Source organism: Lycium barbarum, chromosome 11 (genome assembly GCF_019175385.1).
Source record: "Lycium barbarum isolate Lr01 chromosome 11, ASM1917538v2, whole genome shotgun sequence".
Taxonomy (NCBI): domain Eukaryota; kingdom Viridiplantae; phylum Streptophyta; class Magnoliopsida; order Solanales; family Solanaceae; genus Lycium; species Lycium barbarum.
The window spans coordinates 118,103,127-118,175,215 of NC_083347.1; the positions used below are offsets into that span (position 1 = coordinate 118,103,127).

Sequence of the window (72,089 nt, forward strand, 5' to 3'; positions counted from 1 at the left end):
CCCTCGAACCAAGTGTTGGTATCGACGGACTTTCCCCGCTCTCGTGATCTCCCTCGAACTTGAGATCTTCCTCTACTTTGACCTCGACCTCTACCTTTGCCTCGGCCTCTTCCTCTACCTCCGTTGCGTCCACTATTTTCAGAAACAAGGGCATATGATTGATCTACCCCGGCTTCTTTTCTTCGCGATTCCTCGTTTATTAAGGCGTCCGTGACCATCTGCGTGGTCACCTTACCATTGGGGGCGGAATTACTGAGAGTGACGACAAGAGTCTCCCAGCTATTAGGTAGAGAACTTAGGAGCAAGATTGCTTGCTCCTCATCTTTGAGAACCCATTCGGCTGCACTTAGCTGGTTCACGAGATCTTGGAACTGACTTGTGTGTTCTGTGACAGAGGTACCGCTACGTAGCTTGTGATTTACCAATCGCCTCATCAACAATGTTTTATTTCGAGCCGTTTTTGCTTGGTACATGCTCCCAAGCTTTTCCCAGCACTCGTTTCCTGCGCGACATGATGGAATACACTATGGTCAATCCACTGTCGAATTTGTGTGACCGTTTTCCTATTCATTCTTGCCCATTCTTCGTCTGTCTTCTTGTCGGTTTTGGCACCTTTATTTTTGAGCGGCTCGGCTAAATCCTTCAAATTTAACAAGTCCTCCATACGAGGTTTCCACATGTTATAATTTGAGGATGTTAGCGGAATCATGGTATCCGATGATGATTTCTCCATGATAAAGTGCACCTAATCTGCTTGTACTGGACTGTGGAAGCAGAATCAGGAAAAACGGGACTCAACGTTGAATCCGGAATGGTCGAAAACCTAGGGCACTGGTCTGACCAATCTGAAAACCGGACAAAAACAGAGTGAACCGGGCTGCGCTAATTCAAACCGAACCGGGCCGGTTTAACCACTGGCTAGTTGAGAAAGTCAACAAAAGGATGATGTGGCAATTGGACTTTGACCAGATCTGGTTCTGGTCAAACGGGTTGGTCTGGACAAAACGGGTTGTTCGTATCGGGTTTCTCCGGTCGTCTTCTTCGGCGAGCTGGTGCCGGAGCAGCGGCGGCGATGGTGGACAGAGAAACTTTGACTGGACTTTTGGAGGCCTTCCGATGGTCGAAATATTTCGAAAAATATATATTCAGAATCCTCGGAACGAGATCTTTCTAATGGTATACTCAGAGCACAATTTTGGGACAAAATATTTTTGACTGAAAATTTTACGAAACTTTAAAAGATTGGCCTGGAAGATTAACCAAGCTCTTGATACCACTTGTTAAGATTGGAAAAGTCTTCTATTCATAACCGGAACAGAATTACAATAGGAGGAGCAACTCTCACACTCAACTATTACAAAAAACCAATCCTAAACTTAATACCTATATGTCACTCAAGTGTTTTCCTTACTGTTTTTCTCTCTTGCTCTTGGTGATGCTACAAATGATAGAAGGCTTCCCTATTTATAGGGATGAAATGAACCTATTGATGTCATTTGTGACTCAAGCAAGCACTTGACAATTTTCCAAATACAAGGAAGATGTTTTCTTCCTTAAAACAAGGAATATGTTTTCTTCCTCAAAACAAGGGAAATGTTTTCTTCCTTAAAATGAGGGAGATGATTCCTTACTCAAATTATGGGATGGACCCAACAACCAATTGGTTTAGCTTTTTCTTTTGGTATCGGCATTCCTAGGAAATCTCGATCTCCTAGATCTTGGCCATCGAGCTCGAGCATGTTCAAATGAACAATTTCTTGAGTACTGGGATCGTAGACCCAATGGTGACGGAAGATCAACGGTGTCTGTTTGAACTTTTGTAAATAATTTGCTGGAACATTAGTTTCACTGTTCTTCAAGTGATCAACGGCCTGTAAACAAGCAGTCATAAGCTGAGCAAGCAAACTTTGGCAGAATTTGCATACAAATCCAATAAACTCACTTTTTCACAAGTCCCATGTGTTTGAATAAGTTCATAAGCTTTGTTGATGTTAATGGGATGCAAGGGTCGCACATGATCGCATCCAACTAAAACACACATCTCCAGAATCTGTTGTCTTGAGAAATCTCTAAAGTCAATATTTCCATTTGTTTCCCGCAGCCTGGATGACCGAAAGTCTTTACAATTGCCCTCTTTATCCATGTTATTATCCAAGGACATCCATATGGAATTAAATCTGAGTCATCCGTTAAAGGAGAACAAGTGTACGGGAAGAAGGGAGAATTAGAACCAACGAGCTAAGTAGGTATATGTGTTAATTAATGAAAAATGAAAGCTCAACCTTATTCACTCACTTATTTGAACAACTCAAACTAAAATAAAAAAAATAAAACATTTTATTTATGATAATTAGAAAAAATATATATTGTAAATATACCTTTCCAAGTCTTTTTAATAAAATTTTATAATTTTCTTCTATAGTGACACAGTAATGCATTAAAAGTTCTTTCCATATCATCAATTTTTTTTCAATGTTTTAAGTTATAATTAATATTAATTCTTCGGCAAAAGTTTTCTTGTAACCACTAAAATTTACCATAGGTATCACAAAGTTACAATTAATATTTAGAAAAGTTCATTATTTCCTTATATAGTGATCAACTTTGTCTAATATTTCAGAACTTTGAATGAACTAATTAAATCTTCATATCTATCAATAAGATATTTGACAACAAGAACCAGTGTATGATATAGAAACAAATGGCAAATATTTTATTGATTTGAAAGAACCTATCCACTATAAATACATACTAATGATTGGGACAGACCCAAGACTTTGCAAGTATATACCACTGAACCATCAACATTAGACAACAACAACAACATACCCAGCGAATCCCACAACGTGGGGTCTGGGGAGGGTAGAGTGTACGCAGACCTTACCCCCACCTTAGGTAGGGAGGCTGTTTCCGGAAGACCCTCGGCTCAAGAAAAGGTCAGATACGGGCAAACAAATCAAAGCAATTATGAAAATGAAAACAATGAAAGTAAATAAGTCATTATAAACCAACAAATACTCGCAGAAATAAAGAGACAAAAAACTATAGAGCAACATAACTACTCGTAAGAAAGGATAAACGCGACTACCTACTAGCCTTCTACCCTAATATGAGTCCTCCATACCCTCCTATCTAAGGTCATGTCCTCGGTAAGCAGGAAATGCGCTATGTCCTATCTAATCACTTCCCCCCAATACTTCTTCGGCCTACCTCTACCTCTTCTGAAACCGTCGCTGGCCAACCTCTCGCACTGGGGCATTTGCGTCTCTCACTACTAAAAAACTGCTAAAAATCGACGGATAAAAAACCGATGCACTGCGTCGTTTCAAAAAAGCGACGGAAAAGCGACTCACGGAGTCTGTTTTTTTTTATTTTAAATTTTTTTAATCAGAAAACCGACGGACGACGTCATTTTTTTGGCAGAATTTTGAAAATATAATTCCGCCAACGTCGGTTTCACTAAATAATAATAATAATAATAATAATTAATATAAAACCGACATCGTACGTCGGTTTTATTTTAAAAATATTATAAATAATATACAATTCATTTTTTTAAAAAAAAAATAATAAACAATTGTTTTTAAAGAAACCGACGGACAGTGTCAGTTTCTTTCTTTCTTTTTTTTTTTTTTTAATTTTTGGGGTCAAAATCCGGTCAAATGTGCGGAAAAAACCAACGGACAGAGTCGGTTTTTTCTTTAAATTGACAGCAGCGGGTTTCATACCCATTTCAGCTGCTCCCTCTTCCAAATTAAACCCCATTCCCCCAAACCCTACCCGCCGCCCCCCTCCCCTCCGCCGGGCGCCGCCGCATATTTTGCCGCCGCCCAACGCCGCTGCCTGCGCAGCCCCTTCCCACCTACTCCAAACCCATTTTGAAGGTTAGTTTCTCTTAAATTAGGGCTTTTAAAATTCTTTTCATTTTAGCTTTATTTGTAGATTTTAGGCCTAATGCTAGTCTATTTAGCTTTGTTAAACATCATTTGCAATGTTATTAATGTTGAATTTGTGAAAAAAATGTAAACTTTATTTGACTAGTTTACTTGTCATTTTTTTTTTTTGCCTTGAGATTGTGCTATATTTCATATTCTTTGTTAATGTATTTGTGTTAGCTTAGTTATCATTCTTTGTAATATTATTGATGTTGAATATGTGCAAAAATATATACTTTAATGGTATATTTTACTATATGGTTGTCGGTGAAAGTAGTGTGTCGCAGGAATATAGTCACGTCCAATATGATAGAGTTAATGATATGGTTAATTGTCACGACTCGGCTAGGGGCCGTGACAAAAGTGGTATCAGAGCAGTTCGGTCCTAGGAAGTGTCTACGAGCCGTGTCTAGTAGAGTCTTGTTTATGGTGTGTAGCGCGCCACATCAATAAATAAGAGGCTACAGGGCATTTAGGAAAAATGACCATCTTTCTTCTATGAGATCGTGCGATAGAGCCATGCATAAGATTTTATCCTCCCTAATAGTGTATTATGATTTCAGCGATACTGCCAAGAAAGAAGCAAATCCGCGCAATATTAAATGCCGCCGGTGAAGGCACCAGCCGAGAACCTCCAGTTGAGTTGGGACATAGCGAGGCTCAGGGTGCTACTTCCTCGCACGCCACTCCCATTTCTTCTTCTACCTCGCCTAATGTGGAAGAGCAAGGAGGAGCCCCAGCTCCAATTCCTCCGCCGGTTGCTTCAGGTCAACAAATGACCGAGACTATTCAGTTATTGACCCAGTTGGTGGCCGCACAAGCACAACGACAAAATGTGGGTTCAAGTGACCGGGCAGCAAGTACAAAGGCCCGTGATTTTATGAGTCTAAATCCCCCGCAATTCTTTGGGTCAAAGCCGGAGGAAGACCCACAAGGTTTTATTGATGAAATGTTGAGGACATTGAAGATTGTCCATGCCTCCGAAACTGAATCCGTGGAATTGGCATCTTATAGACTCCGGGATGTGGCGGTTTTATAGTATAACAATTGAGTATTAGCAAGAAGAGAGAACGCGCCTCCTTCGGTTTGGCAAGAGTTTGTGGATGCTTTTATTCGTCATTATTTGCCACCCAAGGTCCGCCGAGCTAGAGCGGATAGATTTCTGAATTTAAGGCAAGAAAACATGAGTGCCCGAGAGTATAGCATGCAATTCAATTCCTTGGCTAGATATGCTCCGACCATGGTGGCCGACATGGGAGATCGGGTACATAGATTCGTGAGTGGTTTGGGACCACATTTATTTAGAGATTGTTTGACAGCTTCTTTGCAAGACGGGATGGACATTTCCCGGATACAGGCCCATGCTCAGAATTTGGAGGGGCGATAACAACCACAAAGGGGTGATCGCGACAGTGATAGGAGGCCAAGAAAAAGGGCTAGATCCATGGGCACAGGCAGCGATTATAGAGGGGGATCGAGGCAGGATTATTCCGGACATTCAGGCCAATTACTGACTAGCGCACCTCCCAGATTTCCTGATAAAAGGGGTGACCGCTCCTTTCGTACGGGGCAGGGTCAGAGTTCGAAGGCTTCAGGTTCCCAGTTCGAGGGTGATTATAGTTAGGGGAGACCCCCAGTTCCACGATGTAGTCGGTGCCGCAAATTACATTCAGGGTCGTGTCGTCAGGACACTGATGGTTGTTAAGTTTGTGGGCAGACTGGACATTTGATGCGAGATTGTCCCTCGCGATATGGTAGAGGTGGGGTTCAGCCCACAGGCTCAGCAGCGGGTTCCTCATCAGCACGCCCAGCAGGGCAGACTCCTCAGGTGACAGTAGGCCGAGGTAGAGGTCGAGGGGCATCATCTACTTCAGGTGCCACTCAGCCCCGTGTATATGCTTTAGCGGGACGACAGGATCTCGAGTCCTCTCCGGATGTAGTCACAGGTATATTGTCTATATTCTCTCGTGATGTGTATGCGTTGATAGATCCGGGTTCTACATTTTCTTATATTACTCCATATGTTGTCGGTTGTATTGGGGTGAAACCCGAGTCCATTAAACCCTTTGAGGTGCTTACCCCGGTTGGTGAACCCGTGATAGCAAGCGAGTATACATAAATTGTGTCATTGTCATATGTGATCGTCAGACCCAAGCCGATTTGATTGAGCTGGAAATGGTAGATTTCGATGTAATCATGGGTATGGATTGGTTGGCTTCGTGCTATGCAAATGTTGATTGCCGGACAAAAGTGGTTCGATTCCAATTTCCGGGAGAGCCCGTGCTTGAATGGAAGGGTAATGCAGCATCGCCAAAGGGTAAGTTTATTTCCTACCTCAAGGCGAGGAAGATGATAGCCAAGGGCTATATTTATCATTTAGTTCGGGTTCATGACACCGCGGCGGAATCGCCAACTTTTCAGTCAGTTCCGATGGTGAATGAATTTCCAGACGTATTCCCGGATGAACTTCCAGGTCTTCCACTAGAGAGAGATTGATTTCGCTATTGATGTGTTGCCGGACACAAAGCCTATTTCTATTCCTCCTTATCGAATGGCTCCGGCAGAATTAAAAGAGTTAAAGGCACAACTGAAAAACTTGCTCGAGAAAGGATTCATTAGACCCAGTTCGTCGACGTGGGGAGCACCGGTCTTGTTTGTGAGAAAGGAAGACGGCTCTCTACGAATGTGTATTGACTATAGGCAATTGAATAAGGTGACGATAAAGAACAGATATCCTCTTCCAAGGATTGATGACCTATTCGATCAATTGCAAAGTGCCAAGTGGTTTTCAAAAATAGATTTGAGGTCGGGCTACCATCAAATGAGAGTTAGAGAGGCGGATATTCCTAAAACGGCCTTCAGAACGAGATATGACCATTATGAATTTCGAGTGATGTCATTCGGGTTGGCTAATGCTCCGGTTGTATTTATGAATTTGATGAACAACGTACTCAGGCCTCTCTTGGATCTATTTGTGATTGTATTTATCGATGATATTCTGGTGTATTCTCGCACGAAATCGGAACATGCAGATCATTTGAGAATTGTTCTTGGCATTCTTCGAGCCTGGGAATTATATGCGAAATTTTCAAAGTGTGAGTTCTGGCTGAATTCGGTAACATTTCTGGGCCATATTATTTCAGGTGATGGCATCCGAGTCGACACTCAGAAAATCGAAGCTGTGAAGACTTGGCCAAGGCCTACGACGCCCACAGAAGTTCGTAGCTTTCTGGGTTTGGCAGGCTATTATAGAAGGTTTGTAGAGGGATTTTCATCTATTTCAGCCCCACTGACGAAGGTAACCCAGAAATCAGCTAAGTTCCAATGGAGTGATGCTTGCGAACGAAGTTTCCAAGAATTGAAAAATAGGTTGACCTCAGCTCCAGTCTTAACACTTCCAGAAGGGTCAGATGGTTATGTTGTGTATTGTGATGCTTCGGGTGTCGGATTGGGATGTGTATTGATGCAGCATGGTAAGGTTATTGCATATGCTTCGAGACAATTGCGGAAACATGAAAAGAATTATCCAACTCATGATATCGAATTGGCTGCGGTCATTCATGCCTTAAAAATGTGGAGACATTATTTGTACCGTGTGCATGTTGATATCTATACAGATCATAAAAGTCTTCACTACATTTGCAAGCAAAAGGAGTTGAACTTGCGACAGAGGCGGTGTCTAGAATATTAAAAGATTATGATGTTGACATTCTATACCACCCCGGGAAAGAAAATGTAGTAGCCGATGCACTTAGCCGCTGGTCTATGGGCAGTTTATGCGAAGTCCCTCCGGAAAGGAAGGAGATGGTTCAAGAACTTCACCGATTGGCTAACCTTGGAGTGCGTGTAATCGATTCGGGTGATGCAGGGATTAGTATCAATGATTCTACAATTTCGTCCTTGGATATGAAAGTAAAAGAACGGCAGTACGAAGATCCTCAGTTATGTCGTCATAGAGACACATCTCATGGGAAGGAAAATCTCCGTTTAAAGTTTCCATGGATGGGATCCTTAGATACCGAGGCAGGTTATGTGTGCCGAATGTGGCGGATTTGCGCCGACGAATTCTAGAAGAAGCACATTGTTCTCGATATTATATTCACTCGGGTTCAACCAAAATGTATCATGATCTCAAGATGATGTATTGGTGGGATGGCATAAAGAGAGACATAGCAGAATTTGTGGCACAATGTCCAAATTGCCAACAAGTGAAAGTTGAGCATCAAAAGCCGGGAGGCTTATTGTAGGCTATAGAAATACCTACTTGGAAATGGGAAGTGATCAACATGGATTTCATCGCGGGATTACCTTGCTCTCGGGGTAAATATTATTCTATATAGGTGATCGTGGATAGGCTGACAAAAGCAGCCTATTTTCTCCCAGTCAGAACCACGTACTTAGCAGAAGACTATGCGAGGTTGTATCTCAAAGAAATTGTGCGACTCCATGGTATTCCATTTTCCATTATCACAGATAGAGGAGCACAGTTTACAGCTAAGCTCTGGAAGTCTTTCCAAGAAGGTTTGGGCACGCAAGTGAAGTTTAGCACAGCGTTTCAGCCGCAAACTGATGGGCAGGCCGAGCGTACCATTCAGACCTTAGAAGATATGCTACGAGCATGTGCACTGGATTTCGGTGGTAGTTGGGACGAGCATTTACCCCTTATCGAATTTGCATACAATAATAGCTATCATTCTAGTATACAAATGGCTCCGTATGAACCGTTATATGGAAGGAAATGTAGATCTCCAATCGGATGTTTCGAAATAGGAGAAGCACAATTAATAGGCCCTGAATTGATCCAACAAGCAGTAGAAAAGGTCAAGGTGATCCGAGATCGGTTGTTGATAGCTCAAAGTCCCCAAAAGTCCTATGCGGACAACCGCCGACGACACTTGGAGTTTCAAATTAATGATTCGGTATTCTTGAAAGTGTCGCCAATGAAGGGGGTGATGAGATTTGGTAAGAAAGGGAAGCTAAGTCTGAGGTACATCGGACCCTACAAAATCATCCGCAAGGTGGGACAGGTAGCCTATGAATTGGAATTGCCTTCAGAGCTGGAATCAGTTCATCCAGTCTTTCATGTTTAGATGCTCCGCAAGTGTGTTGGAGATCCCACAAAGATTGTCCCGATAGATGATGTGCAAATAACGGAAAAGCTAACTTATGAAGAAGTGCCTATTGCCATCTTAGATAGGCAAGTGCGAAAGCTTCGAAACAAGGAGGTAGCTTCAGTTAAGGTCCTGTGGCGGAACAACAATCGGGAAGAAATGACTTGGGAAGCGGAAGAGAGTATGAAGTCTAAGTATCCGCACTTATTCCAACCCCAGGAGAAGTCCAAGAAGAAACGCCAATGAGGTAAGGTACGTATACTTTAATTTTTATGTTTTTGGTCATGTGTGGCCATGGATATATTGCTATTGTTATGTAGCCCTGTGAGGCGATGATATTATGGGTTGTTGTGACAGATTAGTAGTGCCATATTACAGGGGAAACTCTGGCGAAATTTTCGTAGAATCCCGAATAGTTTAACATTCGAGGACAAATGTTCCCAAGGGGGGGAGAATGTTACACCTCGGAAAATTTTTCGTTCATGCACAGTGAATTGACTGGTGAAGGGCATGATGCATACGATGTTTTGATAAGTAAGAAATAATATTTAATGATTCTAAATGAGAGTTCAGAGACATTGAGGTAGGAGACGAAAGTTGTTAAGTAAAGCAAAGTATATGTGGTGTGTCGGGCAAGAATTTCGAGTAACCAATTAATGATGTCTTAATGAAATTTTGGAGAAGAATTATAATGTCCCTTATATTGGTTATGAAGTGTCAAGGAAGTTTCAAGAAGGACCCATGAACCAAATATGGGCATAGGTCATCCGAAAGGGCGAGTTAAGGAAACATTTTCGGATGATCTGGTTTGGAGGGACCAAAACGCTATTATAAAATTGGAATTTTGGAAAACACTAAGAATTAAAGTTGTAGATAATTGAAAGAGCTTTCCAACCATAGGTCGTGGGCCCTCACAGCATAACGGGATCAAAAGTTATGGTCATTCTATGACAGACAGTTTGGCGCAATTTGCGGCGCAACATGCGGACCGCAAACACGACATGCGGCCATGCAGTTCCACCGCAAAGTGTGCCAGTGAGAGTTGGTCAGCTGGCATGCATTGCGACACGACATGCGGCTCGCAGAGCATGCTTTGCGTCTCGCAAAGCGTGCCGCATGTTGTGTCGGTCCAGGATTTTCTGGACCACTTTAAATATACCCAACTCGTCCAAAATCATATATTTTTCATCATTTTGGCCAAGAAAACCTCTAGAATTCTCTCTAAGATTCATCCACACGAAAATTCAAGGGAAATCCATGATCAATAACACAAAATCCGTGAATCAAAGTGTATGAAACCCAAGTAAAGTTCATCTTCCTCAAGGAAAACCAAGAGAGGGAAAATAGGGTTTTGGTGCTAGAAGGGAAACTCCACTCAAGGCTCGTTCAACCATCATCCAAGGTAAGTTTCATGACCATTACATGTTGTTTAAGGTATTGGAAGGTTAAAGTACCCGACTTGTAGAGAAGCATAACAAATGGGTCATTCAAGAGTGAATAGTGTCATGTTTGAATGGTAGTTGAATTGAATCATGAATGTTAGGGTGCTGTGAGTATGAATACGTTATAAAATATATATATAGACCATGATATAAGTGTGATACGGGGGAAAATACGATAGCGAACCTATAACCATAAATGTGAGGAAATTGGAGAGAAATGGTGGATTTTGCCTAAAGTATATAAATGATGATTGTTGCTTGCGATATTGTGAGTTGTGTTGTAGATGTTTGGGAGTTGATATGAAACACGGGAAAAGTAGTATAAACAAAGGGAGTTGTGTTGTAGATGTTTGGGAGTTGATATGAAACACGGGAAAAGTAGTATAAACAAAGGAAGTGCTGCCCAATTTTCTCTAGAATTAGTAGTGCGTTCTTATGGTTGATTGACTAATGTTAGTACGAATCCTCTTTTGAAGGTAGAGACACGACATAGAAGGAGAATAAGCGAACTCTAGATTGCTTAAACAAGAAAGGTATGTGAGGCTTAACTCTTCTTCCAAAAAGGCATGAATCCTTCAAGTCTTCTAAAATCCCTCTATAAGAGGAAGCTTATGAGTTCTTCTATATATTGAATCACCTATGAGCATGATAATGATGATGATGAGCTAGAGTATAGAGGTTCGGGAAATTGTGACACGATGTTCCTACGATGCTAATGATGTTATTATTGCTAACACTCGCCTTATGCTTTATTTCCTTCAAGGCGAGGTAAGATACTCATAAAGGTCCATAATACACTCGGGGGTTCACGACCTTACGTCACCCCGACATAGTGTGGTTGTTTTAAGGTCTAATGTGTGCTCTTGATGCTAATGTATACTATGGCAATAAGATGATGAATAATGCTAACTTGTAATATAACTATGGGATACATGGAACACTAAGAAATGATAACATAATGTTATGACATGAGATGTGTAATGGTATTGTGTTGTGATTGCTTTATGATGATAAGATTCCACCGCGCCTATATGGCCGGGCATGTCACCGCTAATGCGGGCTGCGTATGATTCCATCGCGCCTATATGGCCGGGCATGTCACCGCTAATGTGGGCTGCAATGTTACACCGAGCCTAGAGGGCCGGGCATGATCACCACTAGTGGGCGGCATATGAGGGTTACCCGGATGCGGGTGACAATACAGATTATGATGTGATGATGCATATGATGATGTACGTGATGATGCATGGGATGTGACAACATGTATATTATGATTATGTGAAATGCGAAATATGAAAGTAATACGATTGTCTATGACACTTGTGCAGGTTGTATCCTTGTCTCATGACCCATGATCTCTCTATTCTATTTGTTTATTTCATTCCTACTTTACATACTCAGTACAATATTCGTACTGACGTCCTTTTTCTTTGGACGCTATGTTCATGCCCACAGGTAGACAGGGAGGAGATCTTGCTCCGGATTCTTAGAGGCTGCTAGCTGACTGAGAGCCCTCCATCGTCCCGGAGGTGCCTATGATGATTCTTTTGTGTACAGTTGTAGATGTCATCTCTAGAGGCTCGTAGATACTCGACGTGGGTCGTGCAGTTTCATGGCATGGTCATTATGTGCATATGTGTGTGTGTATATATATATATATACTATATGGTATTTTTGCTAGCCTAAGGGCTTATATGTATGAAAGCATTTTGTTTCTAAATGAAAACGGTTTTTATTATAAATTGAGCATGAATCGGGTAAATGATGGTTAAATAAGCCTAAGAAGTAATAGGATGAGCGGTGCTCGGTGGTTAGCCCCGGGTACCCGTCACGGCCCCTACCGGGTCGTGACGTTAATGATGCTTTTGGCGTACAGTCTGGGTTTGAACCTGAGCAAAATTTTGAGGAACCTTCTAATGAAGAAGCAATGCGCTACTATCAAGAATTAGAAGAGGCTAGTCATCCACTTTGGGTAGGGAGTCAGCATTCTAAGTTGTCTGTTGCAGTTAGAATGATTAACATCAAATCAGATTGGACTGTTGCTGAAGCTGCTATGGACTCAATGATTAAACATGTAGGGGAACTAGTTAGTCCGGAATTCGACATACCTAAGAGTTACTATGAAGCAAAGAGATTGGTTTCCAAATTAGGATTGTTGTATGATAGAATTCATTGTTATCCAAACGGTTGTATGTTGTTCTATAAGCAAGATGTTGATTTAAATGAATGTAAAATATGTGGACATGCGCGTTATAAGTGGACACCGAGCGGGAAGACGGTTTCAATCAAGGCGATGAATTATTTACCTATTATACCTAGGTTAAAGAGGTTGTTTGCATCGCCGAGTTCTGCTCCTCACATGAGATGGCACAGCGAAAATAGAAGGCCACCTGGTGTTGTGTCATCCATCGGATGAAGCGTGGAAACATTTTGATAGAACTTATCCTGATTTTGCTAGTGAACCAAGAAACATTCGTTTGGGTTTGTGTGCGGATGGTTTCACACCATACTCTGTTTCGGCTGCACCCTATTCTTGTTGGCCTGTATTTTTTACTCCATATAATCTACCGCCCGAGATGTGTATGACAAGTCCCTATATATTCCTAAATTGTGTTATCCCTGGTCCTTGGCATCATTTACCTATCCTACTTCTATACCTATACCTATGTATTGCCCACCACGTGGCAGATCTCCTAGCACATCAGCCACTTTGTCTTCTTCTCCTTCTCCAAATGTTACACCTCCAAGTGTATCTAATTTGCGCCTTAGAGATAGCAGCTCTGAGCCTGAGTCACTGCCATCCAACCAGTCTCAGACCCATCGTCGTCCTCCTGCACCTGCACTTGCTCCTGCTCCTGCACCTGCACCTGCACCGGCTCCTTACAGGAACCGATACATCATGGTTTACATCCGGGAGATAGAGATGCGATGGGTCGGATTTTCATCGTTCCTGAGGGAGTTGGGTAAGATTGTCTTTTATTAAGTTTTCCTAATGTTTTTTTTCATCTTAATCTAATATGCATTAAATTTTTTAACTGCAGGTTCTATCCAGATCACGACACTACAAAAGTCGTGCTGGATGTTGTTCGGAGGCTTTATACTTCATGGGGTGAAATCCCATATGATACTCCACAGGCTATGTTTAGAGAGTTTAACGTATGCATCTTATTATACATTTCATAACTTGAATTTACTTTTATACAAATCATCTAACATTAGCTATTTGATTTGCAGATGTATTGTACATGGGATCCAATGGACAATGATAGGGTTGCTGCAAACTTTGAGAAGAAGGAGAGTTCAAGGTTGTCTGATTGGTTTTCGAGGGCTAGAAGGTATATGACGATGCCCCAATGGCCAAACGCTGAACAGTGGGAGAAACTTAAGGCATATTGGCAGACTCCTGAGTCTATCGCCAAGTATGAGCAGTCAAAGGCTGCCCGTGCATCCCATAAAGGTGTCTCTTTGTACACTGCGGGTGCAAGAAGTCAGGGGCACGTGGCTAGGACAATGGTAAGTAATTTTATACTTTTAAAGTTACCTACGATCAATATATCATTATTGAGCTATTAATTTTATGTTTAACTTTTCTTTTTTTTGGAAGAAAAAAGCTACGGGACAGATGCCAACTCAGGATCAGCTATTCCTAAAGACCCACACAAAAAAAAAAAAAAAGCAGGAGTCGGACCTGACCTTATGGGTTGAGGACAGGGCTCGTGATTCCTATGTAAGTGATAATTTTATTATTTAAGCAATTATATATAAGTTTAATTATGATATATTCGTTATATACTAAGTTTCATTTTTTAATAGACAGAGGCAATATATGGATCATGTGGACCAGTACAGCCAAACTCAGCCTGAGCATCCGAGCCGTCCTCCACCGGAATTAAAGATAGATTTTTGGTGTAGAGCAGGTGGGGGAGTACAAAAGGGTAGAGCGTACGGTCTAGGCCCAAGGAACAACTTAAGTCGCCTTCGGTCAGGATTGCGAGGTGAAGGGTCTTCTCGACAAGCCGAGGGAGTTGATGATGTTCAGGTCGCAGCTATGGCGCAGCAAATTGCTGAACTTAATAGGAAATTAGCTGAAACTGAGGCAAGAAGAGTTGAGGAAAGTAACACCATGAAAGCGAACATTGAATTGCTAATGGCACAAGTTAAAAGCCACATCGCATGTGGACAACTTGGTGTGCCCCCTTCTCCGCCCCCCCCCCCCCCCCCCCTCCTCCGACCCAGAAGATGATGATGACGGTGATTTCGTAGCCCGAACACCGGATGATCAGTTGTAGTAGTTTGAATTTAATAATGGACTTATGTTAAAACTAGTTAATGGTACTTTTGGTTGGACGTTTAAATATTTCTGAACTTTCAAGGCCTATTTAGATCGTATGTGATGTGTTTAGATAGTGTTTGATGTGTTTTATTATTACTTAGGATGATTTTATGTGTTGTGGCTCTTTTAGAATTGATTTGGAGCATTTTAATGCAAGTTTTGAGCAGCTTTTGTTACTGGTTTCTGAGCAACGTTTGGTACTGGTTTCTGTGCAGGTGTGGTTGCAAAAAATGCATGATTTGCATGCTAGAAATTTTACGGAAAACCGACTCCGTCCGTCGATTTTATGGAAATTAATTTTGCAAATTTTCCAGAAAATCGACGGAAAACCGACTCTGTCCTTCGGTTTTCTGAAAATTAATGCTTATATTTTATAAAAAAAACTGACGCACTATGTTGGTTTTATAATTAAAATAAAAAAATTATATAAAAAACCGACGCAATGCGACGTTTTTTTCATAAAATATATATTATTTATATATAAGATAAAAAATCAGAATTTAATAAAATCGACACTGTCCGTCGGTTTTTTTAATTTTTTTAAATTTTTTAAAATATTTGAATAAAACCCGACGGACTATGTAACCAACGCAGCCCGTTGGAAAAAACCGACGTGGTCCGTCGGTTTTCTAAAAGCGAGGCTATGAAAACCGACGGACCTTAAAAGGTCGGTTTCCCGTCGGTTTCATTAAAAAAACCGACGCTGGACGTCGGTTTTTGTCAACAGTTTTTTCCGTTTTTTTAGTAGTGTCTCCGCATCGAATGCCCAAACCATCTCAGCCTCGCTTCCCGCATCTTGTCTTCCACTGAGGCTATTCCAACCATGTCTCGGATGACTTCATTCCTAATCCTATCACTCCTAGTGTGCCCACACATCCATCGTAGCATTCTCATTTCCGCCACTTTCATCTTCTGAACATGAGATTTCTTGACTGACCAACACTCCGCCCCATACAACATAGTTGGTCTAACCACCACTTTGTAGAACTTGCCTTTAAGTTTCGGTGGCACCTTCTTGTCACACAACACTCCGGAGGCAAGCCTCTATTTCATCCACCCTGCACCAATACGGTGTGTGATGTCATCATCAATCTCCCCATTTCCTTGTATAATAGACCCAAGATACTTGAAACTATCTTTCTTCTGTATGACCTGGGTGCCAAGCTTCACTTCCACGTCAGCCTCCTGCACTATATCACTGAACTTGCACTCCAAGTACTCTGTCTTGGTCCTACTCAACTTGAACCCTTTAGACTCCAGAGTTTGTCTCCAAACCTCCAGCTTAGCGTTAACCCCGCTGCGAGACTCGTCAATCAGGACTATGTCATCCGCAAATAACATACACTATGGCACCTCACCTTGAATTTGTCGCGTCAATCCATCGATCACCAAGGAGAATAAAAATGGGCTAAGAGTTAATCCCTGATGCAGCCCCATCACCACTGGGAAGTGCTCTGAGTCTCCTCCCATAGTCCTTACCCTGGTCTTGGCTCCATCATACATGTCCTTGATCGCCCTAATGTACGCCACAGGTACACCTCTAGCCTCCAGCGTCTCCATAGAACCTCTCTCGGCACTTTATCGTATGCCTTTTCTAGGTCGATAAACACCATGTGCAAGTCCCTCTTCCTCTCCCTATATTGCTCCACCAATCTCCGTACAAGATGAATAGCTTCTGTAGTTGAGCGCCCCGGCATGAATTCGAACTGGTTCTCTGAGATAGACACGCCTCTCCTCACCCTCATCTCCACCACCCTTTCCTACACTTTCATAGTGTGGCTTAGCAGCTTGATCCCTCTGTAGTTGTTGCAACTTTGAATGTCGCCCTTGTTCTTTTACATTGGAATCATTTTACTGCATCGCCATTCTTCGGGCATCTTAACCGTCTTAAAGATGACATTAAAGAGTCGAGTCAACCACTTTAAACCTGCCCTGCCTGCAGTCTTCCAAAATTTCCCAGAAATCTCATCGGGCCCGGTCTCTCTCCCCCTACTCATCCTACGAACAACACCCTTAACTTCCTCAACCTTTATACTCCTACAATATCCAAAATCACGACACCTCTGAGAGTACTCCAAATCTCCCAACACAATATCTCTGTCCCCTCCGTCGTTCAAGAGTTTGTGGAAGTATGACTGCTATCTCCTTCTAATGAGAGTGTCCTCCACTAGTACCCTGCCATCCTCGTCCTTAATGCACTTCACCTGATCCAAGTCACTCTCCATCCTCTCCCTCGCCTTGGCTAGTCTGTATAACTTCCTATCCCCGCCTTTGTCCTCTAGTTCTGCATACAGGCGTTCAAAAGCTGCTATCTTTGCCGCCGTAACCGCTAACTTTGCCTTCTTCCTCGCCATCTTGTATAATTCCCTATTCGTACGCCTCTCCTCATCATCCTTACTATCTACCAACTTCGAATACGCCACCTTTTTTGCTTCCACCTTCTCTTGAACTCCTCTATTCCACCACCAGTCCCCTCGGTGCCGATCACGGTTACCTTTTGAGACCCCCAACACCTCTTTAGCTACTTCCCTAATGCAACTAGCCGTCCTATCCCACATGTTGGTCGCCTCCCCACTACTCTCCCAGGCTCCCATGGCCCTCAATTTTTCCCCCATCTCCAGGGCACCCGTCATGGTCAAACTCCCCCATTTGATCCTAGGCCTGTTTTCCACGACCCTCTTTCTCTTCCTCATCATGATTTTCAAATCCATCACCAAGAGCTTATGCTGGGTCGTTAGATTCTCACTCGAAATCACCTTGCAATCTTTACAAAGACCTTTATCGTCCTTCCTAAGGAGTAAAAAGTCTATCTGCGTCTTAGCCATCGAACTATGAAAGGTTACCAAGTGCTCCTTCTTCTTCGGAAAACTCGAATTGGCTACCACCAGCCCAAAGGCTTTTGCAAAATCCAACAGTGCAACTCCTCCTCCGTTCCTGTCCCCGAAACCACAACCTCCATACACATCGTCATATCCCCCTGAAATTGACCCAATGTGCCTATTGAAATCTCCTCCGATGAATAGCTTCTCAGTGGACGGTATACCTCCCATCATCTCGTCCAAATCCTCCCAAAAACGTCTTTTCTCCTCCTCGCCCAAGCCCGCTTGCGGCGTGTAAGCACTAATAATGTGCAAAATAAACCCTCCAACGACCAGCTTAATCGTCATCAACCTATCACTGACCCTCTTAACCCCTACCACCTGTTCTCGTAAGTCATTATGTACTAAAATGCCTACGCCATTCCTATCCCTCGACCTACCTGACAACCATAACTTATACTCATCCACATCTTTAGCCCTGGATCCTACCCATTTAGTCTCCTGGACACAAGCTATATTAATCCTTCTCTTCTTAAGAATCTTAACTAGCTCGATGGACTTCCCCGTTAGAGTCCCAATATTTCAAGACCCTACTCGCAGACTAGAGACTCCCTTAACCCACCTACCCCCTCTAACCCTCACCCCCGTCCGAGAGCATGACCCTAGTCCACCATCGTCTACCAAAGCCAGTAAAGCAAATATACACTACTCGACCAGGCAGGAATCAATACTAAAAAAAAGTCGGAGGTACCAACTCCAGTTAGACAGAACCTGCTCACGCCGGAATCACTGTTCACGCCGGAATCACCGTTCACGCAGGAAACACTGTTCACGCCGGAAACACTGTTCACGCCGGAATCACTGTTTACGGTGAGGAGCTCGAATCTGTCGGACCAGAGAGAAGGAGAGAATGAAGGAGAGGAGAGAAGAGAAAAGAAGAGAAGGAAGATAGGATAAGAAGAGGAGTGGGGGTGGAGGTGGGTATAGGGCTGTAACAAACCCTAGAAGAGAGAAAACTTACTTGGGGAGGCCACCGAGAGGTTGCTGGCCGGAGTTGGAGGTGGGGGTGGGGGTAGGCGAGGTAGTTGGGCGATGGGAAGAAGACGTTAGGTTTGGTTGGTTTTCCTAGAGAGAGAGAGAGAGAGAGAGCTTTTGACCATGAGGGAAATTAACATATGAACCATCAACATTATATATAAATAAAATACTGAAGACCAATAATAATTAAAAAAAAAAAAGGAAAATTACTCCATCTTCTTCTCCTTCTTTTGTCGATAATTCAATGGAACTGATGTTCCATTGTCCTTCAAGTGGTCAACGGCCGGTAAACATGCAGTCGTAAGAGCAAGCAAACAATTTGCATACAAATCGAAAAAACTCACTTTTTGGTAAGTTCCATGAGTTTGAATAAGGCTATAAGCTTTATCGATCTTAATGTCACGCAAGGATCGCACGTAGTCGCATCCTGCCAAAACACACATCTTTAGGATTTGTTGTCTTGAGAAATTTGTCCACAACCTAGATGACCGGAATTCTTTACAACTGCCGCTCTTTTTTATAATCCACATTGAAGATTATCCAGGGACATCCATACGGGATTTAATCTGAATCATCGATTGTAACCCCATCGACTAGACCGTTTATGGCCAAATACGTTATTTGCACATCTGCCTCGTAAAGAGAAATCATGAATTGTATGTTTTCCTTGTTCAGATCCTGGATTACATCATAAACCATCGATGCTGATACATAAACGGCCTTTTCGTAGTCGTCATTCTCAAGGGCTTTCTCTCTATAACTGCAGTTGGTAATTTTCAATTAAAGGAAGTACTCCATAATTAACTAATGAGTTTCCATCATTTTTTTCAACTAATGCCCTTTTGTTTAGGATAAGGACACAAATGGCCATCTGGTGAAAACTATTGACATTCGGTGGCCCAAGAATCTTAAAGGTCATTTTTAGCCTTGTCAAAATAATTCATTTCTAGCCATTTTTCAACTAATTTCAGCATACGTATATAAACTATAGCTTTCTTGTATAGAATATGTATCACTACTGTATATGTGTAGAAAATGTATCATACTAAGTGTAGAAACTGTATCATTGTTGTATAGAATATGTATCACTATTGTATATGTATAAAAAGAATGTATCACACGTATAGAAACTGTATCATTATCGTATAGAATATGTATCCTAAACTATATGTATAGACAATATATCATTGTTGTATAGTTTGTGTATATTAAACGTATAATTTATGTTTAACAAATATATAATTAATGTATATTTAATAATTATACACATTATATATTTTTCTATACATATGTAGTAGTGATACATATTCTATACAACAGTGATACAGTTTTTGAAGTCTTATATGATTCTTTTTTCGTTGATCTTTAGTGGCAACTAAAGTTGCCACAAATAGTCCTGTTCTTTTGCAGCAAACATACCAGTGACGGATAATATTAATTTAAGGGCTTCCTCTCTATACCTGCAGTTAGTAATTTTCAGTTAAAGAAAGTACTCCATAATTAACTAATGAGTTTCCATCATTTTTTTTCAACTAATGCCTTTTTTTTTTTAGGATAAGGACATAAATGGCCATCCGGGTGAAAACTATTGTTACCCGGTCACCCAAGAATCTTAAAGGTCATTTTTAGCCTTTTCAAAATAATTTCATTTCTAGTCATTTTTCAACTAATTTCAGCATATGTATATAAACTATATTTCTTGTATAGAATATGTATCACTACTGTATATGTGTAGAAAATGTATCGTACGTATAGAAATTGTATCATTATTGTATAGAATATGTATCATTACTGTATATGTATAAAACAAAATGTATCACATGTATAGAAACTGTATCATTTTCGTATAGAATATGTATCCCCAGGGGCGGACCCACGTTATGCCCAGGGAAGGTGATGCCACTGAGCATGGTCGCCAGCATAGCTTGCTGGTCTAGGGCCCTGCTAGTTGCCTTGAAGTCCTGAGTTCGATTCCCAGTAGCAGCTTTGTTTTTTTTTTTTTAATTTATTTATTTATTTTAGAGCATCACTATTTTATATGCTAAAATGGACAGGCTGTGACTTGTGACAATAATTTGCTTTAAAACGTGGAACATATTTACTTAAATTCTAACTTTGGAAATAAATTACCCATTCTCTTTTGCAATTTTTAGGAGGGCGTCTATTTGTTGCTATTTATTTAATATTTTTTTTCTTATTTTTTTAATCTTCTATTAATTTCTAATTAAATATTATCTTATGACAGCCACTGTTTTTCTTTGTTAATTCAGTTTCATGAATTTGTTTGAGGTCTATTAAATTAATATTTTAATTTAATGTCTGCAATCACGATTAAAGGTTTTCTAATTTTAAGGGACATGGTGAGACAAAGAAGCATGAAACTCATCTTCTTGTGTTCTGGCTTGTAAAATTTACTTTACTTTGTCATTTTCTTCTGCTATAGTTGAGAGAGCTTTCTCGGCCATGATCTAATCGAATGATGATGAACTTTTGAGTGGTTATTTGATGTTTTATATAGAAAGAAAAGTATTTAGTCTATTTCTTATGATCAAACTATTTGAATACAACATTTCAAAATATATAAACTTGCCGAAGAGGGTTGTATCAATTTATGTGTGTGTGTGTGTGTTGGTGTGTATATATAGTAAGATCTAGTGTATTCGATAGAGATACAGCTAGTCCGGCTCAAACGTATATTAACTTCTTTAAATCTCGACACCGCTTACAAAAGATCCTGCGTACGCTACTGTGTATCCCTAAACTATATGTATAGACAATATATCATTGTTGTATAATTTGTGTATAATAAATGTATAATTTCTGTTTAATAAATATATAATTAATGTATATTTACTAATTATACACATATTATACATTTTTTCTATACATATGCAGTAGTGATACATATTCTATACAACAATGATACAGTTTTTGAAGGCTTAATATGAAATTTTTTCGCTGATCTTTAGTGGCGACTAAAGTCACCACAAATAATCTTGTTCTTTTGCAGGGAACATACCGGTGACGGATAATATTTATTATAAGAACAATAAAGACTGTATTTCGAAGATTATCAGTTCAAATAATTCAGGCTCTGATGCCACGTGTAAATTTAACTTAATGCATACCAGGATCTTGAACATGATAATCTTACAAAAAAAGGTTATAGAGAACATACCTAAAGTGGAAGATATTATCATGAAGCAGAAGCGTTAATTGAAATTGGTTTCTACCTCCTTACCCTAATCTTACATTACCGCAACTGTCAACGATGGGAAACGTGTACAGAATATATCTTGACCCTAATGGATGGAGGGAGGACCAATTTATTAAAGTTGTGACTTAATTCAGTATGTCCATCGCGTGACCGATCTAACGGACGAGATTTATTCTTCATTAAATATTTGTCACGGGCTTTACATTAATTGGGTCACACATTATAATTAATAAAGGAATTTTTACTTGGCATAGCTAACTTTAAGAGATATTTATGATTAGTAACTACCATTTAATTTAATTACTTTTCATAGCTACCGTGAATTTTCAGTTTACCTATCATAGCTATATCAAATACATTAGGGTTTACGACTTATTTCTCCTTCATCTCTCTCTCTCTCTCTCTCTCTCTCTCTCTCTCTCTACATTCCCTCGGCTCTAAGCTCTCTCTCTCTATCTTTCCCCTTTCCCTCTCTCAGGCCAGATATGGTCAGAACTGCCTTCGCCTCTTCCTCCTCCACAGCGACAACACCAGATTTAAGAAATGCCACTGTTGTGACGTCCACTGCCCGACGGAGTTGGTGTAATTGCCTCCATCCCGGATCACTGCCAACACCGGCAGAACCACCAAAATGGAAGACGACGATTGATAGCGCCTTCAGCCACGGCACAGCCAATTCCAATCGCTGTATCAATTTTTCTTCCATTGGCATTGCGAAGCTTCTAAAGTTTCTGGATTTATAATTGGAGTTTAATGCCCACAGATCTTGTGGTTGTTTGATGTCAAAGAAATGTGTGTTTAAATGTTTCTTAAAGGTTTTCTTCAATCTGAAAAAGGTGAAATACGCTGGAAAAACGAAATATGATTTTGGCATCAATTCTCGATTTAGTTCTGGAGGCAACAACACTTCCTCACTGTTAATGTTGCTATAAATCCGATTTCAAACTATGTTGCAAACGCTTTTCTGTGTAAAACTATGTTCCTTTTTCTCAGATCTCGAAAATCAGGCTCTCCGACCACATTTGATTGTAATAAGATCTGAGTGTATTCGTCATTTAGTGTATTTATATACAATGTATCTTTTGAGTATATTCTTCATTTTCTTAAAGTATACAATATTCAACATGGTCGCGTTTGTATGTTCTCCAGTGGAGTTGTTGCAGATCTGTATGAATACAGTGTATCTTAATTATTATTTTTTTAGTAAATATAGTGTATTTTTAAAGGAATTTGAATGTATTCTTCATTTATTTGAGTGTAAATACATTCAAATACAGTCGAATAAAAGGATTTCTGAGTATAAATACATTCAAATACAGTCGAATACATTCAACTTTGCGATGTCGGTAGCGACCTGGCTGATCGGAGCTCGAATACGTTCAAATACAGCCAAAACAAAAGAATATATTTATACATAAATACACTTAAATTCACAGCTCCGTTGTGTATTTAAATGCACTGAAATACAATCATTTTGAATACACATGTATTCAGAGAAATTAATGTTGCATATATTCAAATATAGTCAAATACATGTGACATCAGATAAGATTGGATAAAACTGAACAGTGTATTCAAATACACACGAATCGCCTAGATATAGCTACGAACCGTAAATAAGTAAAAGACAGCCACTATTCGTCAAGAGCTCCTAAAATGTAGTTATTTGTGTGAGTTGTCCATTAATAAAAGTCCAACAGTTACAAGACACAACTTAGCTATATCCTCATATGCTTGATATGGAGTGAGATATCTTTGAGAATTGGGTAAAGAAAATGGTTTAAATATGGAATATGCATTTTGGGCCATTACAATAGCTACAAGTAGATCTTGGGATCTGAAAAGCAAAAAACTTCAACGAATGTTTATTATATTAGTCATCATTTTTTTGTTGTATATAACAAAAAGGAAAAGGAGCAAAAAAAGTGAATGAAATTTAATTACGAAGAAAACAAAGGAAAAATATTTAAATGAAATTAGAAAAGAGAAGAAAATATAGAAAAAAGAGAGATAACAAAAACAAAAACAAAAACAAAAACAAAAGAGCAAAAATGAGAACGAAATCATATTATAGTGAAAACAGAAAATAAAAAATAATATGATTGAGAAAAAAATAAACAGAAAAGGAGAAAAAAATAAAGAAAAAATAAAGAAAAAAGAAAGAAAAGAAAGGAAAAAAGAGAGAAAAAAAGAAAGAAAGAAAGAAAGAAAGAAAGAAAGAAAGAAAAGGAGAAAAGAAGAAGTAGAGAAATAAAAAAAGAAAAGGGAAATAGGGGTAAAATAAAAGAAGAGAAAAAAGGATTTAAAAAAATAAGAATAAGGTCGCATGATATGACTTATGAGAATGCGGGAGCATAAAATGTGGAGTAATTATTTTAATGAGCATCAATGTAAATAGGTATTGATGAGTATATAGTTTGAGTTTTATGGGTAGCATTTTTTTTTGCGGATTGTCCTTCAAAGACACTGGTCTTTAAGTTTTATCCCTCAAATTGGTGGTCTTTAATTTTTGTCCTTCGTCTAAAAATTTATGGGTTCCGGATTCGAACCCTCGCTCAATCAAAAATTAAAAATAAAAGAAAATCGCAAGACAGAGTTTCATTGCAAAGTAGACCTATTCGGGCAAAAATCTGCCTTATAAGGCAGAGGTTTGTCTTAATGCAGAATTTGCCTTAAGATAGAGTTTTGAGGCAAAAGTCTGTCTTAAGGAAAAAAAAATCCATTTTTTTGTGCGGATTGCCCTTCAAAGCATTGGTCTTTAATTTTTGTCCTTCGCCTAATACCCCGAGGTTCTGGGTTTGAAGCCTAGCTCAGTAAAAAAAAAGAATGAATTTCGCAAGGCAGAGGGTTAGATTCGCAAGGTAAAGTTTTGCATTCAAAACTCTGTCTGAGGCCTAACTTTGCTACGAAACTCTGCCTTGCGATTTTTTTTTTTACTGAGCCGGGGTTCAAACCCCAAACCTCATGGTATTAGGCGAAGGGAAAAAAATTGAAGACCACCAATTTGATGGGCAAAAATTAAAGACCAGTGCCTTTGAAGGGAAATCGTGCAAATGACCAGATTTTTTTTTTATTTTTTACTTTGTAAGGTAAAAGTTAGGCCTCCTAACTTTTGCCCGAATAGGCCTACCTTGCTACGAAACTCTGTCTTGCGATTTTTTTTATGAAGGGCAAAAATTAAAGACCACCTCTGAATAAAGGCAATCGTAAAAATTGCCCTATGGATAGTTATGAATTGTTTTCCTTATTAATCCAGCTATATTCATCCTTCCAAATTCTTCGTAATCCATTCATAGACATCTCTAAATAAAGCTAATTTCAATTTATTTGGGATTGATGCAAGTTATTATTATTCTCTAAATAGGTTGTTTAAATTGTAGAGGTAGCTAGGCATATCGAAATTTCTCCAATATTTTCCAAATAGGTTGCTATATCTTTTTATTTTTTAACTATAGACTTTGCTTTTGAATTTCTACGTTTGACCTTTTGGTGACTCCACGTGCCCAGCTACTTCATAACCTAATGGTCTTAGATAAAATTAAGGATGCTGCATCCATCTAAATATTACGACACAAAGGCTTCCATTTGACACTAAAATATTAACGTTTTGAGTATTCACATTATTTTTCTCTATAAGGTTTCAAAGTCTTATAATTTTATTAAAAGATTATTCCATGGCAGGGTCTTCAGAAATTGGATTGAAATCAGCTTGTGTAATTGGTGGCACTGGTTTTATGGCATCTTTGCTTGTCAAACTTTTGCTTGAGAAAGGCTACACTGTTAATACAACTGTCCGGGACCCTGGTATGTCAGGATTTTTCGTAAATGATATCCATATTTGAAAAGAAAAAAATGAACAAATAAATGAACTACTATAATGACAAGCGGTATCATTTTTTAATTGATACCCAATATTTGCATGTTGGTTATTATCTCTCTATATACATATATGCATCTTCTGAAAAAATTGACGAAGCGGTGTCCGTAACACCAATTGGGCTAAGGTATATCCGCCCTTCTCTATCTTATATATCCACTGATAGTGTATGTAAGCTTGCTTTTTTTTATTTTTTTTATTTACAGAATCATTACAATTTAGCCTACTGTAGAAGGTTACGATTATTAGTTCCATTGATTATGTGTAATTCCTTTAAGGTGACTTGATAGCAATGTAAAATGAATTTATATTTTCATGTACATATGAAAGTTAAACCCTATTTAGTTTTCGGTTTATTGTAATAAGTGGAATCCTGTTAGGGAGCGTTTCCCCCTTTTAATGGTCTATACAGAACCCCAATCCAAATTAGTCGGAGCTCTAAAATGAGTACCGAACACTGAGTGGAAAAATAAGTAGATGGAGAAAGGGCTAAAAGGAAAGTGGTCCATGCTTGTACGTGTTTCCTTTCCTCCTTTTTTGTTCTTTTCAATTTTTGGTTAAATTTGCACAATCAAGTAGGCTATAGCACCATTAGAAAATACGTAAAGTTGACTTTTCTTGACCATTTGGCATCATATGAAACATTGAGCTTCATCTAACAATATCTCATTCCTTCTTTTTTTTTTTTTCTCCTCATAACTGTTTAATTTAATCTTTTGCTTTCTGATTTTCTTAATAGGGAATCACAACAAGATATCTCACCTCTTAGCCTTACATAGTTCGGGCAACTTGAGAATATTCCAAGCTGACTTAACAGATGAAACAAGCTTTGATGCCCCTATAGCTGACTGTGACGCTGTCTTCCATGTTGCAACACCAATCAATTTTGCTTCCCAAGATCCAGAGGTATATATAGAATTATATTACACTTTCATGCACTCTTGAGCTTCCATAACATTTAATTTAATCTTCAAAGACGGATTTAGGACTGGTTTTGTCGATTCAACTGAACGTATTGCTTTGGCTCCCAATATGTATACATATGCAAAAATGTTCAAAATGTATACTGCTTTCATTTTTAGTCCGTTCTAAAAGAGAATGACCGACTTCCAGTTAATTTCTCGTTTTATGCTTAATGATAAGCTTTTATAATCAGCGGTGTGAAGCAAAAATTTTCATAAACGGTGCCAACATTTAAAGAAGTGAATAAATGAATAAATCTGTATACCTCATATTGTCATTTCGCTTATTGTCTCTACTAGTAGAAAAACTCGACGAAGAGATGTCCTGTGACACCGCTTGGAACAAGGTATATCCGCGGTTTAAAATCACACAAATATTATGACATGTAAGGCCGCAGGTTTTAAAAGTTTTATAGCAATACAAATGTTATTGCTATGAGTGATTGATTAGAGGCAACTAGAGTGGACAACTACAAAGAGTATAATCAGACAAATATATTACAAACTCATGGGACAACAAACTAGAATGACCTGGAAATGCTTAATGTTCAAAAAAGAGGCTAGAGCAAAGGCAATTTTCACTATGTGGCTCCACTTTCAAGACAGGATGCACACAAGTGATAGATTGGATAAACGGGGTATATCAGTGGATACAACATGTATACTATGCAAGATGCTACCTGAGACCAGAAACCACTTGTTTGCTGAATGTAGCTTCACTACAAGAGTATGGGACAGACTACTACTATGGATGCAGAGGCAACTACACAAGGCAACTACATGGGACCAACACTTTCAATGGACTTTGTGCAATGCTAAGGGGAGATCACAAGCTGCCTCAATGTTCAAGATGGTGTATGCAGAGGTTGTTCATGAGATATGGAATGAGGGAAACTTGTGTATTTTTGAGAAGAAGAGTAGGACTGTAGAAGCTATAGCAGGACTTATTGCTTGTACGTGCAACATTAGAGCAACAACAGGGACTAGCAACTTGATGCAGAGACTGAAATTTTGACTAGTTGCAAATAGAGTAGTATAGAGATCTATGGTAAGAGTGATGTAAAGGGACTTCTGGATACGGGGATATCTCCATTAAGAGATGATCCTGAACTAGAAGACTTTCCTAAGTAGAATTTGTGTAGCTGAGCTTATATTGTATTTAGTCTGATAGAGAGACTTAACAAGTGAGACAGCAGAAGTTGGTGATATCTGCTGTGGTTATGTAACTTTCCAATGGTGGTTAATATAATCATTTAGTTACCAAAAACAAAACAAAACAAAAAAATGTTATTGCTATGGCATATTTAAGACCTAAAATTTCAGAATTCTTCATTTCTTTCTTGAACACTGTCCCGATTCAAATTCTGTAACATAAATTATTCCGAATTCTTTGACTCTAAATTTTGAATTTACCTCGACTCTAATCTTCGTTCGCTTTATTGGCAGAATGATATGATAAAACCAGCAATACAAGGAGTTGTGAATGTTCTGAAGGCATGTGCCAAATCAAATAGAGTAAAACGTGTTGTGTTGACCTCATCAGCTGCAGCTGTGACTATCAACCAGCTTAGTGGAACAGACCTAGTCATGGATGAGTCTAATTGGACAGATGTTGGATTCTTGACTTCCACAAAGCCACCTACTTGGGTAATTTCTCAATATTAGTCTTAACATTGTCTTTGCATATTTAAACTGTGTAACCAATCATCTCATCAATAATAACATACTCAGCGTAATTCCACAAGTGGGTCTGGGAAGGATAGTGTGTATGCAGACCTTACCCCTACCTTGGGAGGTATGTGAACCATCTCATAAAAGTTTAAATTGGAAAAGAATGTATACTTTTATTATTGGTCGAGAAGGTAGAAATTCTTTTTGACAATGAACTAGATGAAACTTGAGCTCAGGATAGTAGTTGACACCATTCTAGGAGTGTTTTCCGACATGACTTCGTAAAAAAAAAAAAAACTACTCCATATTAGAAGAATTAATATATTTTTCGGGAAAAAAAGAAATACATAATAGATCTACACTGTTTGACAATACCTCAAGATAATCGCCAATTCTGAACTAGAAGTAAAGCATTAAAACCTCTACAACTTCATGTCGTAATCCAAAATATAAGTCAAGTTGTGACAACAGACCAACACTATTTGCACGAAATTGTGTACGTATGCCACTGATTTTAAACCATCTGCTTGCTCTTTTTGTACCATGTTCAATTGTGTTATGAGTTATCGCATCTAAAAGTTTAAATAGTTAAAGAACATATATTCTTAATTATGTTTTTTAACAATATGGCTAATAATTCTAAAAGTTCTTTACTACTATCCAGGGATACCCTGTCTCCAAAACATTAGCTGAAAAGGAAGCCTGGAAATTTGCTGAGGAAAACAATATTAAACTTATCACTGTAATTCCATCTCTCATGGCTGGTCCTTACCTTACTCCAGAAACTCCAAGCAGTGTTGCTCTTGCCATGTCATTGATCACAGGTCTGAATAAAAGACGAGTAATATATATACTTTCGAACAAATTTTGAGGGTGCATTTGGTATGACGGAATATATTTGCAAGAAAACATTTTCCTGAAGAAACTGTCTCACTATCTAACACTAAAATTTAGAAACTATTTTAGATTAACTAACGTAGAGAATCATTACCATCAAGGTTATGATGGGATGGATAGAACCTTCCATCCTTAACCAGAGGTCTCGGTTTCCAGTCCTATGAATAAAAATAATCTTGGTAAAGAACTTCCCCTTTAATGAGCCTTATGTGATGCGACCGAAAGTGCTTATTCTTTTTTTTTTTTTTAAAGAAAGTCTTTATTTAAGAGATGAGGTGTTTGACCAAGCTTTTAGGAAAAAAGTTAGGTGTTTTTCAGTAGTAGTAGAAGATATTTTTCAAAGCTAAAAAAGTAACTTTTCCACGGAAGCATTTTTAGAACCTTGGCCAAGCACAAATTGATATTCAATATTAGTGGAGTGCATTTTTGACAAAAAAGACTTTTCCAAATAAGCAAATTTTGGAAGCTTGACCAAATATGCTATTAGTCGGGGCAACAAAACAGATATTGGGACACCTAGTGAAAACAAAAAATAGAAGAAGATAGTCGATTCTCCCCTTTTGATCAAATAATCATTCTAAACGCATATCCAAAATTGCACATGAAACACTGTAATTGGAAGAACTTAATCTTATCTTTGCAAATATTTTGACAGGGAATGAATTTCTTATAAGTAACTTGAAGGGCATGCAGATGTTATCAGGTTCAATCTCTATGACACATGTAGAGGATGTTTGTCGTGCCCATATTTTTGTTGCTGAGAAAGAATCAGCTTTTGGAAGATACATTTGCTCTACAGTCAATACCAGTGTTCCAGAGCTTGCAAATTTCTTGAAGAAAAGATACCCAACTTCATGTGTTCCTACTGAGTAAGTAATGTTACAAATATTAAATAAGCTTCATAAGCGTTTTTTCTAGAATGAATACAAATGCAAATGCTTCTTTGTATAAGTAAGAGTTAATTCAATCTGTTACTGTAACTCTCCAAAAATGTTGTCTTCCTCGTGTCGGATCACTACTTTTGAAGGATCCGACACCCACCCATCGGCACTTTTTGAAGAGCCCGAGCAGCATAGAGTTCAGTACACTGACAATATGTAGCTTTTTAACACCATCAGGTTATGCTACATGATAGCATTAAATAAGGAACAAAACAATTGGTTCACAATTAGGTTGATAATTGGCTTTTCTAGAATGAATGCAAATACAAATATTTCTTTGTATAATTAAGAGTTAAAGTTTAGTGCACTAATAGTGTGCATTTTTAAACATCATCTGGTTAGTAATTATCTGCAATAACTTGTACTAACTATTTTTAACACCATTAGGTTGTGTTTACCTGCATAAATAACAGGTAGCTGTTTATAACAAGCATGATCAGGTAATATAGAAAATATACATAATGACCTCTTATGATATTTTAAATTATACTCAATAGTGTAAAAATTCATAGAATTGTCAGTATATATAACCCAGATCCATATTCCAAACTCTCTTGACATGCACCGATGAGTTGCAAGTTCAGGTTTTTTTCCCCACCCGGTGTCTGACGCATACTTTGGGCACCACTAATCCGGATTCGAGCCCAAAAGTCACATTTTGGAGATAAAAACGCTCCCTACTAAAGTCGACTTCAGTCCTAGGCTCGAACCCCAGTCCTCTGGTTAAGGATGAAGGGCTACTTACCATCTAACTACAACCTTTGATAGTCCAAGAAAAAAGGATTTAGTGATGAAGACATGCAACGACGGTGCAAAGCATAGGGGTAAAAAAGCAGGACTAATAAGATATTTGTAAATAGTCTTATCTCCCTATTGAAGCATTCAAATCCTTTTTTTTCTTTTTCTTTTTTTTTCCTTCTTATATTCATAAACTGTATGGTATAAAACTTGTTTACTCATATAAATTTGGTTGATGAATTGCAGTTTCGGAGACTTCCCCTCTAAAGCCAAGTTGATCATATCATCAGAAAAACTCATCAAAGAAGGATTCAATTTTAAGTATGGGATTGAAGAGATTTATGATCAGTGTGTTGCTTGTTTTAAAGAAAAGGGGTTACTGAAAAACTGAAGAGTTCAGTGTATCTTGTGGCAAAGAGCAACACTCTTCTGTAGCAATTGCTTTGAAGAAACAAGATTGAATTTAATACACAAAAGAATGGATAATTTATAAATAAAATAAGTCTAGTTCTGTGTTCTATTATCCCAAATAATCCTTCAAGATTTACTGTTAAAGTGGTAGACATACTCTTCAACGAATTTGCAGGGACTACACATGTTTTATTATATAGCTGAAGCGGCTGAACACTAATTCTTGAAATGTGCTTTTCTTTTGATCATTTGAAATCTTCCATTTAATAACGAAATACTGAATTTACCTTCCCCAGGGTGCAATTGATTTAGTTCAAACCCGCCTAAGCATTTTGGCACGGGCACTAATCAAATTAGGATTGACTATTCAGAACAGAACCAACACACCTCCTAGTTCGTAATTAATAGACTATCTGATCAGCGCACTAATACTCAGGTACAGTTATTCTTGCATTTTCTTGTTGGGAAAGAGTAAATATTAACTTTTTCCCTGTATTCTTAGATATGTTTCAAGATCTTGTCATGACTCTTGCATATAATGGAGCAAATACTTTTATAACATATAAGTTATTACTTAATGCTTATAACAAAAACAGAAACCAAACCTTTATTAATTGTTAAGTAGTTAACTGTAAGTATGCAAGAAAATGTTCCATTAACTAGACTACATTATTCTTCAAATATTTGAAATGGCACAAGAGGAGAAGACAGTAGAGCTGTGGGTAAACTGGAATGACATCATAGCACGTAAAGGAAATTGAAACAAATTCCAACCACAAAAGACAAGAATACCATTCTCTTTTGTCGTTAATACTTGTGCGCAAAAGTATCTTCTGTTAAGGATCTTAATAGATCACCTAAACCCCTGTTGACAACCCTCTCTGACCATTTTCTTACAGTGACCTAATGTTTAGCATCCTTACGAGACCATCCTAAAAATAGCTTGTGAACTTCATATCCATATCGGACAAACAGTTCTAGTTGCCTTATAATTACAAATAGGCATGGGATATCCCATCTTTGAATGATTGATCACAACGAAAATGTCATCAGCTCTAAGCTGATTGCATAATTTATGGGTTAATATGTTCCCATGGCTCTTGACTTCTTGTACAGGAGGAATGCATCTATATTTTGTCGTACTCATTTATGCTACTATTGGAAGCACTGTTATAGAAACCTATAGCTAAAAGTCATGAAACTCACACACAAAGGCTGAACAAAGTATAAATTCATTCAATATCCAAAACAAGAATACATCTATTTGCTAACAGTCATGAAACTACCATCAAATTAAGTTCGCACACGAGGTAAACGTACCAAATTCAGCATCTAAAACGCTAAGCAACCACCTCGTCCCTTACTCATCTAAAGGCAAATTGAGCTTATAAAGATGGTAATCATTCGACTTGCCCAAATGCACAACCTCCTTAGCTTCTCGAACCCTTGATGATTTCACCAACCCATCCACCACTCCTTGCAACAACTTCACATCAACATTACACTTCCTTTTAAAAACCTCTTTGCACAACTCAAACGCCCAATCAAAATCACCCTTTTCGCAAGCAGACGAAATAACACTTCCAAATATCACCTTATCCGGAGCAGAACCGCTCTTCACGAGCTCTCCGTACCACTTTTTAGCCTCCTCCAAATCACCCTTTTTACAATATCCTCTAATCAAAGCACCATAAGTAAACACATCCGGCTTCAACTCAAAACTTCCCAATTCATCAACAACTTTCACCGCCTCCGATACTTTATTCTCATTCACCAATCCAACCAACTTCGCATTATAACTCCTAATATCCGGCTTAACGTTCTTCTTAACCATTAAATTCCACATCTTTTCGCCATCATCAAACTTACCATTCGCGTAAACCGCACCAAGAATCGTATTAAACGTAACCAAATCCGGGTTTAACCCATTTTTCTCAATCTCATCAACCAGTACAACAACTTTATCCAACTCTCCTTTTTCACACAACCCTTTAATCATTATATTATACGTAACAACATCAGGTTTCACTTTCAACTTTTCGGGCAATTCATGAAACAAAGATTCAAGCTTATCATACTTGTTTGAATTCACACAAGCACTTAAAATCGCGTTAACGGATTTCAAACTTCTCTCAGGCATTTCATCAAACACCTTCTGTGCATTCTCAAAAAGCCCACATTTCCCATACAAACTAACTAACCTTACATTGAAATTCTCTTTCGTTATATCGGGTCGATATTGTTTTTGGTGTTCGAGGATTTCTTCGATCCATTTGAAGCGTTTAGCGGAAGCTAATCGATGAACTGTGGATTCGTAAATGCCGGTTTTCGTGCGAAAACGGGTGATATCTGAGTATTGTTTGAATTTAGAAACGAGTTTTTTGAGGTTGCGTTCTTTGTATAAGTCATTGGACATGGTTTTTATTGATCTGGTTAAAGATGCCATTTTGGTATAGTGAAGAAAGGAAGTAATGAGAAAATGGTTGTGGAGTGTAGGGTTTATGGTATAAAGTTAAAGGGTTTTGATGCAAATGATTCTCTTTCTTTTTTTTCTTTCCCTTATTTTTCTTTTTTGCAAATGGGTCTTTAATTAAGGGTGTGTTTGGTATTGACGGAAAGAAAAATATTTTTCAAGAAAGTATTTTTTCGGTAAATTAGTGATTTTCCTATTTAACTTTTTGTGTTTGGTACAAAAGTTAGAAAATATTATTTTAGGAGCATTTGCATATATTTAAATTCGGGGTGCAACTTCTTGTGATGGAGGTAGGCGGATGGGTGGTGGGGTTAGGGTAGGTAGGGGTGGGAGGTGGGGTAGGTTCAGGGTATGGGATAGGTAGGGTGGGGTGGGGATGAACGTGGGGGCTGAGGTAAGAGGTGATAGGGAAGTGGGTAGGTGGGGGTGGATTGGGGATTCATTTGTGTGTTTTAGTTGATTCGGGATGTTTTCCATCAAGTGTTTAAGAAAAATATTTACTCCTATTTTGAGGAAAAAAATTTCCCTAGAAAAATATTTTTAAGGTCTGTATTGTTTTTGGTGTTCGAGGATTTCTTCAATCCATTTGTACCACTTGGTGGAAGCTAATCGATGAACTGCAGACTCGTAAATGCTGATTTTCGTGCGAAAACGGGTGATATCAAAATAATGTTTGAATTTAGAAACGAGTCTTTTGAGGTTGCGTTCTTTGTATAAGTCATCTGAGATGGATTTTATTGATTTGGTTAAAGATGCCATTGGTAGTGAAGAAGTAATGAGGAAATGGCTATGGAGTGTAGGGTTTTAAGGCACTAGAAAATGACAAAAATGGTCCCTTATGTTTGAGGGTAGGTTCAAATAGTCCATTAAGTACGCATTTAATAGTCTTGGTTATAATTAGAGCCTGTTTGGCCTAGCGGCTAAAAACTGCTTATTTTGAGAAATATTTTTTTTTTTTTTTAGTGTTTTTCAAAAAAGTACTTTTTGTGAGAAGCAGTTTGTGTATGGCTAATTTAAAAAGTACTTTTAATAAGCAGATTGTGTTTGGCTAACCTTCTTAAAAAAAGTGTTTTTGAGATCAAATTACGAAAAAGAACAAGTATCAATGAACATTACTATCAAGATTGTTTTATAGAAAGAAATTATATTAAATATCTATTATGGAAGACTTCAATTAAGTTTTTACTTTTATTTAATTAAAATTTAATAATACATATTAAAATTTTCAACAAATCTAAGTTCATAATAAATAAAAGTAAATATCTAATATTGATATAATATCAACACGATGATTTAAATATACTAAAACTACAACCCAAACAAAATCCAAAAGCATTTTACCAATTAAAATTCAACACAAAGAATTATTGATTAGAAATTAATGGATTAATGAGGGATATACTTTGTAGATATATATTTATGGCAGGGATATTTTTGTCTTGAAAAACTAATTTTCTGCTTCTGCTTTTTTCAAGAAGCAGAAATTTTCTGCTTCTCCCCAACCACAGAAAAACTGTTTCTGCTTCTACTTAAAAGTAATTTTACTAATTTGTCAAATATCTAAAATAAGTGTTTTTTGTTGAAAAGAGACGCTTTTGGCCTCAAAACCGCTAGGCCAAATAGGCTCTTAGTCTCCATCGAATATTTACCGAATACGGTCTGTTAGATTTGATGGAGACTATGAAAAAGGTAAGAATTAGCGGGAATTCGCATTTAGATGTACAATTTTGTAGTTTTTGTTATGTTTTACTAATTTGTTTCTAGATTCTCATCCAGATTTTTGAGTAATTTCTACTTTTTTTAATTATATTTTTTAGTATCTAGTATTTGTCCCAACCCCACTTGTGGATTACACTGGTATGCTGTTGTTGTTGTTGTTGTTGTCAGTGTCGTGTGTAGCTTTTGTGTTGCATATTTTAGAATTTGATGTCATTTTTTTGGTGTCGATAGTTAAATCTTTTTCTTTCACTGTTTTTCCTTTAAATGAAACAGATAGAGTTCGATAAATACGTTATAGGGACTAAAAGTGTTAATTTTGACAAACTTAAAGGATCAAAACTGTTAAGTGCATACTTAAGAGGCTATTTTGAACCTACTATCAAGCATAAGGGATAATTATTGTCATTTTCTCTTTTAAGTACAAACTGCAGGGTTTTGATACAAATGGTTATTTTCTTTGCAAGTAGATGGAGAAAAGGCCATAAATAGTCCCTTATCTATGGGAGTAGGTCTAAAATGGTCCCTTAACTATACACTTACCGGTTTTAATCCTTTAACTATCCAAAAACTTATCAAATTTGGTCTCCATCTATTTTTTATACAAACAGCATATAAACTCATAAACCTTCGTGAGATTAATCATTAAACCATTCCTCAGACCTATATTTCTCTCTCTCTGCTTATTTTTTCCTCAAGTTCCTCTTGTTAAAAAAAAAAAAAAAAAAAGAGCATTCTGGCACTGGTGTCGCTCTCGAGTCTCTAAAATTCGAAAAGACAAACTCAGGTACAAAATTTCTGTAACCCTTCTTCTCAAACACTACTAAAAAACTGGTAAAAACCGACGGAAAAAAACCTATGAAAAAACCGACGGAAAGATTGACAAATTCTGTCGGTTTTTTCAATAATTTTTTTAAATCATTTTTTTTAAGAAAATCGACGGACTGCGTCGATTATTTTTTGCACAAAAATGCTTGAAAAAATATAATTATTTGTTATATTATTTTCTAAAATAAACCGATGGAGTCAGTCAGTTTTTTTTTTTTTTTTTTTTATAAAAAAACCCGATGGAGACGGAGTTCGTTGGTTTTTAGAGCGAAAAAACAGTATAAATTGAATCAATGTAAGTATATAAACAAAAAATATCAGTGGTCTAGTGGTAAAGCCCTTTAATTTAAAAAAAAAAATCGATGTGAGATAGTCAGTTTTTTTTTTTTTTTTTTAACAAAACAGACGGACTGGATCGGTTTTAACCGACGCAGTCCATCGGTTACGAAACGCGAGAGAGAACTTGAGAAAAAAAGTTGAGGTTAAAGAATGAACTTGAGGAAAAAGAAGCAGGGAGAGACAAATATAGGTTTGAGGAATGGTTTAACGATTAATCTCACGAAGATTTATGAATTTGTACACTGTTTGTATAAAAAAATAGATGGAGACCAAATTTGATAAATTTTTGGATAGTTAAAGGACTAAAACCGGTAAATATATAGTTAAGGGAACATTTTAGACATGTGGGATAAGGGACTATTTATGACCTTTTCTCCAAGTAGATGTTTAAAAGTAAGTTCTCTCAGGCATTTCATCAAAGCACTTTTTGAGCATTCTCAAACAACCCACATTTCCCAGACAAACTAACCTACCTTACATTGAAACTCTCTTTCGTTATATCGGGTCGACATTGCTTTTGGTGTTCGAGGATTTCTTTGATCCATTTGTACCGTTTAGTGGAAGCTAATGGATGAATAGTAGACTCGTAAATGATTGTTTTCGTGCGAAAAGGGGTGATATCTAAGTATTGTTTGAATTTAAAAACGAGTTTTTTGAGGTATTCTTTGTATAAGTCATTGGAGATGGTTTTTATTGATCTGGTTAAACATGCCATTTTGATAGTGAAGAAAGTAAGTAATGAGAAAATGGCTGTGGAGTGTAGGGTTTATGGTTAATGCTTACAGGGTTTTGATGCAAATGGTTCCTCCTTTTATCTTTTTTCCCTTTTTTTTTTCTTTTTTGCAAATGGGTCTTTAATTAAGGGTGTGTTTGGTATTGAAAGAAAATATTTTCCATGGAAAAATATTTTTCAAGAAAAGATTTCTCGATAAATTAGTGATTTTTCTATTTATTTTCTTGTGTTTAATATTCAAGTTAGAAAATATCGTTTTAAGAATATTTGCATATATTTAAGGCATAACACTATGAGGTTTATAAATTTGCAGTGCAACTTCTAGTGGTGGGAGTAGGCAGATGGGCATGGGGTAGGCAGGAGTAGGCAGATGGGGTACGTAAGTGGGGGAGGGGTAAGGTAAGGGTATTGGGGTAGGTTGGGGGTGAGTGTGAGGTGGGTGTAGGAGGGGGGCAATGGGTAGGTGGGGTGGGGGTAAGTGGGCCTGGTAGGTTGGATGAGTTGGGATGCCTTAGTGTGTTTTTATTGATTCGGAAAATGTTTCCCGAAAATATTTTCTCCTATTTGGAGGAAAAATTTTCCATAGAAAAAATATTATTAAGGTTTGTATTACTTTTGGTGTTCGCGGATTTCTTTGATCCATTTGAAGAGCTTGGCGGAAGCTAACCGATGAACTGTAGATTCATAAATGCCGATTTTCGTGCGAAAAGGGGGGATATCTGAGTATTGTTTGATTTTGAAACGAGTTTTTTGAGGTCGCTTTCTTTGTAAAAGTCAGTGGAGATGGTTTTTATTGTTCTGGTTAAAGATGCCATTAGTATAGTGAAGAAGTAATGAGAAAATGGATATGGAGTGTAGGGTTTTAAGGGGGGAAAACATAAATAGCCACCCGATACTGTGGAGATGGTTTTTATTGTTCTGGTTAAAGATGCCATTAGTATAGTGAAGAAGTAATGAGAAAATGGATATGGAGTGTAGGGTTTTAAGGGGGGAAAACATAAATAGCCACCCGATACTTTTGATTACACCTCCTAACCTTAAACTTTTGTTCACAATAAATAGCCTTAAAATTTATAGCCGCTTCAGTAAACCTAGTTAAAAAAGAAAGCTTTAACTAAAGCCATTAGCATTTCGTCCTCATTAATTTAGCCTTAATTATCGGAATACACTCTTACCAAATCTCTCTTGAAAAAAACTTTTTCCTTTCTCTGCCATTGAAGATTTCTAATGTCTTTAAAACTGTTATTGGTGTGTTCTTTCATTTAGCAAGGAATAGTCTTCACTCAAAACAAGTGTTTCTGACATTTTTATTCCCTCTGCCATTGATATGAAAATTTTAAATTTTTTGTGTCTTTGAAAATCATTTTTCCGTTTGTGTCACATTTGAACTTTATGTTCTTTGAAAAGCACTTTTCATTGGTGAAATGTGTAGTCAAATATGCAAAAATTTCACAGATCCTCCCCCACCCCCTTTTTTTTTTTTTTTTTTTTGAAGAAGAAGAAGAAGGCAAGATCAGGAGAAACAACCAGATTAAGGGAATCCATTATACATTGTTTATACACTTTATATAAGGAATATGCATTGTATAGTTGATGTATAATTATCATGTAAATATGTGTATAATTAATGTATATATTGATTATATGTGTATAACTAATGTATATACTAATTATACGCTTCTTATACACTCAAAATGTACCAGAAAAAAAAAATGAGAAAATATAAGTTGACGATGAACCAATATAGAGAAGCAGCAAGAAAACTTCACAATACTCAGGGGTATACATTAACTATACATCAAATATGCATACATTAGTTATATATCAAATAATATACATCGATTATACAACAAATATGCATACGTTGATCATACATAAAATGGTACCCCTTACTACCCATGAAAATCTTGTTTAAAAAGAGTCCTCAAACTTTGTATAAATTTTTGAATGATTTAGCTGATGAAAGGTCTATGTTGAAAAGTTAAGAAGGATTATAATAAAGAAAAAAAGAAGAAGAGTAAATTGATAAAACAAAGAATCCCGTTTAGATGGATACGTATGGGAACAAAAGAAACTCATTTTCGATGGGTAACTTAACATAATCCCTAAAATTATGTTAATTTAAAATTAACATTCCTATAATTTCTCCTACTACTTAAATGCCTAAAACCAGAAAACAGGGTGTGGAAATTAATTAAAATGGGTTAAAAAATAAAATAGGGTTATTTATAGTTTAAAATCAATATGGCCTGCTAATCAAATAAATTATTCGGGTTTTAAGGTACTAGAAAATGACAAAAATAGTCCCTTATGTTCAAGGATAGGTTCAAAATAGTCCCTCAAGTATGCACTTTATAGTCTTGGTCCATCAAATACTTATCAAACACTGTTGTTAGATTTGACGGAAACTATTAACAAGTAAGGGGATTCTCATTTAGAGGTACTATTTTTGTGATTTTTGCTATTTTTAATTTATTTCTAGATTCTCGTGCAATTTTTTTGAATAATTTCTACTATTTTTTAAAAATATTCTTAGTAGCCGTTTGGCCATAAAAATTATTCACTTTTTTCCGGAATTTTTTTTCACTTTTTTTACTTTTGGGCGTTTGGCCATAAATATTCGAAATACAACTTCAGAATACCAAAAATAAGAAAAACTTGTTTTTTAAAACAAATTCACTTTTTTCACTTTTTTACAATTACATTTCACCAAAAAACTACAATTTTAAAAACTATGGTCAAACACAACTGCAACTCCAACTTCAAAAATTCCAAAAAAAGTGAATTTATTTTTGGTATTTATGGCCAAACAACACCTTAGTGTCTAGTGTAGTTTTTGTGTTGCATATTTTAGAATTTGATGTGACTTTCTTGTTCTTTATGTTTTTTTTTTTGTCATTGTTTTTCTTCAAATGTAACAGAGTTCGATAAATATCTTACGAAACTAAAAGTGTTATTGTTTGACAAATTCAAAGGACCAAAACTGTCAAGTGCATACTTAAGAGACTATTTTGAACCTACTATTAAACATAAGGGATCATTTTTGTCATTTTCTCTTTAAGGTATAGACTGCAGATTTTTTTGCAAATGGTTATTTTTCTTTTTCATTTGCTTGCAAGTGGATGTTTAAAAGTAAGTTCTCTCAGGCATTTCAAACAACCCAGATTTCCCAAACAAACTCACAAGCCTTACATTGAAACTCTCTTTCGGCTACATCGGATCAATATCGCTTTTGGTGTTCTAGGATTTCTTCAATCCATTTGTACCGTTTAGCGGAAGCTAATCGATGAATAGTAGACTCGTAAATGCCAGTTTTCGTGCTAAGACGGGTGATATCTTAGTATTGTTTGAATTTAGAAACAAGTGTTTTGAGGTTGTGTTCTTTGTATAAATCTTGTGAGATGGTTTTGATTGATTTGGTTAAAGATGCCATTGGTAGTGAAGAAGTAAGTAATGAGAAAAGACCGTGGAGTGTAGGGTTTATGGTGTAGTTTAGAGGGTTTAAATATTTTAAATGGTGACCAAATATAATTGGGAAAAAATAAGCCATGTAGGCGCCACACACGGCCCGAAAATTGGATGACAAAGACAAATATGTTGAAAAAGTATAACGAGAAAAAACACTTATAACTTTTCGTTTAGAGACAAGTGCAAAACTAATCATTTTCCGTAACAGCTTACCTCTAGAGCAACATTTCACTGTAGTGGTTTTGTTTACTTTGGAGACGATTTTCGTATTATGTCATATTATATATGCTCTATAATAGCATCTTGCTATAACAATAAAAAAATTATGCAGACAAACGTCATTATAAAGAACAGAAATTTGAGGGGCAAAAATTAAAGATCACCCCCAAATAAGGGCATTTGTGCGATGACCCGACGAACTAACGTGAATTTTTTGTAGGAATTGCACCTAATAGCCAGTTTTCATATTACTATTTAAGTTATATCCATCTTTTCAGACAGGATATGCTCCTCTGTTTCTCCATCTTCTTCTTCAAAAGCTTTGCCCAAACAAATTATCTTTTTGTTCTTAGCGTTTCAGTTATTGTATTGTAAATCTCCTTAAATTATTATTTAACTGATTAATCTGGGACTTAAAATGACTGAATTAAATTGAGGTACTATTGACAAAATGGATGAATACCATGAGTGAAATGATGTCACGCCCCAAATCGGGGGTTGGATGTAACACGGCACTGTTACACCCCATTTTAACCGGGTTGAATTAGGAGTATGACATTTTGGTGATTCCTATTTATTTTATTTTAAGGAGTCGCCACCTAATTAATCTAACGGTGAATTAGGACACCTAGAGGTTAACTAAGGCAAAGTTAAAACTAAACCTCAATTAATAGTCTGCTTAACCAGTATGATTCTAGGTAAGGGCTCTATATTATCTTAAAGGGAAGGGGTTAGGCATCCTTTAGAATCCGTTAACTTACGGTTATCCGACCAAACTTAGGTTAATTAATTCAGATTAAATATAATGCTTAAATCTTAAGAAAAATAGATTGCAAATGTCGTTGAGGTTTTAAAGGAAAACAGAATGATGCTATTTAAACTAAATTGAAGAAATACATAATAGTCCACTTAAAAAAAATAACACTTATAAATGTTGTTAAGCTTAAAATAATAATTTTATTGTAAAAAAATGAGACTTGCGAAAAAATAGTTTGCATATAAGTAATAGTTTTTAGTAAATTTGAACTTTGAATAGAATTATATTATGAATATGGTAATGTAGAAAATCTAAACTTAAATAAATGCAAAGGTGGTATGTTTTCTTTTTCCTTTATTTAACTATATTTGGCTAAAATATGCATAATTGGGTGACTCTTAAAAGTGTGTCATAAAAATATACTTGAATTTATATTCACATATTAACAATATTCTAAGGGAGAAAACATGATTCTTTTTACTCCAAATATGCTATTTGATAATCAACTATTCTGACAAAATAAATATTATAGATACTTTAAATTAACTACCCATCATATTAAACTAATTTCCATACTAATTCCCTTATAATTCGTCTAAGCTAAGTAAAACAACAACAAGATAAAGTGTTAGTCAACAACATAATATTAAATGCATAAAAATGGAATGGAGGAGCAAATGTAGTTAAATGGGCTCAGCCCATTTTAAGAAATCGCTGCAAATCAGATCTGGCATATGGGCCTCGGCCCAGAAATTTCATTGCATTGCTGCGGGCTGGCTGCTGTGTTGCATGGGCCAAGGCCCAAATATTTTGTTTTCTTTGCTGCAAATAGGCCTGATGTAAAAATGATTCGAGAATATTATGTTGGGGCTTTGTAGCCCAACACCGAATGCGGGAGGAGATGACGAGTCGCTTGGACTCGTATGCGAGATGTCATGCATAAAAAAAAGGAAAGGATTAGCATACGATAAAGGACTAAGACCCAAATAAAGAAAATAAGTACAGAATTAGCATATAACACAACAATAGGATAATTAGAGAAAAATGTTCAAGCCCCCAATGAGACAATGATAAAGAAACAACTGAAGCTCATACGGTTTGTTTCATACTACTGAATAACACAGACACCAAGCAAAACAGCCAAATAAAATAAAAATGGGGAGGGGGTAGACCAATTAGAGGGGTAACGATCACGAGAATGAGACAAGCCCAAAAACGCGTCGGAAATACAAAAGAAAATAGTGAAGTAGGCCCAAAACAACAGGGCAGTTCCAGTTTCCCAGAATGACTTATATATGTATTATGTATATCCGAGTATATTTCGCGTATACACATTACATACATACTTCAACGAGATATGCTTTGCAAAATATGCAGAATTCTAACAGAGATGCGTACTGGTACTAGAATATACGCAAGATTTAACTGACACATATTTCACTCATTCATTCGAAAAAGACTTCAAGGAGACAAAAAAAAAAAAAAACAGAGGGAGTATCGAATTTCAAAGCCAAACTGGACCAAATTCCTTATCTATGTTCAAACTCAAACACAGAACCATATAGATGGTTTAAACAGATCAAACCATTCAGTAGTGCATTCACCAAATTATGCTAAGTACATGATTGAACATTTAATCAAAACATGCATACATTCTTGATATACTCATGATAATGTTGCAATCTAAAGTAACCCCTAAGCTCCAGAAATGTTCGATTCACACGATGATAAAGAAGAAGAAAAAAAAAAGAGGCTAAAGCATGCCATGCCCACTTCACAGAAAGGGGATTCAAGCCATTCTGGACTTTCAAACAAAATACTCAAACCTACAGTGCCATTTACCTTAAAGTAAAAGCAATCTAAATCGTATACTTATATATGTTGGTGCACCAACTAGTATCGTATACCATGAACCATTCCAATAACACAGAGAAACAGCATGAGAGTATTTGTTGAAGAATGGAAACACATTTACTCAGTATCAACAATTTTCTACAGTTCTGTACTTAAGCTAAATGAAGACCAGTTTCGACAAATGGATTGGAGGTTTAATCATCTTCTCAAATTTATTCACATACAAAGGAGCATCATTCCCAACTAATACGCAAAGATACATGATCTTAAACTAATTAAACATATTGTCAGAAGCTAAAGTAGGCGTAACATAGATTGAACTGGCTAAACAGGACCCCAACTAACAAATAGGCAGGATTTAAAGGGTCCTTAAACATGATTAAACTTTGCGAATGATAAAACACAACTAAACCTGACTAACTTTAACGCATACGATCCTGGTTTAAACTAACAAATAACACAACTGTACTAACCATTTCAGCATACCAAACGAACTGAATTTTTTTTTTAAAGGAACAGAATTTACCAAACTTTACCTAAATCAAAATAAGTATGTAACACTTGACATAAACACTCAACACAAAAGAAAAACCATCAATAGATCATACAAATATTAAATAAACATGAGAAGGTATTACCTTCTTCGGGTGCAGCGAAGTGGGACGAAGGGTTCGATATCACCTCGAACACTTCAAAACTCAATTCCCAGAAATAAGAAAGATTGATAAAAATCGAAATTTTGGCTTAGAGTATTTTTAGCAACAAAACGAATGCCTTCAGTTTCTATGGAATTTTAGGCTAAAAGACTCAAATTTTCAAAGGGTTATTGTGCGGCTGAGAGCTTAATTCTTGGGGAATTTCTTGACGAAAAAAAAAACTGATTCTTGGGGGGTTTCTAAAATCCAAAATCCTCTATTTCTTCAGGTCATTCCCTGCCTCCCCAAAAAATCTCTTTTGATGACTTAGAAACGATTATTTATAGGGCGATTCTAGGGTTTGTCGCGAAGAAGAGAGAGAGAAGCGGGGGACAGGATGGAATGGGGTGACAGTGGTGTGGAGGGAGCGATGAGGATGGAAGAGGAGTGGAGGTAACGTGGGGGTGGTGTCAGAGGTGTAGTGGAGTGGGCGACAAGAGGAAATGGGGATGACGAGCGTGGGGGGGGGGGCAAGACGAGTGGGGGAGCAGAGGGAAGTGGGGTGTCAGAAGTGTAATGGAGTGGAGGCGGCGATGAGGGAGAGAGGCGGGAGAAAGAGAAGAGAGGGAGGTGAAGGAGGAAGAGCGGCGGAAGGAGGAAAATGATGAAGGGAAACCCTCCCTTATTCTGAACTGGCACGGGTCGGACCCGATTCATTTGTGGATTGGGTCAATTTTTGGACCGAGTATTAAAAGAATGGGCTAGCGAATTAAAACATGGACTGGTCTAAAAATTGGGATCAAAATATAGGCTGGTCCAAAATATTTGTGAGTTGATTGGACTTTGATTTGGGATCCGATAAATCAAAAATACGGACTGAGTGCGCGAAACAGTTTGGCTTCTAAATTTAAATAAAAGGCCTGTTTAAATAACTTGTGTTAAAATATTGCTCAATATGAAATATGCAATCATTAATGCTCAGATAAAAAATGGCGTTGTAATAGCCGTGTAATAATATTTTGAAAATCCACAGCAAAATAAATACTATTATTTAATTATGCAAAGATAAATGCGATGCATGTGCGTAAGCTGGTAAAATGTCGAAATGATAAAAAATTGTGAATTATAATAATAGTAATAAATAATAATAATAATAATAATAATAATAATAATAATAATAATAATGATAATGATGGCTAGTAACTGTAATAGAATAATGAAACGCCGGTATTGATAAGAGGCTAGTAATTATAGTAAAATATAATATATATATATATATATATATATTTTTTTTTTTTTTTATTTTCCAAAAATATTAGAAGCGTACATAGGTATTTCGGAGGAGAGGCGGGACAAAATTGGGTGTCAACAACTTGTCCCTCTTTGCCCGGTAATGATGAAAAGAGTTGTCGGGAAAAGACGTTGACTCAATAGCCTATTTTGTCCCGGCTAAAGGAAACTTGAGAAGATTATGACCGAACTCCGGTCTCTGAGTTGCCTACATATCCCGGGCTGCACGAGAATCAGGTCGAGTGTAGTTCTGGGACAATTACGACACCTGAATGACTAATGAACCCCGATTGACGCGAATCTTGCAAACATTGTCCCAGTGTCGAATTATGATGACACTGGGTATTATGATAGAACTTGAGAATTCTGAAAATTGGATTGCTGGAATGCAAAAGAATACTTGTGATAAGAGACGAGTGTTCGAGGTAGATCTTTGACCCGTGTCGGGAAGTCTGATTATCCTTCTTGACAATTTGCCCCAGTTCGCTGCCGAAGAAATAGTTCCACGATTTGATGTGTGATGCCAACTTCAATATTGTTCAAAGCTACCAGCTAAAAACAATTGTTAGCAATAAAGAAATATATGTGTAAATAAGACAAGGCTGGGGAAGTTTCACTTGCAACCCCTGTTTCGAACGTTGAATCCACATTCGGAGGTGGGTGCCTGAACTGAAATATAAAATACCCGCATTCGGAGGTGGGTGCCTGAACTGAAATATTAGATACCCGCATTCGGAGGTGGGTGCCTGAACTGAAATATAAAATACCCGCATTCGGAGGTAGGTGCCTGAACTGAAATATAAGATACCCGCATTCGGAGGTGGGTGCCAGAACTGAAATATAAAATACCCGCATTCGGAGGTGGGCGCCTGAACTGAAATATAAAATACCCGCATTCGGAGGTGGGTGCCTGAACTGAAATATAAGATACCCGCATTCGGAGGTGGGCGCCTGAACTAAAATATAAAATACCCGCATTCGGAGGTGGGTGCCTGAACTGAAATATAAGATACCCGCATTCGGAGGTGGGCGCCTGAACTGAAATATAAAATACCCGCATTCGGAGGTGGGTGCCTGAACTGAAATATAAGATACCCGCATTCGGAGGTGGGCGCCTGAACTAAAATATAAAATACCCGCATTCGGAGGTGGGTGCCTGAACTGAAATATAAGATACCCACATTCGGAGGTGGGCGCCTGAACTAACATATAAAATACCCGCATTCGGAGGTGGGTGCCTGAACTGAAATATAAGATACCCGCATTCGGAGGTGGGCGCCTGAACTGAAATATAAAATACCCGCATTCGGAGGTGGGTGCCTGAACTGAAATATAAGATACCCGCATTCGGAGGTGGGCGCCTGAACTAAAATATAAAATACCCGCATTCGGAGGTGGGTGCCTGAACTGAAATATAAGATACCCGCATTCGGAGGTGGGCGCCTGAACTGAAATATAAAATACCCGCATTCGGAGGTGGGTGCCTGAACTGAAATATAAGATACCCGCATTCGGAGGTGGGCGCCTGAACTGAAATATAAAATACCCGCATTCGGAGGTGGGTGCCTGAACTGAAATATAAAATACCCGCATTCGGAGGTGGGTGCCTGAACTAAAATATAAAATACCCGCATTCGGAGGTGGGTGCCTGAACTGAAATATAAGATACCCGCATTCGGAGGTGGGCGCCTGAACTGAAATATAAAATACCCGCATTCGGAGGTGGGTGCCTGAACTGAAATATAAGATACCCGCATTCGTAGGTGGGCGCCTGAACTGAAATATAAAATACCCGCATTCGGAGGTGGGTGCCTGAACTGCTTCCACAGGCGTCGACGAAGCTCCTAATATCTCGATAGGTACGCAACCCCTTATCACTACAGCTGGAGAAGCAACGGCTACAAGACCATGATCTTCCACGCTATCCACAGGCACAATGAATTCGGCCGGATCGTCATCATTTTCATCTATTCCAATCATATTTATCGTGGCCCCATCATGGGTCGGGAGTGGATTGTTAACCACATTTGGTGTCGGTTGTTTGACCATGATCTGTTTTGCTTCGATAATATCTTCAACCTTATGCTTCAACGCGTAACAACGATCAGTGGAATGACCTTTTACCCTCGAATGATATGCACATGTTTTAGTGGGATCAAAACTTCTAGGTAGTGGATCTGGGATTCTACCTTCCACAGGATATACTAAGCCTGAAGCTTGCAGTCTTTCAAAAATAACGCTCAATGGCTCTCCCAATGGTGTCAAATTGCGAAACGGCTTATTTGGGCGAGGTGCGGATGCATTGTTTGGATGATGAGATTGTGATGGTGGAGCTGGGTATGTTGGTGGTCGTGGAGCTCGATATGCTGGTTGTGTGTTGTAAACGGGGTAGGAAATTTGTGGTGATTGAGATTGGTAGAATGACAAAGCTTGGTTGTATGGATGTGGAGAGTATTGGAAATGTTGTGAGTGGTGAGCGTTAGATTGATATTGCGGGGATTGTTGATGGTGGTATAATGTGTTTCCCAAAGCCATTACCGATGCCGCTTCTTTTTCTTTTTTCTTTCCGTTTCCGAGAGCACCAATTTGTAGGGACCTACTAGTAGACTGTAAAGCCGCAAGACTTGTTATTCTCCCTGTCTTAATGCCATCTTCGATCATGTCTCCAGCTTTGATCACTTCTGCAAAAGTCTTTCCGCCCATTGTCACCAAACGTTCGTAGTATTCCGGCTCTAATGCCTGAATGAAGAAAGTAACCATTTCTGTCTCCTCCATGGGTGGGTGTACCCTAGATGCTTCTTCCCTCCACCGTATAGCATATTCTCGAAATGATTCGATTGACTTCTTGTTTAACTTTGTAATTGAGATTCTGTCAGGAGCAATCTCGACATGAAACTTGTAATGATCCACAAAAGCATTTGCCAAGTCATCCCAAGTACGCCATTTGGTTGTATCTTGCTTAGAATACCACTACAAGGCTTTTCCACTCAAACTCTGATTGAATAGCTTGACTCTTATCCCCTCATTCTTTCCCACGCCAATCAACTTTTCACAATAGACCTTCAAATGGAAGAAAGGGTTTCCCGACCCGTCAAACTTCTCAAATTTCGGAATCTTGTAACCTGGTGGCAATTCTACCTCAGGAAATGCACATAACTCTTCATATCTCACGCTTTGGTTACTACCGAGTCCACGCAAACTCCTCATGGCATCTTCCAAACTTTTGAGCTTTCTATTTATCATTTCATCATTAACTGCCCTTGCCTCATTTTCGACTTCGACATAATGATCAACATCTGTGCGATATTGTCCTTGGATTTGTGTCATGGGTGGAGCTGTGGTATAAGTATACACTGGCGGAACTTGATGCGCATTGGTAACATCATGTGTCAGCGGTATGAACTGAGTTTTTGAAGAGGTGGCTGTAAATAAAAGGGGAGCATTTTGAGTGAGGGGTTCGGAACGAATCGGCTGAGAAGTGGTAAAATAATTTGTTTGGTTAAATTCGTCTAAATTTGGGAATGGAGGTGGCATAGGCAAAGTCTGACGAACCCCGTGAGATGGAGTCATATGTGGCGGAGTTTGAGAAAATGACCAATTTTGAAGTACCATGTGACTTAATTCAGCAACTCGTCGCTCCAGACGAGCAATGATCTCCAAATGTGTTTCTGGTTCATTACAGGATGTGGGATCACTTGTGATCGGTAAACTAAGAAATGGCTCAGATGAAGTGGTTGCATTGATCAAACTTTGCTCCATTTTAGAACGAGTCTTTTTAGTTAACCAGGTGACTAGTGATGAGTCAGAGTCTGATTTCTTGGCTCTAGACCGTGTGAAATATGGATGCTCCGCCAGTTCCCCTTTAGCACAAGTCAACCTTTTTGTTTTAAAAATAAGTTTGAAAGAAAAAAGATAAAATAAGAAAGAAAAAGAAAAACGAGTCAGTATACGGTAAGGACATGTTATTGCACATAAACACATTATTTCACATAATACATCGCGTTCTATAATGCAAGGGACCTCTTTATGCCAGAGGTAGGCCTAACGAACATTTGAAGGACAAACATGTTTTTTATGTATCATTCCATAACTCTTCCTAAAACTAATTTACAAGAATAATAAAAATTTATTACATGTCAATTAATAATACAATTCAAAGTTAATCTAAGATATCTAATACTTCATCTCCACTGATTTCCTTTAGTTGTTTTCAACACTCCGGCATTAATTGGATGCTCCACGACAACCTGCAACAAAATGTCAGTTTTTCCTGAAATATTTATCTATAGAGTACTAGGTCCACATATTCCACATATTTGTCTTTCAAATAATGCATATAGATAGTGAATAGTGTCAACTAGAGTCATAGACTCATTTGGACATTTGGTAAGGTTGACTAATGAACTTAATACACCAAGGGTATTAAGCCTCCTAGGTTTAAAATGATGCATGTCCTTACAAGGTTTTGGTTTTAGCTCTACCTAGGTAGACTAAGAGTGATTTTCCTATGACACAAGGCTCCCCCAAGCGGACAACTTGGGAGTGGAAAGTCCGTGGCCGTCGACTGCACCGCCGATCGACTAAATCCACAAGATCGATCCAACTAAAGGGGTAATTTAGTAGTGCACGGGCGCAAACTGCGAAGCCGCTTTAAGTGTGTGAATATGTGTGAGTTTTCCAGGAGTGGAAGAAGTATGAGCGGAATGCCAATTTAAGGAAAGCAATAACATACATATTACATAGAAAAATTTACATAAGGAATAAAATACAAACACCCAAAAGCATATAAGGGAAAAGCAATAATGAAGGCAAAAAGAAAACAAACAAGATATTCAACAAATTAACTATTAACCTAAGTCTGTTATGGTTAGAGCCTAAAGTCCCCAGCGGAGTCGCCAAGCTGTTACACCCCATTTTAACCGGGTTGAATTAGGAGTATGACATTTTGGTGATTCCTATTTATTTTATTTTAAGGAGTCGCCACCTAATTAATCTAACGGTGAATTAGGACACCTAGAGGTTAACTAAGGCAAAGTTAAAACTAAACCTCAATTAATAGTCTGCTTAACCAGTATGATTCTAGGTAAGGGCTCTATATTATCGTAAAGGGAAGGGGTTAGGCATCCTTTAGAATCCGTTAACTTACGGTTATCCGACCAAACTTAGGTTAATTAATTCAGATTAAATATAATGCTTAAATCTTAAGAAAAATAGGTTGCATATGTCGTTGAGGTTTTAAAGGAAAACAGAATGATGCTATTTAAACTAAATTGAAGAAATACATAATAGTCCACTTAAAAAAAATAACACTTATAAATGTTGTTAAGCTTAAAATAATAATTTTATTGTAAAAAAATGAGACTTGCGAAAAAATAGTTTGCATATAAGTAATAGTTTTTAGTAAATTTGAACTTTGAATAGAATTATATTATGAATATGGTAATGTAGAAAATCTAAACTTAAATAAATGCAAAGGTGGTAAGTTTTCTTTTTTCCTTTATTTAACTATATTTGGCTAAAATATGCATAATTGGGTGACTCTTAAAAGTGTGTCATAAAAATATACTTGAATTTATATTCACATATTAACAATATTCTAAGGGAGAAAACATGATTCTTTTTACTCCAAATATGCTATTTGATAATCAACTATTCTGACAAAATAAATATTATAGATACTTTAAATTAACTACCCATCATATTAAACTAATTTCCATACTAATTCCCTTATAATTCGTCTAAGCTAAGTAGAACAACAACAAGATAAAGTGTTAGTCAACAACATAATATTAAATGCATAAAAATGGAATGGAGGAGCAAATGTAGTTAAATGGGCTCAGCCCATTTTAAGAAATCGCTGCAAATCAGATCTGGCATATGGGCCTCGGCCCAGAAATTTCATTGCATTGCTGCGGGCTGGCTGCTGTGTTGCATGGGCCAAGGCCCAAATATTTTGTTTTCTTTGCTGCAAATAGGCCTGATGTAAAAATGATTCGAGAATATTATGTTGGGGCTTTGTAGCCCAACACCGAATGCGGGAGGAGATGACGAGTCGCTTGGACTCGTATGCGAGATGTCATGCATAAAAAAAAGGAAAGGATTAGCATACGATAAAGGACTAAGACCCAAATAAAGAAAATAAGTACAGAATTAGCATATAACACAACAATAGGATAATTAGAGAAAAATGTTCAAGCCCCCAATGAGACAATGATAAAGAAACAACTGAAGCTCATACAGTTTGTTTCATACTACTGAATAACACAAACACCAAGCAAAACAGTCAAATAAAATAAAAATGGGGAGGGGTAGACCAATTAGAGGGGTAACGATCACGAGAATGAGACAGGCCCAAAAACGCGTCGGAAATACAAAAGAAAATAGTGAAGTAGGCCCAAAACAACAGGGCAGTTCCAGTTTCCCAGAATGACTTATATATGTATTATGTATATCCGAGTATATTTCGCGTATACACATTACATACATACTTCAACGAGATATGCTTTGCAAAATATGCAGAATTCTAACAGAGATGCGTACTGGTACTAGAATATACGCAAGATTTAACTGACATATATTTCACTCATTCATTCGAAAAAGACTTCAAGGAGACAAAAAAAAAAAAAAAACAGAGGGAGTATCGAATTTCAAAGCCAAACTGGACCAAATTCCTTATCTATGTTCAAACTCAAACACAGAACCATATAGATGGTTTAAACAGATCAAACCATTCAACAGTGCATTCATCAAATTATGCTAAGTACATGATTGAACATTTAATCAAAACATGCATACATTCTTGATATACTCATGATAATGTTGCAATCTAAAGTAACCCCTAAGCTCCAGAAATGTTCGATTCACACGATGATAAAGAAGAAAAAAAAAAAGGCTAAAGCATGCCATGCCCACTTCACAGAAAGGGGATTCAAGCCATTCTGGACTTTCAAACAAAATACTCAAACCTACAGTGCCATTTACCTTAAAGTAAAAGCAATCTAAATCGTATACTTATATATGTTGGTGCACCAACTAGTATCGTATACCATGAACCATTCCAATAACACAGAGAAACAGCATGAGAGTATTTGTTGAAGAATGGAAACACATTTACTCAGTATCAACAACTTTCTACAGTTCTGTACTTAAGCTAAATGAAGACCAGTTTCGACAAATGGATTGGAGGTTTAATCATCTTCTCAAATTTATTCACATACAAAGGAGCATCATTCCCAACTAATACGCAAAGATACATGATCTTAAACTAATTAAACATATTGTCAGAAGCTAAAGTAGGCGTAACATAGATTGAACTGGCTAAACAGGACCCCAGCTAACAAATAGGCAGGATTTAAAGGGTCCTTAAACATGATTAAACTTTGCGAATGATAAAACACAACTAAACCTGACTAACTTTAACGCATACGATCCTGGTTTAAACTAACAAATAACACAACTGTACTAACCATTTCAGCATACCAAACGAACTGAATTTTTTTTTTAAAGGAACAGAATTTACCAAACTTTACCTAAATCAAAATAAGTATGTAACACTTGACATAAACACTCAACACAAAAGAAAAACCATCAATAGATCATACAAATATTAAATAAACATGAGAAGGTATTACCTTCTTCGGGTGCAGCGAAGTGGGACGAAGGGTTCGATATCACCTCGAACACTTCAAAACTCAATTCCCAGAAATAAGAAAGATTGATAAAAATCAAAATTTTGGCTTAGAGTATTTTTAGAAACAAAACGAATGCCTTCAGTTTCTATGGAATTTTAGGCTAAAAGACTCAAATTTTCAAAGGGTTATTGTGCGGCTGAGAGCTTAATTCTTGGGGAATTTCTTGACTAAAAAAAAAACTGATCCTTGGGGGATTTCTAAAATCCAGAATCCTCTATTTCTTCAGGTCATTCCCTGCCTCCCCAAAAAATCTCTTTTGATGACTTAGAAACGATTATTTATAGGGCGATTCTAGGGTTTGTTGCGAAGAAGAGAGAGAGAAGCGGGGGACAGGGTGGAATGGGGTGACAGTGGTGTGGAGGGAGCGATGAGGATGGAAGAGGAGTGGAGGTAACGTGGGGGTGGTGTCAGAGGTGTAGTGGAGTGAGCGACAAGAGGAAATGGGGATGACGAGCGTGGGGGGGGGGGCAAGACGAGTGGGGGAGCAGAGGGAAGTGGGGTGTCAGAAGTGTAATGGAGTGGAGGCGGCGATGAGGGAGAGAGGCGGGAGAAAGAGAAGAGAGGGAGGTGAAGGAGGAAGAGCGGCGGAAGGAGGAAAATGATGAAGGGAAACCCTCCCTTATTCTGAACTGGCACGGGTCGGACCCGGTTCATATTTGGATTGGGTCAATTTTTGGACCGAGTATTAAAAGAATGGGCTAGCGAATTAAAACATGGACTGGTCTAAAAATTGGGATCAAAATATAGGCTGGTCCAAAATATTTGTGAGTTGATTGGACTTTGATTTGGGATCCGATAAATCAAAAATACGGACTGAGTGCGCGAAACAGTTTGGGTTCTAAATTTAAATAAAAGGCCTATTTAAATAACTTGTGTTAAAATATTGCTCAATATGAAATATGCAATCATTAATGCTCAGATAAAAAATGGCGTTGTAATAGCCGTGTAATAATATTTCGAAAATCCACAGTAAAATAAATATTATTATTTAATTATGCAAAGATAAATGCGATGCGTGTGTGTAAGCTGGTAAAATGTCGAAATGATAAAAAATTGTGAATTATAATAATAGTAATAAATAATAATAATAATAATAATAATAATAATAATAATAATATTGATGGCTAGTAACTGTAATAGAATAATGAAATGCCGGTATTGATAAGAGGCTAGTAATTATAGTAAAATATAATATATATATATATATATATATATATTTTTTTTTTTTTATTTTCCAAAAATATTAGAAGCGTAAATAGGTATTTCGGAGGAGAGGCGGGACAAAATTGGGTGTCAATAGGCACTAGGTGCCAGACTACATGTGACTGAGCGAACCAACTGGCTGGCTGAATCAACATGTGATATCATAACTTACTGAATGCGGAAAATAAACTAACACATTCTGATATACTGTAAGTCTGAATGATATAATAAAAATGTGGAAACGTTGTTATAAGTCTAATGCATAACTGTAGCCAACATGGCTTAACATGAACAGCCTGTGACTCTGTTTAGCTGTTATTCTAGTATATGAAGTCTCTAATGAAGTACTGAAAACACTGATTGTTGCCTGGACAAGGCCCCTGACATACCTGATTGTCTGTAAATACTGAAAGACTGTAAAATAATGATAATGCCCCGAAAACTGGGGCTCACCAATCAGCTTTTACTGGAAATCCTAGTGAGAAGATTCGTTGTCGTGTAAATCGTTATCTGCATCGCGAGATGCAGGCCTTGGGCAAAAGGGACGTTAGTACATTTAAATTGCACTAGTATGTAAAACAACTGAAAGAAAGAACTATAAGTGCTAAAACTGAAAATGAACCGATAATTGATAACTGAAGTGAAGAAAAGAAGTAAAGTTACGCATACTTCTTGTTCTGAATGGAGAATCACCTGTTTAACTGAAATCATAATTTGTGGCCTCAGGACTAATATATGTGCACAAATCTATGGCCTCGGGCCCAAGTATACGTATACATAACTGTGGCCTTACGCCCAAGAACACAGGTGTTCAACATTAAACAATTTACATTAAAAAATTGAGAATCATGCTGAAAATGTACAACGCTGACATACTGAGCACTGATTCACTAAGACATGTATTCATGAGCTGATTATTAGATATGCACCTTTAACTATTTATAAACATGCTGAATATTCTAGACTGAGACTCATGGTTATCAAATACAAGTCTATATTGATTACGTACTGAGCTTACAACGTTCAGAATGAAAGTCATGAACGAATTACGAAACTAGAGAATAGAGGTTCTACAACTATTCAGGGAACTGAGGCATAACTATATTTCTGAGTCAATTCGTAACGTTGTAAAAGAACGTGGCATTGGGAGAATCATTAACATTCCCAAACGTAGAGAGTTAGCCTAACATACCTTAACTTCCTGCTCTGGAGCGTAAAGTTCATCAAAAGTTTGCACTATTACTAGAAGGAGTAGCTATTTTACTCCAAATTCCTATACTTGACATGCCATGTTTTTTAGTTTGAGAAGTAGAAGTAGTAAGGCGAGGAAAAACGGGTGTAACATTTTCTTCCAACTTAAAATAATGTGTAAAAACTTTTTTAAGCTCAACATCTACCGCTTTCTCAGCCTTAAATAAAGATGTTTCCTCAGTAGTAATATCTAAAAAATGATAAATTTGTCTAACCAACTCAACGGTAAAACAAGTTTTAAGACAAGGATTTAGAATCCACCAAATCTCTGAAGCTACTTCGGATTGAAAGTAAAATCTCCAACTCCACCAACACTTTGCTTGTATAATTGCAAAATATAAAATTGAAACTTGAAGGAAACTTTATAGTGTATAATTGAGAGAAATTGTAATTTTAAAGTGGCTAATTGTTGCAAAATAGCTATAAATTGAGAAAAATTAAGAGCAAGTGTAGAGAAAATTGGTGTGGATGAAAATAAAATAGAGAGGGGTTTATGTAGGAGTGGGGGAGGGGTTAAAATGTTAAAAATAAAAGTTTAGAGGGTTAGGGGGTGGTGGGGGCCAAAAAGTTAGATTTTGGCCGTTGCCAACAGCCATTTCTACAAATTGGTTCTTTGTGCAATGGCTAGTATTGGCTATATATATATATATATATATATATATATATATATATATATATATATATATATATTATTCAGCCGGTTAACTAGTTGGCAACTGGCCGGGCAGATTGAACGGTCCACCGGTTCCAATTTTGCCAACCCGTAACCGGCCCATCTCAAACGGGTACTCGTCAACTGGGAACCAGAAATCCGAGTCCAGGATCAGTTTAGCCGGTTTCGGTCACCCATTACGACCGGTTCAACTGCCCCGGTTGACAGGCTTATCTACAGAGCATAAACCCAGAAAGATTTTCAGCCACTCTTATAGTGTCCTTAAGTCTACGTTGTATCACTCTTTCCTGAAGTTTCACCGTAGCATGTGTATAATGTATTAATTAGAGAATTAAATAAGTGGCTAGCGTGCCAAATTCACATTGACGATTTGATATCTGATAGGGGCCAAGTCAACTTTTTGCTGGCTCACATTTCAAATGGCTTAAAGAAGTAAAAATATAAATTGTGTTTTGTTCATGAAGAGAACTGAGGGATCTTTGAGGGAGGCATTAAGTAGGTTCAGAACTGCTTTTGAATCGTCATCTATGTACATTACTAGTTAGTTTCAAGAAACAATGAAAAACTAAGACGAGTCTTTTATATTATCTGCTAATTCAGCAATCACGAGGACCAACAAAGTAGTATGCTTTGTGTCCCTCTTCTCCAAAGAACCCCTAATTAGTTATGTCCATAGAATATATTCCAAATAGCAGCTTTGACACCCTTAACACCTCCTTAACAAAACAAAACACAATTTCACTTGTTTCCAGTCACCAAAGCCATTTGAAATGTGAGTTAGCAACATCACGTAATTCCGAACAAACCGCCATATGTAAAGTGAATTTGGCCCACTAGCCACTCATTTAAGCTCGTTAACCGGGGCGGTTGAACCGGTTGTAACCGGTGACCGGCACCGGTTAAACCGATCTCGAACCTGAATTTTCGGTTCCCGGTTGACGGGACGGTTACGGGTTGGAAAAAATGGATCAGGTGGACCGGTGGCCAACCGGTTAACTGACTGAATAATATATATATATTTTTTTTAAATCAGCCAACACTAGCCGTTACTGGGCCGTTGCCCACCGGACCAATTTGTAGAAATGGCCGTTGGCAACGGCCAAATCTAATTTTTTGGGCCCCCACCACCCCCCAATCCCCCAAACTTTTATTTTTAACACTTTAACCCCTCCCCCACTCCTATATAAACCCTTTTCCATTTTATTTTCATCCACACCAATTCTCTCTACACTTTCTCTCAATTTTTCTCAATTTATAGCTATTTTGCAACAATTAGCCACTTTAAAATTACAATTTCTCTCAATTATACACTATAAAGTTTCCTTCAAGTTTCAATTTTATATTTTGCAATTATACCAACAAAGTGTTGGTGGAGTTGGAGATTTTGCAACAATCCGAAGTAGCTTCAAAGCTTTGGTGGATTCTAAATCCTTCTCTTAAAACTTGTTTTACCGTTGAGTTGGTTAGACGAATTTATCATTTTTTAGATATTACTATCGAGGAACCATATTTATTTGAGGCCGAGAAAGAGGTAGATGCTGAGCTTAAAAAAGTTTTTACACATTATTCTAAGTTGCAAGAAAATGTTACACCTGTTGCTCCACGCCCTACTACTTCTACTTCTCAAACTAAAAAATATGGCATGTCTAGTTTATGAATTTGGAGTAAATAGCTACTCCTTCTAGTAATAGCGCAAACTTTGATGAACTTCACTTTTATTTGATGCAGCCAACGGTGGAAATGAGCGACGAAGTGGACGTCTTAGCATGGTAGAAGAAATACAAGGCGAGTTATCCGGTACTTGCAAGAATGACTCAGGATACCCTTAATGTTCAAATATCAACCGTGGCCTCGGAAAGCGCATTTAGCCATGGAAGGCAACAAATTAGAGACCATAGACACTCCTTATCCGGATATAGCTTGCAAGTACTAGTTTGCATTCGCGATTGGGTTAGATCGGAGCGGCGCAACCAAAGGCTAGCGGCGGTGGAAGGCGAAGAGTTAGAGATTGAAGTTTTAATAGCAAGTGAAGAAGACCAAATTGAAGAGATGGAAGATATCCCAATGGATGAATATGATATGGCGGAAGGTACCGAAATGGTTGCAACAATGTGATTTTATTCTTGTACAACTTAGTTGCAACTCATGTATTATTTGCAAGTTAAAAAATTACAACTTGCAAATAAATGTTATCCATTAATGAATAAAATATATGACTCACTGAGCTTTCTTCTATTTACTTGTGTTCATATTCTTACAAGTATTTAAGTTAATATTACTTATATTAAGTTAGGAATATACCTACAATATACTTATAGTACACATCTACTTAAATTATAAAATAGAAAGTCATAACTATATATATTTATAAATGTACAATCTTGAATTTTATAATACTCATGAGTTATTAGTAAATATAAAATTTAAGTTATAATACATATAACTTTATATATACCTACAATATACTTATAATATATATATATATATATATATATATATATATATATATATATATATACACACACATACATATACATATACATATACATGCTTAAGTTATAAAATAGAAAGTTATATACTTCGAACCCAACCGCCTAACTGATTTTTTGAAATCAAACCGGACCGGTTACGGGTTGTAAAAATCTAATCAGCTAACCGCCCTAGTTAACTAGTAACCATAGGCCATAGACGGTTTTTTACCTGGGCCGGTTGGGCAAACCGATGCCGGTTCTGAGCCGGTTCAACCCGTTTGACAGGTTTACACTCATTTAATTCTCTCTACCTCGTACATTATATATATATGTATGTAAGTTATGCTCCTAAGTGTGTGTGTATACATTATATGTATGTAAGTTATGCTCCAAAGAACCCCTAATTAGTGATGTCCATAGAATATATTTCAACTAGCAGCTTTGATGCCCTTAACGCCTCCGTAATAAACAACACGCAATTTCACTTGTTTCCAGTCACCAAAGCCATTTGAAACGTGAGTTAGCAACATCATGTAATTCTGAACAAACTGTCATGTGTAAAGTGAATTTGGCCCGCTAGCCACTCATTTAATTCTCTACCTCTACATCATATGGATGTAAGTTATGCTCCCAAAGTGTATGTATATATTATATGAATATGTTTCAAAATTACTTGTTTCAGTATGTAAACCATAAAATAAGAAAACTATAATTAATATAATTAATTAAATAACTCAAAATTCACTTTAATGTCTACTTATGTACTTACAGTCAAGCATAGTCCCGAAAATGTCGGGTTGTGACAATGAGAGGAAAGGATTCGAAAACACAATAGCGGTTAGCAGAACTCATCCCAACAATGCTATAAAGTGGGACCTGGGAAGACTCATCTTAACCCTTCAATTTATGACCTTTTATAAAGATACAATGACAGATGACTGTATCCTCTTTAAAGAATAAATTGCAAGCATCCGAGAGTGATTTATGCTCGTGAAGGCTCAGCGAATATCAAAGCAGTATGGCAAAGACAAACAATGGTAATCTGATTTTAGGTAAACTTAAGTACTAACTAGAAGATTCTAATTTAAGACTATATTAGGTAATGTTCAAGATATGTAAACTATGTTTATGTAAAACTACTGAGGCATTAAATTCACTAAAAAGTCAGTCTTCATTTTCGTGCACTCATGCACCATTGAGAAAATATACTGAGAGCAAAGTGGTGGCTGAGGCCTAAGTGGACAATGCTATTGGAATAAAATGCATAGATATCCCAACACTCACTGTGGGATTAATTTTGTACCAGGCTTGGTAGAAGGTATAAATTTATTCTGGGATAAATTTATATCTTGTACCAAAACAAAGTATAAAGTTTATCCCAAACTTAAAGATGGGATATCCATCTTATCCCATTAATCCTGGGATAATTTTGTCTACGTACCAAACGACCTCTTAATGCTTGCTTGGTTGATTCCCCTTCACTAATCCTCATCTTTGGTGAATCCTTCACACTTGGAACCCTTTCTATTCACTTTAACTAGTTTAACTTATTTGCCCAAAAACTATTCCAGAAACTATCTACAGAATTCAAGCGGCCATTAGGACGATATCTGGAAAAAGACTCTGAAAACTTTAGATCTGATTGAATAGTTCTTTTGTGTTGTGACTGGAAGAAGAGCTTCTTATAAGCATTTCTTTAAAAACACCCTCAAACTACAACTTCAAAAAGCAGTATTGCAAAAGAGCTTTTTGCAAACAAAACTTGAAAATACCTAAACAAAATCACCAGTTCGATTCTTTTATTGGAAATATTCTGAAGAAGAAATATTCATTGACAAAGACACCTAAAAAGAATGGATTTTTTTATTTTTAAAACAAACAAATCCAGCCCATCATCTCAAATTATTCTTAGATTAATATTATGTATGTAAACATCAAATATGTCCTTGGCACCCATGAGCCTTGGGGGATGGGAAGAAGTGTGTGTTAAATAAATAGCAAAAATAGAAGCATTAAGAGATACCTTCCTTCCGTCACTCAGTCTTTGCCTAACTATTTGCCCGAGTGTTGGCTGCAAAGCAATTAGGAGAAGTCAGTCACGTAGCCACCAATTATATCTGGAAAATCCAAATTAGGGGGCAGGGCGTAAAGTAACATATTCTTCTACCTTTACTGGCTGAAAGAACTCATCAATGATATTTTGTGCACTTGAATCCTCTGAAGGGACGCTAACTCCTGAAGTTGCTATATTTTCACTAAAACGACTGCTTACACCAGAACTATCAGGTGTAACAGCTTGTCGCTTAGGACGCCTCCCCTGTGGTCCACTAGGTGATCTCAATATTCTCCAGGTAAAAACTATTGCAAATGCAAGACCTGCTATAGCTCCTACAGATCTTGAATCCTGCGTTTACAACAAATAGCTGTTACCATCTAAGAGAAAGTAGCACAACATTTAAGGGGTTGTTCGGTTGCTGGTTAGGAAGTAAATTATTCATGCATTAAAATCAGTATAACTAGTACCATGTCTGGTAGCATTTTAGCTGCTATGGATAAAATTCAGTATACCAACTACAATGTTTGGTTACCAATTTACAATCCCGCATAACTAAAACATATACTCCCTCCATTCCAAAAAAATTGTCTTACTTTCCTTATTAGTTTGTCCCAAAAAGATTGGCACATTTCTGTATTTAGAAACAATTTAATTTTATGAGATAATTTACAACCAACAAATATCTAAAACTTATTTTGGACCAAACATTTCAAAAGTCTTCATTTATTTCTTAAAATTCGTGTCAAGTCAAACTATTCCCAATTATTAATGTTCGTCGCTCCTTTCGACTTTAATCTATAGCATTATAAGACAATGAAATCAACATTTGCAACAATACTCAAGTTTTGGCCATCTAGGTATCTTATCAAACACTTGGTGGGCATAAAGTTTCACAACCTTCACTAATGGTGTTTTCTTCACCCAATTCTCATTATATTACTTCTAGGTGATCTACAATCTCAATTAGATGTAGGGTGTTTTCGGTATGGAGGAAAACATTTTCTGGAAAATGTTTTCTAATTTTCTCATGTTCATTTGGTCAAAAATTTTGGAAAACATTTTCTTTAGGAAAACAAGTTCCTTAAAAATGGGGAAAATGACTTCCCTAATAAAAGTAGGGAAAACAAGTCCACAATGCATTCCACCAACCTCTAACCCCCCCCCCCCCCCCCCCAAAAAAAAAAAAATTGTTTTGAAAAAAAAGTTTTGAACTTTTTTTTTTGTTTGTGTTTTTGCAATCCCCCCCCCCACCCCCCCACCCCAACTACCAAACCCCAACCACTTCCGCAACCATGCATCACTCCACCCCCTAACCACTCCCACAACCCATGCAGCACTCCCCCCACGCCGCACCCTACCCCCACGCCTACAGCCCCACCACCTCCCCTAATTTTTTTTAAAAAAATAAATTCTTTTGGGTTTCCACACCACCACATCCCTCCCCCCCACCACCACCCCCACTCAACCCAACCCTAACCACTCCCCCCACCCCCAACCTACTCCCCTCCCCTCACTCCCCAATTTTTTTCTTTTTTCTTAAAAAAAGTTCTAAAAGTTTCTTTTTTTATTTTTTTCACCCCACCCACCCCCACGACCACCCCCCTCCCGATACCCTACCATCCCCTCAGATTTTTTTTTTTTAAGTTTTGAAAAGTTTTCTTTTTTTTATTCTCTACACCCACCCCCGCACGCACCCCTACCCCCTCCCCCCCTGAATTTTCTACTTCCTATTTAATTTTACCTTTATTAAAAATTATAAAAATTGAAAGTTTGCGTGGTTATTGGAAGGGGTGAGTGGTGTAAAAATCCGAAAAAAGTAAGTTTTAAAACTTCTTTTAAGAATTTTTTTTGGGAGGGGGGAGGCTATCCTCGCACGCGCGCGGGTCGAGGGAGGGGGGGGGAGGGGGAGGGATGTGGTGGTTTAGAAAATTTAAAACTTCAAAAAAAAAAAAAAAATAGGAGCAAGGGGGGTGTGGGTGTTGGTGTGGTATGGGTCCACGTGATGAGTCGTGAACCTACGCGATATTCGATGCTAATTCCTTAAGTTTTTGTGACTCTTTAAGCACTTTTGTTGTTACTTTTTATGTTTTTATGTTGTTTTGTAGGAAAAGATACCCGGAGAGCATAAAAGAGCAAAATGGATCAAAATGGACCAAAATGGAACAAAATAGAGCAAAACAAGCCAAGTAGCTGAAATGAGTGATCGGAAGAAACCAAGTGAAAAGAAAGTCAAAAAAGAGGCCAAACTGGACATTTTTGCAAAACTGTCAAAACTGGACAGTTTTGCAAAAACGGGACAGATTTGCAAAACTGTCAAAAGTGGACAGTTTTGCAAAAACGGGCAGAATTGCAAAAAACAGAAATATGGGGGCAGATTTTGACATTCTTTTAAACTTGGAAGAATTAGAGGAGCTACAAAAGAGAGGCTTAGGGAAAAACATATCATCTTTTGCCATTTTGCAAGTTTTGGAGGCTAGGGTTTTTCTACAATATTGGAGGAGAAGATTGGAAGCACTTCAATGAGATATTTCTTAATCCTTTCTTCAATTCCTTGTTTTGTATTGCATATCTAAGTGTGTAGTATTTATTCCATTACTTGAATCTTGATTGTGAAACTATTCTTGATTAAAGTTTGGATTGAAACTCTTGTTTTGCTTATGTATTGAATGATTTTTATTGCTATTGAAGTGGGTCTTTGTTGATTTAATTAATCTCATTCTTGAATGTTTCCAAAGGGAGTAGCTAACCCTAGGACTCACCCATTTACTTAGATTGAGCTTGGAAGAGGAAATCTAGGTTGGGAAAGATTAATTAACAAGAATTTGGGTCATTAAACTCATCTAATAACTTGAGCTCGGAAGAGGATAGTTACTTGAGGTTAAATTGATTGTGCCTAATATCACACTCTAAGGCTTGGAAAAGCTTAGAGTGAAATTCATTGATTTGGTTGGAAGACTTTCAATGAGATTTTAGATATCATTATCTATTGACATAAACCCGTTCTTAGTTGTAAAATCGTGAAATACATTGGATCGTTACTTGAGTGTAATTTCCTTTGTATCCAAACTTGTGGCCATTGATCATTTTACTTGTTTTCTAGGTTAGTTTACATTTCCGCATTAGTCATAATTTTCTCAAAAACCTAAAATATTATCCATCGTTTGGCTTTAGCGTAGTTGGTGAAAGTTCCTTACTTTCTTAATCGCCTAGCATATTGTTCCCTGTGGGATCGACCCCGACTCATAGTTGGGTAAATATATTGCATACGACCGTGTACACTTTCTCTTTGAGGTGTGTATTTGGACGTTATCACCACGCGGGGGATGTGGTGGTTTAGAAAATCCAGAAAAACAATTGGGGGTGGAGGGTTGGTGTGGTATGGGGTGGTGGGGGTTGGAGTGGAGTTGTGGGGCTTAGGTGGGTATTTTCTTGAAAATATTTTCTACCAACCAAATGAACATGAGAAAAATAAGTAAGAAATTCACTTTTTTTCCGCTACCCAAACGAACATGAGAAAATAAGTAGAAATTCACTTATTTTCCAAGAATACATTTTCCAGGAAAACATTTTCCTTGGAAAACATTTTACTCCATACCGAACACACCCGTAATTAACACCATTCTTCACCACCCATATGATTATAACAATCCTAAATCAACAAATTCAAAACCCTACCATAGTTCACATCATTCTCTTTATCAAGCTCAATAACTTATCTACCGAGAACTTAGAGTCTAACCATCAATTCACAACTATAATTGGTTAGAAGGTAGGAGCATTATCTTTTTGAAGTTCAATCTTCTAGAATTCCAGTTCTAGGGTTTCTTCGCTCAACAAGAAGACTCAATCAATATCTACGGATTTTGAAGGGTTTCACGTTGGGGAATTAAAATTAACTAGAAATCATCATTGAACTTACCTTGGAATGTTCTTGAGGCCTTGGGACGAGTTCTCTCCTGTTCTAGGGTAATTTTCGAGTTTTAGGGAGTTAGGGAAATAATCCCACCTTTAAGTATAAGTTAAAAACACAAAATCTGACTTTTGACCCGAAACCCGACACGTGCCCATGATGGGCCCGCAACGCATGTCCATCACGGGACCCTCTGCGGACAATAGTTTAGAGAGGTCACTTTTATACGCTGGCCCTGCGACGCGTGGCCATCGTGCAGGAGCCTTGTGCGGCGCGCCGCCAGCACTCATGGCCTGGCGCTGCAGCGTTTTTGCGACGTCTATAACTTTTTGCTGCAATCTCCGATTGACCTGGCCCTTATATGGTTGGAAAGTTATTTCCACGTACTACAACTTTCATGAAGGATGCTTTTCCAAATTCCCAACTAATCAAGGGGTTATGGTTGCCTGAATTAATCCCCTCGACCACTTTTGCAAAAATGTGAAACCTTCTAAATTTCGTTTTATTCTCTTAGTACGAGTCTTACCTTAGTCTCAAGACCCGAGATTTTACAAATGAAATGAAGGAATTATCAAACTTTAGACTGTTTTTGTCACGACCCAGCCCCGTGGGCCGCGACTGGTGCCCTATCTGGACACCCAAACAGACTTACGTACCAGATTGACATATCAAAGGTTTGTTCAAACTTAACATACATCATTTTAATCAAATACTGAAAACAAATATCATCTTAAGCGGTCGCCCGTACGGACACATTATATCAAATCCAGTAGGCTGGCGGAATGGACATCGCCCAGATATACACACATGTATAACAAATGGGCCGTTTTGGCCATAATAGTAAACGGGGCCGCATTAAGACGCAGATCATAATCACAAACAAACAAACATGACCCATGACCCACATAGATGACTACAGGCCTCTACAAACCATTACAGAAACATATGACGGGACAGGGCCCTGCCGTACCCCTGAACAAATATATACATATGTAACAAACTAAGATATATACCAAAAGGTAGGCTCCGAAATAAGAGGAGCACTCCAAACAGCAGAAGAGGGTGTCCAAAACTGGTGGGTCACCAAACTGTGCTTCTGTACCTGCGGGCATGAAACGCAGCCCCCCGAAGAAAAGGGGTCAGTACGAAATATGTACTGAGTATGCAAAGCAGAAAATACAAAATCAAACCTGAGGCATAAACGAAATAGTAGTACAGAACATAAGTAAAAATCCAACATATCAAAATGTTTACTTTTAAAATATAAGTCATGCATAAGGTACAGAAGAATATGGTCGCCCGCCCGTCAATGGCGCCATAACACAGCATAACACCAGACGGTTTCAAATCTCCGTATCCCCGTCACATATCACAACACAGCATAACGCCATACACAACATAACACCAAATATAAGTGGAACCCGACCCTCTTTAGCGAGTAGCTCGGTGAACCATGAACACAGCATAACACCGGAGTATATCAAAGTGCGCACGACAACAGAACCGGCCCGGGAACCGGCGAAAGATATAACAGAACGCACGAGCAGAGTCATGAGTAACCATATGCATAAAATCATTATCATAGACTCAAATATAAGTAAATGACCATACTTGAAATTCGAAATGATAATCATACCAAATTCTTTCAAAAGTCGTCCGAATTACATAAAGGAAAGTCGCGGGACCCACGGACGGGTATTGACCCGAGCCGGGCCCGCCTATGGAAAACATACTTATCATACGCCATACAAACTTCTACGAACATATCAAAGCAATCCGAGCCTTTATGTGGAAGATACGGCGTTTCGTAGTTACGGAATTTCTTAAAACAACTTTTTGTACAACATATGGAATTCAATTACTTTGAAGACATAATGGTTCATATTTCATCACATCATACATAAGAGTGCCAAGAAATATATATGGATCATAACGTGCTCGGATTTCGAATTTGGAATTTCCTCGAGGCTCGTGATATAGCCTATTGAAAACTAAGGCATGCCAAAAGAAAGAAGGGTTGCGCTTTACATACCTTACGTCGTTCAAGAGCTTAGTCCAGCCAAGAACTTCCACAATTAATATGATAAACCTTATATGCCAAGAAATGATCTTCTTCCACCTTACTTTTCTTCGAAGAAAGTCCGAATTCATTAACACGACAAAATAAAACCAACCTCCGTGCTTGAATTTACAAAAAAAAAACTAAGCTGATCCACTGGAACAACATTGCTATTTCTCATTCCTCTTATGAAACCAATATATGTAATTAACGTAAAACGTGGGATCCCAAATATTTGTTGCACTTCATTGCTGCTTCCCAAAGGAGAAAGAGAAAAGAAATTCCTGGATCATTCTTATTTATTATTGTGACGATCCCCTTTGGGTCCCACTACTCAAGGTATTGTCTATGCCAGGGTTTGGGGAATGTAAAGGAGCCAGAGGTTCCGGATTCGATACCCCGTAGCGCTGCAGCGTGAAGAGGGATAATGGGGCAAGCCCCTGTGCGGACTGGCAGTACCCTGGCATAGACAATACCTTAAGTAGTGGGACCCAAAGGGGATCGTCACAATTACAGAAGGTAGCTAAGATATATATATATATATATATATATATCGATATCTTATCAAAAAAGATAAGATGGACATGAATTAAATAATATAGGTTTGGTGGTGGATACATATTCATTGTTTTGATAACAATACATATTTCAAGGAAAGTTAGGCACCTTGCACTTAATAAAATATGCTAACAAAAGTTACTTCATGAACAAAGGACACCTAAGCTCCTCTAATATCTCCCCACTAAATAATATGATCATGGTTAATTAATTTCCCACTTCGCTAATGTTTCCACACTAATTGCAATTAATTAGTAAACTGAGTACTAATAAAATCGGGATTAAAAATCCTTGTCTCATATCTCAAAATTAATCTTGTCCTTAAACTTATTTACGAATAATTAAATGTATAAAAATACGGGATATTATGGAGTCAGATGGAAACTTATCAGAAAAAGATTATTGCTGGCCAAATTTCTTAATTATAAAGAATGAATAAGTAGTGATGATGTCTAATACATGTCCAAAATCCATGTGGTAACGTGGATGATATGCCACCCCTCCAATTATTTTAATATAAAAGTAAGATCATAAGATGTAATCTCATACACTAATATTTTAATATTTCTTTGAAATACATAAACTTTCAAAACTTTTGTTATTGAAATATCATATCAACTTAAGACATACAGGTATTTCACAAAAACTAATACATCTAGAAATTATGTTTGTCAAATTATAATCTTTTCTCAACCTAATATCAAGAGTACAAATTTTGTACTATCAATTCTCATAATGGAAAAAAATAACTTTCTATAAGAGAAAATAATTTATATTCTCATAACAAATAAAATCTCATTTATAAATGTCCTCACTCAGCACATATAATCTAAAACGTATTCGAGAAGTAGTAACAGTAATAGCTATAGAAAATCATACTTTTTAAATATTTATTAAAATGAGTTTACTTAAAAAAAATACCAAAGGCAAATGAGCTTAAAACTTTAACTGATCTTTTACCCTTTACACGTGCCACTTGTTGGCCAAACTTTTATAGTATTCACGCCTAGGCTGCCACAATAGCACTTTGTGCATGCCACAATTGAAGATACGACCCACTCCATAATAATATAGTGTAATAGGATTACACATAAGGCCCACTTCATGCTTACTATACATATAATTCTCAAAACGTGTCCTAGGTCTAAGTAAAAATAATAATTTGTGTCTATATGTAATAGGATGCCACATAGACCTTCACTTGTCCACTTTGTTTCCCAACATGATTAGATGTTAATATCTTGTCCCCAATTTACTTAAATATCAACCACTTTTAACATAATTTATATACTCATTATCATAATTATGTGGTAGAATTTTAGTCCATAGCCTCTTTGTACATGCACCGAGTATTATTCTCAATCACCGTCGTTACACTTGTTAAGTCCTAATTTATTTCCGCACTCCACTTCTTGTATATACTGAATTCTTAATTTTCCTGCTTCAATATGACTAAATTCTCCAGGTTTGGGTAAATGTGCTCATGTTGGACGGTTAAATTTCCTGATCCAAAATTCAGGATATTATGGCTTGGATCGTATTTTATTCAAATAAATTTTCAAACCTCGACGAAACTTATTTTCTTCGATTTGTTTAACCTCAAATCCTTACGGTACATGCGTACCGTCACTTTAACCACCTATAAGCTTGGGGGATAACCTCGTGTCCGTTACTAATATCATTTAACTCGCACACTTTCCGACGTACGAAAATACAGGATATAACAGTTTTTGTCATTTTTGTCTAAAATTTCGACTATCAAGCCATATGTCAAAAAATGTCTAATGTTTGCTTGCACGGGCAATATGTCAAAGTTCGGGCAAACCTAACTTCAGATACCCTATATGTCTAAAGGTTTGTAACTTCATATGTGATTTTTTTTTTCAACTTTCTGAAGCAACTAAACTTACAAAAATTTATATACTTCACCTATAGCTTCAATAGCGGTCCTCAAATCGTCTATCTATGCACTTGCTCCCAAATTTTCAGTTGCACACTCACCTCTTTGAGATCATATTTACCTTCCTGAACTTGGCAAAAATACAAGCTCCGACATTTCCTTCCAACCTAACAAGAAAAGCTAACAAAAAGTCTAACACGGTCTCTGCTTCTCCCAACAACAATGAGCAAGAAAAATAAAGAAACAATCCAAGCCTTAAGATTTCGGATAGACACATTTCTTAAATCAAGTCTCAGGAACCACATTGAGAATTACTCGAGGTGATCCAGAGAATTCAAGACTTCTATTTACTCTAATACCATGGTGAAATATGTGTTAGAGAAACAACCTTTTAATAGTTTTTTAGATAAGATGATTCACACACTCAAAACACTTGCTTCTTGCTTCTTATTGTGAAAGTTGAAACATTGAATGGCATTTTACCTCTGCTTCAACTAGAAAAAGATCTACTCATATAAGAGAACTAAAATTAGGTTTAGTCGAGGTTCGAATAAAATCATGACAGAACAATACTAACCGACAAAGTTTTTTAACAGTGAACTGTCTCACAAACTTTTTGTCCCATAATGCAGGAAGACGAATGTCCCTATTGATTTGTTAATTTTGTCATGTTCAACCATTGCCATCCTTCAAGACTCCAGCAACGACCTTGATAATCTAAGTGAGATTCCTTCACCAAAAAACAAAAAGAGATACCTTTTCCTGCCAGATCAAAATGCCATAGATCCAAGAATCCAGCACAGACCACAAATGGAAACACAAAATGCAATGTCACATGGAAAGTTTACCTACTCGTTTTATAATTCAACAACAATAATAACTCGGCATCAGTCCCAAACAAATTGGGATTGGTTATATGAATCCTCACTTCTTCATTTGAACTCATTTCATTATCATCACCACACTAAATAAAATAAAAAAAAAAAATAAGTTAAATGTTATATAAATAATACTAATAAATAATTCATATGAATTGACAAGTTTTACGTTGGCTTCCAGCCGACCACAACCTTCCTCGTTTATCGAAACTTGGGAACGGCAATATGAGCAAGCTCACACAGGAGGAGTACGTAACTACGGGCTTCCTCTATATAAATAGGATTCATGCCACACAAATTGGAAAGTTAGCAAAATATTTCCTCCAGGATTCATATTTTTCTCCATGGCTAGGCCTGGAATTCTTCCTCTTCTTCTTTGCCTAGTTTTATCTGAGCCATTCCTATTTACTCGAAACGCGTATGCGCTTAGAAAATTTGGCCCCGTTGCAACAGTTAAGTCCATCACCATCTGGAGGGGGATTGGACATAACAGGAGATCAAGCACCAACAATCTCACATATATTAAGGAGGCATCATTCTTTGGATAATCAATGGCTGGTGGAGATTTGATCCTCGGAGGCTTTGCCACCGCCCTTGTCGCTTCCATTTTCTATTACATTCGAATCACACGACAAAACCAACTTACACAAGACTAGTGAAACAAAGACGAATTCAAGATTTAAATTTGATTGGTTCAATATTTTGTTACATTTGAGTGACACGAAGAAACAACATACTAATGACTGAGATGTTGCATTGTTTTAAGTTTGCTCCAACTTTTATAATACATGACTTACAAATTTCACTTTTGACTTGCATTAGGCTATCAACTTTTAGTAGATCTTTGCTCATTGTTAGATAGGTAATGGTATCATACACCCCTTAGTATTTACTATCAGGTTTCATCATTATAGTTTAAGTTAGTATTGAAATTTGGTAGTTGTAGTTTAAGTATTTTACTTTGATATTTGACCTGACTCTTTGTTGATTGAAATATCCGATAATTTTTTGATGATTAGTAGAATAGCCAAGAATAGTAACATCTAAGAGCATGCGAGCACCCCCTCTTAATGAAATTATTTATAGCCCACACAAATACCTATGATTTGTCTTAACCATTATAAATTTTAAAAGTCTTTATTTTTTTCTTAAAACGAAATTACACTCTTGGGCTTAGGTTAGAGAAACATGAGATAAGCCTACTTAGCATGACCCTAAAAAAGAGGGGCATGTCTCCAATCAAACCAATTAGGTACCAAGCCATGCTATGGCAAATCATCTGAGCAAAACACCAAGATATGATTAGCAAATGCAGCAGGTGGAAGATAGATTAATGTAGCAGGAATGGAAGCACAAATAGACACAGCTTCACGTCGAACCATTTCCATTGATACAACAAAATCAACACATCATAAATGCACCTCTTGGCAACTTTTTGAACTATAATAGTTGTATCCTGTCATCATGCATATAAATCTAGAAACACAATGAGAATGAAAAAATGGACAGAAATGTAGACCACGAAGTATATATCATTCTCGTAAACGAGAACACGTCCTAGTTGAATCAAAGTAGAAAGCATGTGTATGTGTGAATACCCATGAAGCATGTGTGCGCTTACCAGGTTGCCTTCATTTCGCCCACTGACCTAAGAAGCTTTTTAAATCAGTTCTCAATTTTGATATTGTCGCCCTTATCCCGTTGTATATCTATGTATTTCACCTATATTTATGTG

At 37.3% G+C, this 72,089-nt stretch overlaps 2 protein-coding genes across 4 annotated transcripts; one reads left to right on the plus strand and one right to left on the minus strand.

Moving 5' to 3' along the window:
* The first annotated feature begins 25,325 nt into the window (after window positions 1-25,325).
* On the plus strand, window positions 25,326-31,560 carry LOC132617081 (anthocyanidin reductase ((2S)-flavan-3-ol-forming)). 2 transcript variants are annotated; one of them, XM_060331969.1, is made up of 6 exons: window positions 25,326-25,699; window positions 26,512-26,678; window positions 28,181-28,381; window positions 29,052-29,229; window positions 29,958-30,171; window positions 31,228-31,560. In XM_060331969.1, the coding sequence occupies exons 1-6, from the start codon at window positions 25,570-25,572 to the stop codon at window positions 31,370-31,372; spliced, it is 1,035 nt and encodes a 344-aa protein (XP_060187952.1). In that variant the 5' UTR covers window positions 25,326-25,569; the 3' UTR covers window positions 31,373-31,560. The 2 variants fall into 2 exon arrangements, with proteins under 2 accessions (XP_060187952.1, XP_060187953.1); XM_060331970.1 differs by having other exon boundaries at window positions 25,342-25,699; window positions 29,070-29,229.
* On the minus strand, window positions 30,026-34,093 carry LOC132617079 (small ribosomal subunit protein mS79 (rPPR3b)-like). 2 transcript variants are annotated; one of them, XM_060331968.1, is made up of 2 exons: window positions 32,713-34,093; window positions 30,026-30,164 (listed from the first exon to the last, which is right to left on the minus strand). In XM_060331968.1, the coding sequence occupies exon 1, from the start codon at window positions 33,836-33,838 to the stop codon at window positions 32,753-32,755; it is 1,086 nt and encodes a 361-aa protein (XP_060187951.1). In that variant the 5' UTR covers window positions 33,839-34,093; the 3' UTR covers window positions 30,026-30,164; window positions 32,713-32,752. The 2 variants fall into 2 exon arrangements, with proteins under 2 accessions (XP_060187951.1, XP_060187950.1); XM_060331967.1 differs by having other exon boundaries at window positions 30,030-30,167.
* Window positions 34,094-72,089: the final 37,996 nt, after the last annotated feature.

Excerpts from the sequence above, each read along its gene's own strand:
- LOC132617081 (XM_060331969.1), top strand. The coding sequence starts at position 25,570 with ATGGCAGGGTCTTCAGAAATTGGATTGAAATCAGCTTGTGTAATTGGT. Across the intron at positions 25,700-26,511 it reads TACAACTGTCCGGGACCCTG|GGAATCACAACAAGATATCT; the intron begins GTATGTCAGGAT and ends TTTTCTTAATAG. Across the intron at positions 26,679-28,180 it reads TTGCTTCCCAAGATCCAGAG|AATGATATGATAAAACCAGC; the intron begins GTATATATAGAA and ends CTTTATTGGCAG.
- LOC132617079 (XM_060331968.1), bottom strand. The coding sequence starts at position 33,838 with ATGGCATCTTTAACCAGATCAATAAAAACCATGTCCAATGACTTATAC.